The sequence below is a fragment of the Trifolium pratense genome, linkage group LG5 (assembly GCF_020283565.1).
Source record: "Trifolium pratense cultivar HEN17-A07 linkage group LG5, ARS_RC_1.1, whole genome shotgun sequence".
Taxonomy (NCBI): Eukaryota; Viridiplantae; Streptophyta; class Magnoliopsida; order Fabales; family Fabaceae; genus Trifolium; species Trifolium pratense.
In genome coordinates, this window is record NC_060063.1 from 38,690,805 (window position 1) to 38,744,333 (window position 53,529).

The 53,529-nt window shown below is 35.0% G+C and overlaps 5 protein-coding genes and 1 long non-coding RNA gene across 7 annotated transcripts; 4 read left to right on the forward strand and 2 right to left on the reverse strand.

Annotated features, from left to right (window-relative positions):
• Nucleotides 1–2,049: 2,049 nt before the first annotated feature.
• LOC123885766 lies at nucleotides 2,050–4,239 on the forward strand. Its single transcript, XR_006801242.1, has 2 exons — nucleotides 2,050–2,128; nucleotides 4,121–4,239. It is a non-coding gene; the product is annotated as an uncharacterized LOC123885766 (long non-coding RNA).
• Nucleotides 4,240–5,626: 1,387 nt separating this feature from the next.
• On the forward strand, nucleotides 5,627–7,319 carry LOC123885547. Its single transcript, XM_045934826.1, has 7 exons — nucleotides 5,627–5,765; nucleotides 5,879–6,046; nucleotides 6,139–6,249; nucleotides 6,340–6,421; nucleotides 6,508–6,603; nucleotides 6,712–6,848; nucleotides 7,246–7,319. Exons 2-6 carry the CDS (start codon nucleotides 5,991–5,993, stop codon nucleotides 6,829–6,831), a joined length of 465 nt encoding a protein of 154 aa, XP_045790782.1. The 5' UTR covers nucleotides 5,627–5,765; nucleotides 5,879–5,990; the 3' UTR covers nucleotides 6,832–6,848; nucleotides 7,246–7,319.
• A 5,153-nt stretch (nucleotides 7,320–12,472) lies between these two features.
• Nucleotides 12,473–15,012, reverse strand: LOC123886620. Its single transcript, XM_045935925.1, has 3 exons — nucleotides 14,717–15,012; nucleotides 13,102–14,174; nucleotides 12,473–12,927 (listed from the first exon to the last, which is right to left on the reverse strand). The coding sequence occupies exons 1-3, from the start codon at nucleotides 15,010–15,012 to the stop codon at nucleotides 12,473–12,475; spliced, it is 1,824 nt and encodes a 607-aa protein (XP_045791881.1).
• Nucleotides 15,013–18,162: 3,150 nt separating this feature from the next.
• On the forward strand, nucleotides 18,163–21,363 carry LOC123886622. Its single transcript, XM_045935926.1, has 3 exons — nucleotides 18,163–18,168; nucleotides 19,120–19,602; nucleotides 20,389–21,363. Exons 1-3 carry the CDS (start codon nucleotides 18,163–18,165, stop codon nucleotides 21,361–21,363), a joined length of 1,464 nt encoding a protein of 487 aa, XP_045791882.1.
• Nucleotides 21,364–33,925: 12,562 nt separating this feature from the next.
• LOC123884484 lies at nucleotides 33,926–41,229 on the forward strand. Its single transcript, XM_045933579.1, has 3 exons — nucleotides 33,926–34,258; nucleotides 39,789–39,913; nucleotides 40,629–41,229. The coding sequence occupies exons 1-3, from the start codon at nucleotides 33,976–33,978 to the stop codon at nucleotides 40,917–40,919; spliced, it is 699 nt and encodes a 232-aa protein (XP_045789535.1). The 5' UTR covers nucleotides 33,926–33,975; the 3' UTR covers nucleotides 40,920–41,229.
• Nucleotides 41,230–42,032: 803 nt separating this feature from the next.
• LOC123884483 (mitochondrial thiamine diphosphate carrier 2-like) lies at nucleotides 42,033–52,369 on the reverse strand. 2 transcript variants are annotated; one of them, XM_045933577.1, is made up of 9 exons: nucleotides 52,230–52,369; nucleotides 51,933–52,087; nucleotides 51,606–51,800; nucleotides 49,549–49,665; nucleotides 49,212–49,323; nucleotides 48,651–48,778; nucleotides 48,364–48,516; nucleotides 42,517–42,657; nucleotides 42,033–42,378 (listed from the first exon to the last, which is right to left on the reverse strand). In XM_045933577.1, the coding sequence occupies exons 3-9, from the start codon at nucleotides 51,735–51,737 to the stop codon at nucleotides 42,160–42,162; spliced, it is 1,002 nt and encodes a 333-aa protein (XP_045789533.1). In that variant the 5' UTR covers nucleotides 51,738–51,800; nucleotides 51,933–52,087; nucleotides 52,230–52,369; the 3' UTR covers nucleotides 42,033–42,159. The 2 variants fall into 2 exon arrangements, with proteins under 2 accessions (XP_045789533.1, XP_045789534.1); XM_045933578.1 differs by having other exon boundaries at nucleotides 51,933–52,058; nucleotides 52,230–52,340.
• Between the last annotated feature and the right edge of the window lie 1,160 nt (nucleotides 52,370–53,529).

Here is a 53,529-nt window from a genome sequence, read left to right on the forward strand (position 1 = left end):
GGTTCTTTGGTTTGAAATTTTCCTGAAACTTGGTTTGTAACTAGCTGGGAATCACTCATGGCTCTTAAGTCCTTTACCTCCATTTCTTTTGCCAATTTCATTCCAGCAATTAACGCCTCGTATTCAGCTTGGTTGTTGTTGGCTTTAAAGGCGAACCGTAACGATTGTTCGATCATTACGCCATCTGGACCCTCTAGTACTACACCAGCCCCACTGCCTCTTATATTTGAGGCTCCGTCCACCGATAAAGTCCATGGCGATGTTTTTTCCATCATTGGTGGTGTGGACATCTCTAAAACAAAATCAGCTAACATTTGTGATTTAATGGCTCCTCTTGGAGAAAAAGTGAGGTCAAATTCTGACAATTCTACGGACCATGCCACCATTCTATCAGCCAACTCTGGCTTTCTGAGGATGTTCTTTATAGGATAGTCCGTCCTAACTACGACCTTGTGACTTTGAAAATATTGCCTTAGTTTTCTGGCCGTAACTACTATTGCAAGGGATAATCTTTCTATCTTTGATACCTCGCTTCTGCACCTCTTAGGGTTCTACTAACAAAATAAATGGGCTTATTTTCGCCCTCTACTTCTTGAACTAAAACTGAGCTTAAGGCTCAATCATAAACTGCTAGATAAAGGTAAAGAGTATTCACTACTACAAAAAAGAGTTTTAATAGCGCCCATTTAATAGCGCTTATTGAAAAAACGCTATTAAAACATAAACCGGAGCTCTTATTATAGCGGTTTTAGAAAAAGCGCTGTTAAAGCCTTAAACCAAAGTACACTATAATAGCATTTTGTTAAAAACCGCTATTAAAGCCAAAAACGCGGAGCTTTTTAATAGCGCTTCTGAAAAAGTGCTATTAAAGTTTATACCCTATAATAGCGCATTTTATGTGACCGCTATAGTAGATAAAATTGATAAATAAAAAACTGTCATGGGTGGGTCTCGAACCCTTGACCCCTTGGTTGGTTAATCATATAATAAAAAAATATATATATTTGTAAAAAAAAAAAAAAAAAGAGAATGTCACAAAAAAAAAAGAGGAACCCACGATCCCACAAGGTATTCATTCCCAGCCATCTCCTTTCTTCCTTTCCAAAAAAAAAAAAACCCAGCAATCTCAAGATGTTTCCTTTCTATCAAATTTACGCGCTCACGATTTTGTTTTCCCGCACTAATTTCCCACTCTCCCAGCAATCTCAAACCCACGATCTTCAATCTCAAACATTGAAATCAAACCGTAAAAACAAAATCAATCTATTTCGACCTTCTTCAAACCATTCCCAAAAATTGAACTCAAACCCTAGAATCGAAATTGATCGTCTTCTAGCTTCAAACCCAAAGGAATCAAACTTAGATAGAAATCATTCCTTTGTAATCAAACTCAGAGCAATCAGAACTTCCCAAAGAAAATCGAAGTTAGAGCCATCATTATCCATTAATCGTTCCTCTTCTCACATCGTTCTCAAATCGAAGTTAGAGCCATCGTTCTCACATTGTCACTTCTGTTTCAGGTGCTCTTTTCTGCAACTTGATCTAAGATGTTGTTTTTGTTCTTTGATTTTGTTTTTCAATTTTCTTTCTTCCCTCATAATCTTGTGACCGTGTATTTTTTCAATATTTATAATTATAGTGTTCATATGTGTAATTACAGTGTTCTGCAACTTAGTAATTACAATCTTTTAACATATAAGCAGTCATATATCTGATTGGTTAATATTTATCTTTTCATACATTATTAAGTTCCTACAGTACTAAAAACTACTGATTGGAAATATACATTATTAGAAATATCAGTTTTTGAGCTCTTTGATATAAAGCACCCAATACCCTCTTGTATTTGCACTCCAATTGTAAAGTTCAACATAGAATAATGACCTTCATATTTTTAATTTTTAAGCTGGAAAAAGTCGTATTGGTGAGGTTGTTTATCTCTTGAAAGTGAAGTTTTATTAGTGATAATTAAAGTTAAAGAAAATTATATTAAGTAAGGGAGAATAAATTGCTTACATATACGAGTAGTATTTAGTAAAAAAAAATATACGAGTAGTATTTAGTGAAATTGTTTTGTAATAGAAATTCGATAATGTTTTATAGCACTGACCTTTGCTCTCCCCGAATGGTAGTGTAACGTCCCGGATTTTGATCCAAGACAATTACGCATAATTCTTTTTTTTTTTCTTTTCTTTTTGAAAACATTATTATTATATATTCTTATAAAAAAAACATCACCTAATAATGTGTAATTTACTTATGCATACTAACTAATTCCATTTATTTATCTATACTACTAAAAGATAATAAGATTGGTTTTCTTAGCAACTAAAATAAATAAATCAGATTCTTGATCTTTTATACCATCCGAAATAAAATGAAAATCTTAGTTAAAAATACTAGCAAATTAATATGTTGGAACATGAAATGATTTATTAAAGATAAAGAAAGAAAAACTTGTGGGAAAAGTTCTAGCGGAAACTCCGCATTTCCAAACATACTAGACAGTTCGAAAATAAAATACGATTATCAAATTATTTGTTTCGACATAATTTATTTATTAAAAACCCATAATTCTTTTCCCCCGTTCTCGCAAGCAAGCTTCAATCATCGTTAAGTCCACCTTCCTTGGTACCTAATATGTTAAGTGCAAGGGTCAATATTCCTAAACCACAAATACAATCATATAGAACATAAAAACATAAAATAAGAAAGATAGTCAAAGACTCACCACATAAAAGGTAAAAGCCAAATAGCACAAATAAGATAATAAAAACAACACTTGCAACTCACCAAAATAATGCTAATAAGATAAATAGAAATTAGACTAAATGATGCATGAAATGCAACTAGACCATGATCCGGATATCGCCCCATTTGGCACTTGGAATTTAACGCCCCAAGTAGCGTATTCGCCCTATTTGGCACATAACAAATCGCCCCATTTGGCACTTGGAATTTAACGCCCCAAGTAGCGTATTCGCCCCATTTGGCACATATTAACAAAATCGCCCCATTTGGCACTTGGAATTTAACGCCCCAAGTAGCGTATTCGCCCCATTTGGCACATAACAAATCGCCCCATTTGGCACCTATGACTCGACTATATGCCATGCTATGCTTTTTATCACTATTTTCTAATAATATCATGAACACAATTCCTATAAGTTATAGCAGGTACAACAGTAAATTTCGAAACAAATTCCCATTAAACCATCACCATAATTCATGAAATAAGTATGTCACAGCCTTCACTATATCAGCAACAAGTAAACAAGTAAATTAGATAACCAACTATCTTTCATAGATCATCACTTTCTCAAAAATAAATCATTGGAAATGCCACACAAAGTTTAAAACACATTAACGCCACAAACAAGGTGCTAACTGTATATTCTTATTATTTTATTTATGCACTATAGTTTTGTATCTCTTATTAGGTAAGGATTCTACCACTAACCTACCTTATGATCCTATGACCTACATGATTGTACCGGAATATAAGCCCTTACCTTTACGTGCTTTCCCTTCCGATGTTGACTTTAGAGATTTCCAAACCAACCACACAATCAGAGGTTTAGGACTCTTTTACGGTTAAGAGTTCTTGCCGTACTAAAAGAAAAGAGATGAAATTTTGAAGAGAAAGTGATGTGTTGAATGGTACTTGAGAGAATGATGAGTTGGGGTCTATTTATAGTGTTGATGGTTGAGAGAAAAGTTAATCATGGGATGGATTGAGGGAGTTGTATAGTTGACCGTTTTTGAAAAAGGAAGCGGAATGATCATTTTCTAGTAACTATAATCCCACTATTTGAGTGTATTTTTAATAGTTGTAGTGCCCCCTTATTAAGCTTATCTACACATTATTTGTTTTATCTCCCATATCCTAATTCCTCTCTACATATGTATATCTTCACGTACATATACCATTCCCCCCCTTTTTTTTATTTATTTTATTTTATTTTTAAAGAAGGTGTCACCATTAAATTAATATTGTATGATTTCCTATAAGTTAATTTTATTTTCTATTATTGGAGATCAACTAAAATAATCAATTTAAATATAAGTAATTAGAATAAATAACGTTATAGTTTCTAATTTAAAATTCAGGGTCTCACAGGTAGATTATTGTGACTTGTGAGAATGTAAATAAAATTGGAAGTAACATGATACTTATAAGATATTGTAACTAATAAACTCATTTAATCTGTAGAATGTAGATATATTTTTTGCTTCCTTTATGTTGGGCTAACCAATAAAACATAAGCACATGCTCATGATATACAACATGTTTTTTTAAAGTCCATTGAATTTGTTATTTACTTTTTCTGGTTTAGACAAACATCCTTCACTTGGAAAACCATGAACATGAAGACTAATACTCCATTTAATATGAAGCTTAATTTTTTGGTGATATTGAAAAATTATATAAAATGAAATAACGTTTTTATTTATTTGTTTATTTTGGTCAAGTAGTATAGCGGCTAAAAATTCCACCTCTCCCTAGTAAGAAATTTGCCCTTAATAAAAATGGGATTTGGATCCTCTCCAATTTTCCCTTATGTTTTATCTACTTTTTCTTAATTCAAATGTTGATTTTTTCTTCTTTGTAATTTACTAACACTTGGATTAAGAAAAATTGAGAAAGCATGAGTGAAAAATGGAGAGATCCAAATCCATGAAAATGTAAGAAAATCTTTGGACTAAGTAATGTAACTTACTCATAACTCAATTAAGCCACATTCTGGCTGAGGTACTTGAGTTTGCGTTGAATCCAAAGTTTTTAAGTTCAGTAGCTTACCAATGGATCTAGGAATAAGGATTAACTTTTGTATGACTCAGGTTCAAGTACCTTAAATGGAAAAGGTTCCCCAAATTATTAGGAACAAAATTCAACATAGATTTGTCAAAATCAAGTACTTTCAAAACCTTGAACTTGGCAAATGCTCTGCTAATGCAATGTTCATTTAGTTCAAAAACAAAAAGAGCGCGCAGTCTTGAGTTATTAGAGCGTTTTTCAACAATGCAATTTCCTAGTTATTCTAACTGTGACCTGTTCATCATCTTCACGTATTAAATGGAAAAAGTTTAAATTTTTCATTTTTCTAATGATCACTTCGCGCAATAAATCATGAACTTGACAAGTTTTCACTTTCCCATCAAAACCAACTTTGGAAACTTGAACCAAACTTCTATTTATCAACTGTGTCATCATGTGCTCTTCAGCCACTTCCCTCAACAGTCTTTTCTCCTCATTCTTAACAACCTAGCTAATAAGTAATAACTACTTAATTATTTACCTATAAAAGCTAGCTTAAGACTTAACTTGCAATATAACTACTTAAGTATCTATTGTGATTTCTCTACTGATATGGAGTTCAAGTTGTTATTAATCTAAATACATAGTCTTAAATTTCTATGTTGTGTGGTTTTTGTGGTTTATGATTTGTGTGATGTGATTATGATTGAGGACTACTAATTAGGACTCTACTAAATTTTAAGTTCTAAAAATGGTGGTTCAGCTGGTTTACAAAAAATAAAATTCAGCTGGTTTACCCTAAAAATGGTGGTTCAGCTGGTTTACAAAAATTAAAATTCCTTGATGATTATACGAAATATGCCTGGAAGTCGGAAACTGTGATGGAAATAAATACGGGCGATGATATATTCTCTGAGGGATTTTCTGAACATTTGCATTTAGAGCACATAAAAGAGGTTGTTGATCACGACTAGTTAAGTGCCTCTGCTGTCATCGTGTATGCTAGGTACCACTATTATCACCAATATTCTCTAATTTTGACCTACAAATTAATATTTATGTTATTATGTTTGGGAGGTAATATTATCAATATCTGAAATTGTTCTTTTTCATTTCAAGGTATCTCTATGACAAGCTTATTGGTCCTCGTGGATTAACATACAAGATATCATTTTTATCCCCACATGTATCATTTAATGATATTCAAGGAAAAGATATAACAAGAGTATTGATGAAAACTAAGGTGTTGAAGGATGAAAAGATAATTCTTGCACCTTATAATATTGGGTAAGATTTATATTTAAATTACATTTTTTAAGAGATGTGTGTGAATGCGTTAAAAGTAAATTATTTATTGCAATATTCAAATTTGGGTGCAGGATTCATTGGGTTTTGTTTGTCATCAATCCCGATGCTGAGGTTATATATTTTTTGGATCCGCTCGGTGGCGAACCTTCAGATCATGGAAGTATAAAAACAAAGTTTGAAAAGTGAGTATCATTTCTTTTAATTCAACAGTTATATCAATATGATTATTATTTGTAATAATTACTCATTTGAAGTTAATTTAATTTTGTTAGTGAAATTCAAATCTACCGTGCCTGGTGTGAAAATAAAATTTCCAAGTCAAAGAAAGATAAAATCAAATGGAATAAAATAAAGGTATTTTCTAATTATTGTTAATTGTAAATAATAGTTATGTAGTGTAAATTAAAATTGATCTTTGCAAATGTGTTTTTTTTTTCCAGTGTCCTCGTCAAAGAAACACTATTGACTGCGGATATTTTATCATGAGATTTATGAAAGAAGTTATCATGGAATATCCAAATAAGATTCCTGATAATGTACGTTATTTTAATTATTACTATTTCATATTTTTACATATAGCTAGGTATATGAAATGTAGTGTAATTCAATTCTGACTCAATTTTGTGTTACTTTTATATTTGAAGTATTTTTCTCGCCATAGACATTCTACATACTCTAAAGAGAAGCTAGATGAGGTGAAGGAGGAGTGGGCTACCCATATGGTTGAAGATGTTATCAATGATGCAAAGAGGCTGCAAAAATAATAGTTGATCATTAATTGGTAAGTTGTATCCTATAAATATTTAATTATCCAAATATATTCTGATATGACTGTTGTGCTTGGTAGAAAATATAGTTGGTATTCTTGAATTTACATATCCATTGTCAAATTTTAGAGTAATGGGGATAATTATAATGTCCCCAAGGTCATACTATTTCTCCTCTTAAAAGGATTATTTGTAAATGGGCTATTGAAACTAGGAAGAATTATGAGCATGCCTAAGCGCGTTAGTGACATGACGCGAGATCCTTAGTTGCAATACTTTAGCAATGTTTTGCTGCTACTTTGAGTTGTATGCTGAATTTGTGTGGTTTCTAAGAGAGAAAGACAATTTGTATGCTGTCAAATGATGTATTATCAAGCAAATGCCTAATTTCTTGTACATCTATATATACAGGTAGTTTGAGGGCTTCCTTTTTCGATGAAGTGGGCGGTTCTCATCAAGTGACAGGTTGCAGAAGAAAGTAGGGCTAGAGTTTGACTATCTTTTGTAGTGGTCTTTGTGTTTTGTACTAAAATTTGTCATTGATTTTCTCATTAGAAGCTATGGCCAAAGTTTGACAATATCTCTTTTGTAGTGGTCTTTGTGTTTGTACTATTCAATTCGGATTTGTCTTGTAGTCGGATTGGTTTTATTTATGAAATGAATGTATAAGAGTTTTTATTTTATTAGAGCTTGTGTGGTACAACACTATTTTTTAAAAAAAATTTGATAATATATGTTTTGAAAGTATATATATATATATATATATATATATATATATATATATATATATATATATATATATATTGGTACTATATATTTTAAAAGTTCAAGAGCAAGTTGCCAAACAAAAAAAAAATGCAATTTATTGTTTAAAAAAAAGGGTCAGGATTAGGTAAAAAAAAAATCAATACAGGACATACAATAGCATTTTTTACACGGGAGCTATTAAAAGTTAGTCCAGACAAGGAATTATAATAGCGTTTTTTAAATGCGGGCGCTATTATAGATTACATATAACATCGCTTTTACAAAAAAGAGCTATCGAAACCCGTGTCAAAAAGCGTCTTTGGTCCCGTGCAGGCAGATACAACAGCGCTTTTTAGAAAAACCGATATTACAAATACACATTTGATAGCGTTTTCAAACGCTATTATAGGCACCCAGACCTATAATAGCGGATACAGTGATAGCGTTTTTAAGCGATGTTAAAAGTTAAAAAAAAAATGCTATTAAACACCTATTTTTGTAGTAGTGATTGCTTGGTATTGGGCATGTCAGGATTGGAGGTGACGCCAAAAATTCCTTCAGCTGCTTGAATGCTTCTTCGCATTGAGGAGTCCATGAGAATCTCTCACTTTTCTTCAAAGATGTGAAGAAGTGAAAAGACTTCTCGCCTGCACACGACAAAAATCTGGATAAAGCTGTTCTTTCCTGTAAATTGTTGAACTTCCTTCACAGAGGAAGGGCTTGTCATATCAATTATAGCTTGACATTTCTTAAGATTCGCTTCTATCCCTCTGTTGGTAAGCATAAAACCTAAGAACTTTCCTACTTGTACACCAAAAGAGCATTTTGCAGGATTCAGCCTCATGTAGTATTTTCTAACTAAGTTCAAAATGTCAGCATCTTGGTCGTGCTCGCCCTCTTCCATTGTTTTCACCACCATGTCCTCAATGTAAACTTCTAGATTTTTTCCTATTTGCTCGGCAAAGACTCTATCCATCAACCGTTGGTCTGTCGCCCATGCATTTTTCAATCCAAACGGCATGACATTATAGTAATAATTGCAAGTATCGGACATGAAGGCTGTATGAGGGGCGTCCATGGGGTTCATTCTGATTTGATTGTAACCATAATAAGCATCCGTGAAACTTGGCATGTTGCACCCAGAAGCGCCATCTATTAGTCTGTCAATGTTAGGCAACGGGTATGGGTCTTTTGGACACGCCTTGTTCAAATCCGTGAAATCCACGCACATTCTCCACTTCCCGTTAACATTGGATACAGCATCCAGTGGGCCGGGCTTTGCATTTTCTTAATCTCAGGTGGAGTTCTATTTATGGAATCTCGCCTTTTTACTTTTGCACCAAGTAGCACGCCTTTCCTGATGTTCTAGAAGGCGGCCATGACCTAGTTTTATTCCTTAAGGTTGAAACATTTAAGGAAACATGATATTTAGTTCAAGAATATGGGTGTTGGATATTCCTTTGACCGGCTGTTTTATCTAAAGCCTGGATTGCTCAACAAGCCTATGCTGCAGATACTATATAAGGAAGACTCAAAGGCATGGCAATGAGGCGGGGTGGGGACAAGTTTTGCCCTCCCCAAACCCAAACCCATAAAGTTCGGGTTTCCCCAAACCCATCCCAAATTCGAGCGGGGATAAAAATGATAACCTCAAACCTATACCCAACGGGGATCGGGTATCCAGTGGCGGAGCTAGCCTAAAAAATGGGGGCGGGCCGCGATAAATATAAATCGAATATCCAAAAAAAAATTACTAAAAAAACAGTATATATATATGAAGGTGTGAAAACACAAGAAGGGGGGGGGTTGAATTGTGTTTTGGCCAAGTTAAGACTTTTTCAAGTTCTTAACTCAACTACGTAAGCAGCGGATAAATAACACAAACAAAAGCAAGATAGAGAGAGAGAGAGAGATCACACAAGCAATTTATACTGGTTCCTCTCACAAAACGAGAGTAGTCCAGTCCCCTTGCACTTCCAAGGGAGTTCACTATAATCACACAAGATTACACCTGCTCAAGCACACAAGCAAGAGACTTCTCAACAATGCTCAAGCACACAAGCAAGAGACTTCACACTTAAGCACACAAGCTTAAGTTTTCTCAAGTAATAGTAAAGTATATAAGAATATACAAGTGCTCTTAAATGAACCTAAAGAGAGCAAATACAAATAGTACAGAGTATTTGACTAAAGTGCAAAAACACTTGATGAAAGGTTCAGAGCTTGTATATCACAAAGTTCAGAGTTTGTTCAGCGCACGTTCAATCCTTGATAAAATGTATATATGTTGTAGCTGAATCTTCTAGTATATATAGTACCAGAAAAGAGTCGTTGCAAAAACAACCGTTGGAGTTGATAATCTTTTGTCTTCAAGCAATCTGTCTTGATGCAGTTTGGTTGTATCCAAAACTAAGAAAGAGTTTCAGGTACTTTGACTACAGCAGAGAAGACTTTCCTTATTCAGCTAACAAAACTGAAGACCCACGTTCTCAAGCAAGGACAGACAAACAGAGGGTAGCTGAACTGATCAGGCTTGAAGGGTCCTTTTCTTCATTGGTAGAAGAGTTGACTTGCAAAGGGAATCTTCACAGATATCAAAATGATCTTCAGAGGTTGATGACGCTTTTAGTCACTTAAGAAGTTCTGAAGACTTCATCCTCTGAAGGTTGTAACTTCTGAAGTCCAACATCTTCTGAGCGCTTGTGAACTTCTGAATTCACATCCTCTGAACTTCACTCAGAGCTTATAAGATGCTTATATCTGCGCACTTAAAATAAATTTTTAGTCCTTCCAATTGTTAATTAATACTTTGTTATCATCAAAACCTTTATAGATTTAGGGGCAAACATTTTTAAATCAATTTTGTTCCAACAATATATATATAAATAAAAGCATATCATATTTAAGGGTGTATCTAATTTGAATATCTAAAAATAGTCAAAAGATGAACCATTACAATTTTTAATAAATAAATTTTAAAAATATATTATGAAATATATTTTATGTCAATTCATGTGTAAAATTGATTCTTTTTAATTAATTCTTGTATTTATGTTTATAGTATTATATGAATCTCTTTAAAAACAAAGTTTAACAAAAGATTGATCAAACATGAATTTTTATACACTAAAACTCTATTTTAAATAAAAATTTAAGAACTTTATTACAAAATAAATTACAGATTTTTTAAAACATATATAAATTATCTAACAATTCCAAATATATGGGGTTTATAACCCCCGCAAATTGTTAAATAATTTTGGGTTGTCCAAAAATGGAGAGAGAAACCCCATCAAAACTGGAGGAAAACAAACTACACGTACTATCGCGGGGGTTTAAAACCCCTGCTAAATAGTATCAAAACCGCCGCTAGAACACATGTATATGAAAAAAAAAATTAAAAATGTTGGGGCGGGCCATGGCCCTGTCCAGCCCATGAGGGGCTCCGCCCCTGCGGGTATCCCCATTGGGTTTCGGGTATCCCCATTACGCCTCTTTCCACATGAATTTAGATTATATTTTAGTATTTTTTTTTTTATTAAAAAAAAGTTAAATGTCCAAAATTATTTTTTCTCAACAATATTTTTTTAAATAAAGAAAAAAAAATAGAGAAAATGGTTTGTTTAATACTCAAATTAAAATAAAAAATAAATATATGAACCTAATTTAAGAGATTGTTTAAGCGTTTCTAATTTAAAATAGGTGAAATCTAATTTTTAGTATAAGCGGGACGGGTTCGGGATGGGTATCAATGTACCCATTACCCGCCCCAAACCCATCTTTTGAAATCGGGGAAAACCCAAACCCGAACCCAAACCCAGTCAACTCGGGTATTCCCCGTCAAAGCGGTTATGGTTTGGGTGGGTACCCGCGGGTATGGGTTTTATTGCCATGCCGCGGGTATGGTTTGTGTTGGCCTCATTTTGCTAAAACAAATATTCAAGCTAGATGTTGGACTGAATGTTTCAACATCAGGTACAAGCAAGATGTTGGATAGAATGCTTCAACATTGGATACAACATCCAGTGGGTCGGGCTTTGCATTTTCTTAATCTCACGTGGAGTTCTAGTTATGGAATCTCGCCTTTTTACTTATGCACCAAGTAGCACGTCTTTCCTGATGTTCCAGAAGGTGGCCATGACCTAGTTTTATTCCTTAAGGTTGAAACATTTAAGGAAACAATCTATTTAAGGAAAGATGATATTTGGTTCAAGAATATGTGTGCTGGATATTCCTTTGACCAGTTGTTCTATCTGAAGTCTAGATTGCTTAACAAGCCTATGCTGCAGATACTATATAAGGAAGACTCAAGACCTAGTTTTTATCACTGAAACCGAAATCAATATTTTATAAAAGGAGTCTTTTAGGGTTTTAGTCTTTTGTTGTTCCTTGTTAATTGTATACCTCTCTAGTTGCTACTATTGATTACCAAAGCACAGAGGTGGTTTGTTTTTAGTCGAGTGAACCATTCCTAAGCTTTGAAGTACGGAATTGGTCTGTATTAGAAGTGTGTCTTCATTATAAATCTGTGACGTTTACGAAATCCTTGCTGGTTGTAAGGTTGAGAGGAGGTCAGGTGGGACCTCATATCTAGGACTAGGAGTTCCTAGGTAGAGTATAGCACGGGTAGTGATTAGGTGATAAGTCATAAACGGGGCGTTTATTGAGGGCTTTGAACTAATACTATCATAGTGGATTCACTCCTGGATTAGTATCCCCCAGAGTAGGTTGTTATGTTGAACTAGGTTAACAAATAACTGTGTTATTTAGTTTCTTGTTATTTACGTTTCCTCATTGTTCATCTAGTACTCTGTTGACCTAGTGTTGGATCATCGGATCAAACATCGCAATCTAATTATAGTGTTGGAGCATCGCGTTCAACATCGTTATACTAGTGTGCTAGAATTTCAGAAGTCATATGCCTTATTTTCAAGCTGGACTCGTAACATCGTTTGGCTAATAATTTATCGCCTCTAACAGTCGCCACTCCCCCATTATCCAAGGGATACTTTATTTCCAAATACAATGTTGACACGACGGCACCTAAAGCATTGAATACTGCCCTTCCAATAATGATGTTATAAGAGGTGAATGAGGTTTTGACTACTAAATAACGGACCTTGATAGTCTTGGCGTTATCCTTGTCTCCGAAAGTTGTGAGTAAGGAAGCATATCCCATCACATCCACTTGTTCCTCTGCTAATTGCATGGCCTTAAAGGCTTCCCAATACATGATGTCCTCAGAACTGCCAAAATCTATTAGGACCCTTTTCACATCACAATTTAGGATTTGAACTTGTATAACTAGAGGATCATCATCATGTGGCGCTATTCCTTGATTGTCCTCTGCCGTGAAAGAAAAATGAGGAATAGATGGGAAATGTGGGTGCCTTATAAGGTATGTTTCAGAGATGGCGCATCGAACATACCGCTTCCTAGCTGAATTTGATTCGCCTCCTCCTTAAAATCCTCTGGCAATAGTGTTGACGGAGAATCTCGCTTTGGGCGGTTCTTCTCTACCCTCTGATAAATCCCGCGGTTCTCGCCTAGGAACTTTTGGCACAAGGACTCGCCCTTGTGACGTATCCTCGATAAACTTTCTCAAGTGACCGCTTTTAATAAACTCCTCGATAAGATCTCTTTGTCGAAAATACTTCTCCGTCGAGTGCCCTCTACAACGATGATAGGCGCACCAAGCATCACCGTCAGGTCCCATAAAAGCACCTCTATCCCTATAGGGAGGAAGGTTAGCTAAACCGGTGGTGAGAATTTCCTTCGATACATGCACTTTGGCTTTGTTCAAAGACGTGTACTCCCTGAAGGCGGGATAGTCTTTGACTTCGCGCCTTGGTGGTTTGTAATAAGGGTTTCCCTGGCGTCTTTGCCATGACGCCTCTTGTTGGCCTCCATACCTTTGTCGCTGATGGTCGTTATGGTTGACGTATTCTTTTTCCTTGGCATCTCTCTGCCTCTTCTCTGCGTTACTTTCTTCTCCCTTGATATAACATTCTGCTCTCTTGTTTATTTCTTGCATTGAAGATGCAGGCTTTTGGGCTAAGGATTCATTGAAGTGTCCCACCCTTAGCCCGTTGTGAAAAGCCGCTACGAACATTTCTTGGTTACGATTCGAAACCTTTATGGTGGCTTCACTAAATCTAGCCAAGTAATCACGCAATGACTCTGCGTGGTTTTGGCAAATTGAAAAGAGGCTAGTTGATATGACTTTCACGTGTTTTGATCCAGCAAATTGATGAATGAATTTCTTGTGGAAGTCAGCATAACTTTCAATAGATTTTTTTGGAAGATTCATGTACCAGCGTAACGCTACGTCTTTGAATGTTCCAGACAGCAATTTGCACTTTAAATGCTCCGGGGCATTTATCATGGCAGTTTGCGTGCCTACCGCTATTAGGTGTTCTAATATATCTGTTTTTCCATCGAAGGAAGGAGGAAGGTGAGGGACCTTGATTCCTTCTAGGACTTGAGTGTCCCATAGGTGTTGCGCTAAAGGTCGAGAGTCAACAACACCTTCTCCTTCTTCCTCCTCCGAAGCTCTTTTTGCTCTCTCAAGCTCTTTTTGTTCGTCTTTTTGTCTAGATTGATGTGGTAGGCTGGGAAAAACGTTTTTACCTCAGCCCTACGGTGGGCGCCAAAATGTTCTGGTGAACACTCAAGGGGGTTATATTATTAATAATGTGATTATAGATTTACATCAATTGATTAATAATGGACTGTTAAAAAATGTGATCAATTTTACAATGAATATATGAAGCTATTTATAAGTTGCGAGTTCCTTTTTCTCCAAGTTTAGTCTCTTGATTCTTCGGCCACCACCGTCTTCTCCGGCGAGCCAGCGCAAGAATAGGGGTGGTTATTCTTTCCTTCGTCCCTAAGCTATGGAAGGTCATGTGGGTGATGATTTCTTCCACGTGAAGCTAAGCAGTTGATAGTTTGGGAGAAGAAGATATTTTGGGCGCGACACAGTGTTCAAAACCTGTTGGCGCCACGTCACTTCTTCTCGCGACGTCATTTTGCCTCGCCATCTCACCTACTGAGTCTTCATGGATCACTTTTGAATAGGCTTTGCGAATTTTGGATTTTTTGGGCTTAATTAAATTTCCTTCTAGTCCATTGCCCGATCCAAAAACTATCATGAATAAACAAAGGGACCTGATGCCAATAATTGAACACACTTAAAGATAAACCATGATTTGCAAGAGAATCAGCCACCTTGTTTCCTTCTCTAAAAATATGAGTGATTATGCCATTTATCTGTTTAAGTAACTCCATAGCATTCTGCCATCTATTTCTCAAGGACCAAGTTACATCCTTATTAGGATTAGAAACTGCCAAAACCACTGCTGCAGAATCTGTTTGAACTCTATATTGGGGGGACCAATTCATATCACAAATTTTCCAAATATCATCCATAGATGTAAATTGCAGAACTAAATTAATGCAGTTAGCAAACCAAGACCAAATTTTGACCGCAAAATCACATTCAAAAAAGAGATGAAAAGAGGATTCAACATTATTGTTGCAAAGATTGCACATTGAAGGAAGGGAGCATCATCTAAGCTTGAGATTTTCATCTGTGAGAACCTTTTAATGCATGAGCCTCCAAGCTAAAATAGACTTAGATGGTGGAATGTCAGGACTCCAAATGATTTTGGCCCAAAGCAGATCCTGGTATTGTTGATGTTTGAACTGATAAGCTTCCTTGAGTTGTAAGTCACCAGTGTCTAGTGCTTCCATATTAGCTTATCCTAAGTAGCTGAGATTGGAATTGGAATTTGTTGAACATGACAAATCAAATTGTTATAATTAAGCTGCATCCGAGGAGGAAAGTTCCAATGGCCATTAAAAATGTAGTCATTCATTGTGGAAGAGAGAAATCGTCTAGTGTTATCTGGGACATTACATAAATCAGCAAGGATGATTCCAAACACAATTGTCTTTCCAAAAGTAAATGTCCTCACCATTACCTAGAAGCCAAATGGTGTTTTCTTTGATATCTGTAAACTCTTCTTTGATGCTACTCCAAATCGAAGATGAAATATGGTGCTGAATTGTTTTACCATTCCAAAATCACTCTATCTTTCAACAAATTGGCCCAAGAATTCTGAGAATTGATAAGATTCCAGCAAAGCTTCAAGTTGGTAGCATTGTTTAAACTAGAAAGAGACCTTATATTCAAACCCCCTTGAGAAAAAGGCCAGCAGATCTTCTTCCATGAAACAGTAACCATCTTTCTTTTTTGAGAGTCTCCACTCCAAACAAAGTTTCTAACACTCCTTTCCACCTCTTTGATCAGAGTAACAGGCCAGGAATAAAGAGAAATGTTATACATCATCATACTTTGAATCACAGATCTAACCAATTGAACTCTTCCTGCCATAGAGAGCAAAGAAGCTTTCCATGCAGAAAGTTTCATTTTAATCTTATCACCAATTGGTTGAAGATGAATGACTTTAGGCTTACCTTTAAAAATTGGCATCCCTAGATAGTTGAAAGGAAGATATCCAAAAGTAGAAAATAAGTAGGGTCAAACGGGACTCAAAAAATGGTATAGTACATTTAAACCAAATTAATGTTCTTTGATGATAAAAATGTATCCCGTAGAAATAGAAAGTGAAGTATTAGATAATATTAAAGAAATATATATAATATAAACTTGAAATTGAAAACGATGAAAAAAGAAAAGTTGATAGAGAAAAGAAAGTAATAAAAAAATTGAAAAGTTAAAAAGAGATAAAGGGTGGAAAAATAAATAAGAATGAATGAAAAAGAAAAAGAGAAAAAATAAGTCAAAAGAGAGAAGAAATTAGAAAAATAATAAGAAAAATATGCATAATTAAGATTGGAAATAATGAAAAAAAGGAAAAAGAAGTCAAAAGAGAAAAAAAATAAAAAAAGTAAGAGAGAGATATATAATTAAGAATGAAAAATTAAAGTAAATTTATCAAAAAAATTAATGTAAAATATAAAATGGTTATTTTATCCTTAAGAAAAATTGATTTAAAGAAAAAAATATGAATATAATTACATAGGTAATTAATGTTCTTTGCGTCAAAAAAAGGTAATTAATGTTTTTTTTTTGTTGTTAAGTAGCCTAGTGGATAGAAATTCCACCATTAAAGTGATAAGTGGAGTGTCGGGGTTCGAACTCCGACCCTTGCATATATTATGCAATATCACAACCAACTGAGCTAAGCTCACGGAAACGGTAATTAACGTTCTTATATATATAGTAGATGTTGTTGGGAAAAACACACATAGAGAAGATAAAAGAAGCAATCACAACATAAGAATATACTGTTGAAACTCCAAAATTGGAGAAAAAATCACAGATATTGTCAAAACCGATAACCAAAGAATAAACACCATGTCAAAATTGTTACAACACCAACCAATTTTGGGGTTGGTCTAGTGGTGTTGGCTTGGGTCGTTGGAGTATGCTCTTTTCAATGTCTCAGGTTCGATTCCCTCTGATGCCAATTTCAGTGGGCTAAGTCCTTACAGAGCAAAAAAAACTCTGGCTTTAAATGGGGCCCCCGCAAGTGGGCGGTGGGATTGGTCTTATTGGATTAGTCGGTCTTAGAGCCGGATACAAAGTTTTCAAAAAAAAAATAAAAAATTGTTACAACACACATATATATATATATATACTTCACACTCAACCACCCCATGACCCTTAGTACATCCACACTCTCCAAAGTAAATATTTGAACTACATCTCACAATACTCTAAAACAAGAGCATAAGAGAAAAACAAGAAACATAAATATATACTTAACGTGTTTTCAGATGCTAGTGTTGTTTGATGTGTTGAAACAAGGAACTTGAGGTCTCTATATATAGAATTGAGCTCCCCCAACCTTTACTTCTCTAAACAATGTGAAATTTATCTGATATAATTTCCTTAACCCTTTTTTCTTCATTAATAATGTGAGACTTACATTACAATCACTTCAACAGATATTATTTGGAACTAAGTTAGACAACAATTTGTATGAATTTCATAAAAAAAAAAAAAACAATTTGTATGCCAATACATTTCAAATACTTCTTTAACTACGTACATTTAATAAGTAGTTAAAAAATATATTAAGATGTCGTAACTTATTAATTATTAAAGCCACTAAGTTTGGTCTAGTGGTGAGGGATTTGAGTATTATAAGCCACACTAAATATCCATATTAGTAAAATTATGCTTAATAATTATTGTGACGTCATTCATGCGGAGCAAATATAATTCGTAATCTTAAATCTAAAAACCCCTTTTCTAAATTTTTATTATATATATATCATAAACGTTGTCTGCCCATTACAATATCGATCCCTCCCTCGCCCCCGTCTCTCTCTCTCTCTCTCTCAGTCTCGTTTGCAGACGATTTGACCGATCCTACTCCTACCACGACATTTGCACATTACGCAGGTATCAATCTCTCCTTATTTGTACTTTGTGTATGTGTGTTCACTCATAGACTTTGTTTGTTTACATTTTTCATTTGTCTGTAATTCAAGCTAGCTTATTCATGCAGGTTTAAGGCTTTTTCATCTTCGTTTGCTGCTTCTACCATGAAGGTAACACTGTAGATCTCCTAGTTTTTTTTTCTTTTATGATTTTTCTCCTGCAGTTATTTAGCTTCACCATCGTGTTTTGATTGATGTTATACAATTTAGCGTAGTAGAGATATGTCATCAATTTTATAATATTTTTGACTGAATAATCAAAATCTGCATGGATCGCATTTGATTTTGTTTTATTTTTTTGCATTGGAAAATCTAGTGGGGCTATGTCGTTTTGATGTGTATTTTATTATTTTTCTTAAAAAATCAATATGGTTGTTACTCGATTTTAATTTTTGTTGTAAATTAATCTGAATTTGTTGGAAATTCATAGACTTTGGATCAAAGTTTGTGCTATTTCGTTTTCTATTTTACCTTTCTGCTACTCAAAGAAATGAATTTAATTTATTGGTTAGATTTGGGTTATGGTTTGGCTTTGGGTTAGAATTATCATGTTGTAACATTTTGCTTTATGTTCATATGAAATTTTTGTGAACCTTGTCGGTTTAATTATATTTTTTGGAGAAAATAATATGAAGATGATTATAATTATTTTAATTTTTGTTTTTTCAAAATTCTTTATTACTTCAATTTTATCTGTTTTTGCGTAATGACCAGTATTAGGAAATTAAAATACGATTATCTGTGTGTAAAATAGCATATCCTATATCCTTCTTGTAAGAAACTAATTGAGATAGAAATTCACAAACAACCGTTAGGTATATATTTTGAGTTACTTATACGTGCTTGCAAGTATCTTTTGAGTTGAGTTTTGAGATGAGATTACATTTTGAAAGGGTAACCTACACCTCATTTAGGAGTGTGACCTAAGTTGACTCATTTACTGTGTGAATCGATTAATGTTGGTATCAAGCAAATGCAATATTTTTCAATTGTGTATAGTCTAAAATACTTTTTTGTTTTATTTTATGTTTTCTTGAAATTTATTTAACTTTTCTTTTACAGAAAATCGCCAAAAAAATCAAAGGGAAAAGAAAGCAAAGGTACAAGAAATCAGCTGAAAAAAAGGGTCCTCGAACCGGTGAGGCATACCAAGCAGAAATTCCACCTTTAACATTGAATTATGATTGCAACTATTCTCTAGAGATTCCAAATGAAACTTTAGAGACAAATAACTTCTACAAATATTCAAATGATACTTGGAATAAAATTGAAGAAGCAAGTTTAATGCTTGGCTTGTATATTTTTGGAAAGAACTTTGCTCAAGTGAAAAGATTTATTGGTAGCAAAACCATAGGTGATATCCAAACTTTCTACTATACAAAATTCTACAAGTCTGAGGATCACAAAAGGTGGAAAGTCTATAGGAAAGCAAGAGAGGAGAAATATGTTTATAGGCAAACACTTTTTACAACACCAACACATCAATACCTTTTATCTCGTTTACTCAACAAGGATTATGCGGAATGCTGCGAAAAATTACTCCAGGTATTTACTTAATTAAATTTTTTTGAACAAGCCAATTTACTTAATTAAATTAGTTCTAAGTTCAAGTTATTTCATCTAGGGATTTGATATGTAAATGGGGATTCCCGTAAGAATTGTCCCATTTGGGGGATGATGGGGAATTTTTCCCCGTGGGAATGGGAATGGAGGAGAAAGTCTCCCCGAGAGAGATTTGGAGATGGGGATGGAAATTTATCCCCTGTTGGATCTGCAGGGATGTGGATAGGGGAAGAATACTCACTGAAATGGGAAATGGGGATAGGAATGGAAAACATTTTAGATAGTGAAAAAGTGAGTGATAAATTACTCCCCACTCAATTTCCGCTCTGTTGACATCCTTTCATCATTTCATGCATCATAAACAATACAAACACATTACTCGTAAATCATTTCTACCCTCTCCCATGGTACAATGGGGAAACGGATTTCATGTTGTTACAACATGACACTATAACAAGTAAGGGACCGTCTGATCACAATCATGTGGCTGATATCATTTTCGGTAATTCTATAAATGAATTATTCTGATCGGTCCGATATGATAATCAATGGCTGAGATGCAAAACAGTGTAAAACTGTGTGGTTTCCTACAGCAGGAAATCCAGATCCGTGCAATGGTATCGCATGCAGTGGTCAATCTAATTAAAACTTTTAATGTTCACCATTTTATCTAAAAAAAAACTTATAGCTACACCATTATACATCTTCAAATGTTTTTGGATTATGCACCATTATTTAAATTTAATTTAATTTCATTGAAATTTGTAGGATTTCAAGAATTTTCAGGAAAACAAATGGTCTCTAGAAGATTATGTTATTGCTTTGAAGGATTTGGTTGGACTTGAAGCTCTTGTCAATGTAGTTGGAATTGGAAAAGAAGATGATCTTTCAAATCTTACTGCAAATTCTATGAAAGATCTCCTTGCTAAAGTTGTTACACATCCTGAACTAATAAAAGATCTTGCTTCTCAAAATGGTTCAAATGAATCAAATTATGTTGGCGCCATGTACTTGGATAAGGGGAGCACTACGGTGAATGATTTTGCTGAGATCAAATTTGATGACCATGAGAATCAATTTAGTGATCGACATGTAGAAACTTTGAGAAAGAGTAGAAGACTCCCAAAACCATCAACGAAAGCATTAGAAGCTGTTGTTGATAAGTACAAAGAGAAGACAAGTTGCAAAGGGAGACGAGATGTAGAAACTTTGAAGAAGAGTAGAAGACCTGAAAAACCATCAATGAAAGCATTAGAAGCTGCTGTTGATAAGTACAAAGAGGAGACAAGTTGCAAGAGCAGGCGAGGTGTAGAAACTCTGAGGAAGAGTAGAAGATCCCCAAAACCATCAACAAAAGCACTAGAGGCTCTTGTTGATAAGTACGAAAAGGAGAAAAGTTGCAAGAGGAGGCAAGATGTAGAAACTTTGAGGAAGAGCAGACGATCCCGAAAACCATCGATGAAAGCACTAGAAGCTGTTGTTGATAAGTATGAAGAGGAGGCAAGTTGCAAGAGGAGGCGAGATGCAGAAACTTTGAGGAAGAGTAGTAAACCCTCAAAACCATCAATGAAAGCACTAGAAGCTGCTGTTGATAAGTACGAAGAGGTGACAAGTTGCAAAAAGAGGAGAGATGCAGAAACTTTGAGGAAGAGTAGAAGACCACCAAAACCATCGACGAAAGCACTAGAAGCTGTTGTTGATAAGTATGAAGAGGAGACAAGTTGCAAGAGGAGGCGAGTGTAAGGTTTACAATGCATAATGAATATGGCAAACTGATAAAAGTCATTGTTGTAGTTTTATTTCCTTTATCATCATCATCATCATCAGTATTAGAACTGTCATTGAGGATCATATATTTATCACATTGTTAAGTTTATTTTTGAATAACTATATCTATCTTTAAATGAATTATTTTTTGTAGGCTAAACATTATATTTTTTTTAAGCAAGCAAACTTAGTACATTTCATTTATAATAAAAGTTTCAATACAAGGTGGACAATAATCAAAGATTTGGGGACTAACATTAAAACGAGTTGCCTGCGCAAGATCATGAGCTACTCGATTGGCTTGTCTTATTTCTAGACTTCTTATTTATAGCTTGTACCACTTGGAGGCAATCAGTTTCAATTTGAACATTTGACATATTAGCATTTTGTAATCATTGAAGTGCTTCAAGAACACCTAGTGCTTCCGCGCCTCTGCTATCTCCGATTTTCCATCAAGTCTTCTTGTGTATGGACGCACAAATTTCCCTTGACCATCACGCACACATGTCCCTATACAATATATGTTCAGCTCCGTATAGCATGCTGTATCTATATTGCATTTTAGTGCTCCCACCGGAGGTTTGGTCCAAGTATGCCTCGTTGTGACTGCATTACTACTGCTATTGTTTGTCTTTAGCTGTTGCGCCAATTCCCAATCATAAATTGTGTCTTTTGTTCTTCTAATTACCGAAACATTATAATTTTATAAATAGTTTATTTGGGAAAAAAATAAGCTCAAAATTTCATATTTAGGTCCAGATTTTTATTACTTTTATCTTAAAGTTTTGTTGTTTTATAATATTCATATTTTCATGTTAAAGAAATCTAATTTTATATAAAAGAACTTTTCATAATGTTCAAAACATGCCAACAAAAAATTATTCCAAAATTTAAAAGTTTAGGGATAATTAGAAGAAAAAAAGGATTAGTTTTTGGGAAATAAAGAGGGCGAAAGCCAAAAGAAACAACTATAAAGCAACAATACGAGGATGTAACATCCCAACTGAATCAGAAAAAAGTAAAGAATTTATATGAACTGGAGGTTGCTCGTAAACAATTAATTAAGAGCCATGACTGCAACCCAACGCTGGTAACTCATCAGCACAAGCGTTGGCTTTACGATACGTATGACAAACCTTAACCTCCCAGTCCAATTTTAATAATTGGCGGATTCTTTTGAACCAAACGGATCCCTGCTACCCCAACCTCATTATTACTGCATAAATTCCTCACCACCACCATAGAATCAACATGCGTCTCTACCTTGCTAAAACCGTACCTCCGAGCCAACTTCAAACTCTCCAAAAGACCCCATAACTCTGCAACATATGCACTACAGTTACCCAAAAAGCTAGAAAAACCACATAACCACTCCCCTGCATCTTTTCTAATCAAATGCCACATTGACACGCCCCATCCGAGTTAATTTTAACCCAACCCGACAAAGGTGCATTCCAACCAACCATGATTTGTTGTTTAGCATGGACAACTTCATGATTGGCAGCCCTCACTGCCTTGTACAACATGGCAAAATTTGCAATATGTCGCCATGGATGTTGAGGTCTCTCAAAACCAACACAACGCTCTTCCTTATTGCTCCACATCCAAAGAGAGTGACAAGCAGTAGAGCACAGCTCTGGCCACTTCCCAACCCCGCGGTTGCACTTTCCAAAAAATTCAAATTAAGATGCAGCCAACTGTCAAAATTAACAGTAAAAAATTGCACTCTAATATCCTCTTCAACCACCCGAACCTATACCATCATAGCCATAGAACAACCCCACAACACATGCAAGGTAGTTTCAGGAGTGTCGCCGCAATGATGACAATTTGCATTACCAAAATGCATTTTATGTTTCCTATAATTTGTTAACAGTCTGTTGTGTTTAACTATCCACATAAAATGTCGAATTTTCTCCGGAACCTCCAAAGACCAAATTCTCTCCCAACCCTCATCCACAACCAAACTGTCAAAATCACATAGAAGCTTAGAAGTAGCTGACACTGTATAAGTACCATAATATATAACAAGCTATTAGGAATAACAACATCTAACTCTGCAATTATCAAACCAGGTTCCAGCCAACTATTATTCCATGTGTGAATACTATTGCCATGTCCCACCGACCAAAATTCAAAATTCTTCAACAGTGGCCAAAGCTTAACCGATTTTTTTTCCATAAACTAAGAATCATCAACCTTTACTACAACACTGTCTAAACTAGAATTATTAGGCTTATATTTACCTAGCAAAATATCGCACCACAAGGCTTCTTTACCACACATGAGCTTCCAACCAATTTTCATGAGGCAAGCTTGATTCATTTCATCAAGTCTTCTAATACCAAGCCCTCCAACCTTCTTCGGACGAGCCACAACCTCCCGGTTGATAAGACGAATTTTCGAAATTTTCTTTTTTTGATCTTCATCACCCCAAATAAAAGCAGGTTGTAACTTTTGAATCTCATGCAAACACGCTTTCGGCATCATAGTGGTCATCATTGGATAAATAGGTTGTAACTTTTGAATCTCATGCAAACATTTAGACCTCGGTCAGTTTTGTGCCATGCTCAAGGTTGCACCATTTATAGATGATAGACTCACAAGTGCACGGTTTTATCGTCATAATATAAAAAAGTATTGATCCACAAATTCTATTGAAGAAATAAGACAAAGGTGTCTACTATGTGTACAGGTTTAGTTAAAGATTACAGAATATAAATTGGTCGATTTGGTTTGTTTCTGCCGTGACTTTCATCAAAACACACTACGCCTATTCCAAAGGGATATGCACTCACATAACAGCCATGTATGCAGGCCACACCACACCATCACAATCCACACAGTAAAAAGTCTCAGCTGTACAATAAAAGATTATAGCCATTCCCATTGACTAATATACAGTTCGCTTCTAAATCATATGTTGAGCTCTTCCACCTTTTAGTGGCTCAAGAGACAAAACAACAACAATGTTCAATCTCATTGTATATATCAGTAACAGAAACAACACAGAATCTTTAGAAGAATACCAGTTCCCTTAAAACAACGTGTAGAGAACCAAAGGAAAGTACTCGGAAGAATTACTTACCAACCTAAAGCAGAACTCTTTGACAGGATAGCGTATGAAGCTTATATACATTTATGTGCTTATTTGGTATCATGGTATTTAGTAAGATCATAGTGAGTCGCCGTGATTTTGCAAAAGTGCTTCAACAAAATCACAGTGCCACCATGATTTTTGTCCAATCCACCGTGATATCAAACATGCCCTATACTAATAGTTGGAATAGCAAAATAAAACACACACAGAAAAAGATAAGTTCAACAAATCAAATAACTAAGCAGAGAAAATTTAAATAATTTAAATCTTATTTGCCATACATCAAATAAAACATAAATTATTATTCTCCCATATCCTTTTCAATTTAAAGCACTTCTCAAAATCTTATCTGCATAATTAGAAGTGAGTTTATTTCATCCCAAAGTCTAATATAAATCAACGCAGCAGTCCATATTTTCTTCATCGAACAAGGCGAAAGGTAAAACTGAATCAGGAAGTAAAGCTATTGATCCCTGATGATTATTTTCTTAGATGCACTTATCTGAACACAAAAATTACAACAAGAAATGGTTCCATAGAAAGCAGCTGAATCAGTCACTCAATACATTTCCCAGCTGAACATCTACGAAATCAAATTCCTCAAAAGTAGGCATGGCAACAGAACCCACCCCAAGTTTATGCCCCCGTTAGGGATCGGGGTGGGTATGGAGATACCGGAAGCCCATCGGGTTCTGACATGGGGAAGGCAAAACCCCGTCCCTACTCCGTTGCCATGCCTACTCAAAGGTCAAACGAGCTTTGATATCTTCGCCAATTCTTTTTTATATATAAGCACAATACTCAAAACACCTTGAAAATATTGCAAGTCACAAGTCAAATAATTTTAAATCCCTTGAAAATATACCTAATAACTAAAGATCCACCCTAGTGCATACTCAAAATACAAGGATGAAGAATGGTAATTAGCATTTCTAGCATAGGAAGCAACAACAACATGAACATTCAACTCGGTTACAAATAAGGATGTTGAATTACACGAAATTTGGGCTTACAATTTCGGCATTCAATGGCTTTCAGATGCTACACCATCCTCCCTGATTTATCAAACATTCATTTTTTCCTGGTATAGCTTTAACAAATTCTGTCTTTCCTCCTTAAAACAGTGCAGATACTTTTCAAGAAATACCTTTTTGTTAACACCAAATGGGGTAGACAGTTCAACATTCTTTTCTATCAAACCTTTAGAGAACAAATACGAGACAACACTAGCCCTTGGAATGATCCTATTCTCCAAACTATACAAAAAGACCTCCGGCCTTTTCACAAGTGCCGAAGAGTTCCAATCCAACTCATTCACCCAAAATCTCATCACCTTATCAATTTTCTCCACAGATGATAGCATACACAAGGCCTGCTTCCTAAACGCTTCAAGAACCATTTCTTCCGACCAACCCCATCTCTTAAAAACAACAACTTTCGCATCCCACCGAGATTTCGACATGGCCCCTTTGGCCAAGGTTTTAAATTGCGGTTGCGGTCGTGGATGCGGTTGCGGTTGCAGGTATTGCGATTGCGGCTAATGCGGACACTGCGATGCAATTGCGGCCGTTGCGACGTGAAATAATTTTTTATCCGCACAAACACAGAAAAAATATTATAATTATTGTAATTCCTTATATATCTTTTACTTATAATTCTATATAAATTTTAATTCATTTTTAAGTCATCGAGACATAAGAAGACAGAAACTCTAAAATGAAAGGACATAAAGGAAAAAATAAAGGTGAGATTCTCTGAATTTTTACGAAAAGGAATATTGGATTGAACCGTTGCGGCCGTTGCAGTCAAAACTCCGTTGTGTTGCGGTGAAATGCTGTTGCGTTGCGGTTGCGTTGCGGCATCACGTGTGATTTGAGTTCACACCGCAATTGCGGTCCGATGCGGTTGCAGTGCCTACCGCATCCGCAATATTGCGGCCGCATCAGGTGATGCGGTCCGCAATTTAAAACCTTGCCTTTGGCTACCAATGCCATAACAAAATTTACATTAGAAGGATCATTAAATCCCATTTCCTTAACCACATTCAAAGCATCCCTCATATAATTATACAATAACATAGACGGTCTTTTAAGCAACAAATATCTAATATTCGAATCAGTGACCCCTTCATCAAGCAACAAATTAACATTCTTAATATAGAATAATGACCAAAGAAAAATTTACATAGAAGTATACGTTCAATAACTTTCTCATTAGAAGGAAGGAACCTTCTTACCAATTCAAATGTGGGAATTATATTGTTCTCAAGACTTGAATAAAGAATTCTAGGGCTTCTACAAACAATCTCCACAATCTCTGAATTTGAAGCACCTTTTGAGATTAAAAATTCAAACTTTCGCAAAATCCTTTTGTTGGTGACGCAGTACGGAAGCGCTAGGTTAGCAAAACGCTAAACCTAATGGATAAAGACAAGCCGCAAACACAAACTTGTCAAAATAGGGTTTCGGAGTCCACCGAAAGAGTAATTTGGAATCCACCAAATTTGAGAAAAATCTCTGAATTTTATTAAATCAAAAGGTTGCCTTCAAGGCTACAATAATTTAGTTTAAATAGGAGTGAAAAATAAAATTAACAAATCTCCTAAAAGATTGTAAAAATAAAAACAACAAACCTAGCTAAATAAAAATTACAAATCTACCTAAAATATAAAAAAATAACTAACCTAGGTGAAATATAAAAATAAGAAATCAACCTAAAATATAATAAAACTAAATCTAACTAAAATAATAATATACACAAGAAATCCTCCTACATCAGTCTCCTCTACCTCAAAAGAACTCGTCCCCGAGTTCTCGTCTTGATAAAGAGCTTCCTTTGCAGGTTGACTCCTCCAATGAACAAGAGACCACCCTCCTGGATCCCATTGAATGAAGTGAGAGGACCTGTCTCGTGTCAACACATCCAAACGAGGTATTAGAATATCTGGGGTGCAATTCTCAGTGAAGTTTAGCACTGCAGAAGCAGCATGAGCCTGTACTCGAGCATTTTCAAAATCATCCATGGCACCAGCTAATGCCGAAAGCACTAAGTGGTGATATTTAACTTGCAAGTCTGGCCCTAAATCTGTGGACAACTGCCCAATTGCGTTTATAGCCGTCCATCGCACCCTAGGGTGTGGGTGAGAAAATGAATTCAAAACCATTGACAATACATGCTCCAGATTCTTTGTCATCACTTTTGAACAACCCTCTGCAATTTGTGCGATGGCAACGAGCGCAGCATTGTGCTTTTGCCATTCAGGGGAAACCAAGTAAGTCGGTAACAAATCAGACGCAACTAGCACAATCGTGTTCCCACCCAAAGAAATTGAAAGTCTGTCCAAACATTCCTGTCCAAATCCATAGTTAGTAGTCTCACCAGCATCCTCATCCTCGGTCAGTGCAGCATGCCAAGCAGGATCATCTTCAATATCCAGCAAGGAATCAGGGTAAGTTTGTTTGCATAAATTGAAGAGATTTTCGGCTTGGGAACGGTGGTCGTTGGAAGTTGACATGAGATTTGTAATTAGGGATTCGAAGTGAGTGGAATCTTGGCCGAGAATTAACGCCATCTGAGTTTGGTTGTTTGGATCGTTGGCGGCGGCCATGGTGAGAGAGGCGGTGGCGGAGGAATTGAATTGAGTTTTTTGAGTGGTGGTGTTGTTGGATAACTTTGTCACCTGTGTTGTCAGAGCTGTGATGGCCGCGGTTAAAGCCGTCATGGCACCGTAAAACTCTGCTTTCGTCACCGGTTGATCTCCCATCTGATCACGTTAGAAAAGAACAGGAGAAACCTGCTCTGATACCAACTGACGCAGTACGGAAGCGCTAGGTTAGCAAAACGCTAAACCTAATGGATAAAGACAAGCCGCAAACACAAACTTGTCAAAATAGGGTTTCGGAGTCCACCGAAAGAGTAATTTGGAATCCACCAAATTTGAGAAAAATCTCTGAATTTTATTAAATCAAAAGGTTGCCTTCAAGGCTACAATAATTTAGTTTAAATAGGAGTGAAAAATAAAATTAACAAATCTCCTAAAAGATTGTAAAAATAAAAACAACAAACCTAGCTAAATAAAAATTACAAATCTACCTAAAATATAAAAAAATAACTAACCTAGGTGAAATATAAAAATAAGAAATCAACCTAAAATATAATAAAACTAAATCTAACTAAAATAATAATATACACAAGAAATCCTCCTACATCAGTTGGGATCACAATTAACAACATCGGGTGCTTGTCTAATGAGTTTGTTTATCTGGGTATCAGAAAAACCGTAGTTTTTGAAGATATCGATTACTGAATTGGGCTTTTGGGAAGTGTCGATTTGAACGAGTTTTGAAGCTTTGAATTGGGTTTTTTGTGAATTGATTGAGGAATTGTGGTTCAAAGAGAGGATTGATAGAGAAGAATTGAATTGGGTTTTGAATTGATGGAGGGTTTATAGTTGATTTTTGGAATTTTGGCCGATTTTAGGTTTTTATTTTTTGGGTTTTCGCCCGATTTTAGGATTTATAGTCGATTTTTGGGCTTTTGGCCGATTTTAGGTATTTTTTGCCGATTTTTTGGATTTTCGGCCAATTTAGCGTTTAGCGTCAATTTTAGGTTTTTTGGTTAATTTTAGGTTTTACGATCAATTAGTAATTTTTAGGCAAAATTACAATACAGGTCCTTTATCTTATTTTTTTGTAACACTTTGATCCTTTATCTTTTTTTGTAACACTTTGGTCCTTTATCTTTTATTTGTAACATTTTAGTCCTTTATTTTTTTTATTTGTAATATTTTAGTCCTTTTTTTTGTAACAGTTTGGTACTTTATCTTGTTTTATTTGTAACACTTTGGTCCTTTATTTTTTATAAATAAATAAGATACGGATCAAAGTGTTACGAAAAAAAAGATAAAGGACCAAATTGTTACAAAAAAAGATAAAGGACCAAAGTGTTACAAAAAAATAAGATAAAGGACTTGTAGTGTAATTTTGCCTATTTTTTAAAAGTTTATAAAGAAGAAAAAATTTCAAATTCTTTGATTTTAGATGTCAAACACACTCTTAGGGTTTTGAAGGGTATTGTTGTGATTTGATTTAGGTTGAAAAAGAGGGGTTTGGAGGGTACGGTTTTCAGCATTGGAGAATTCCATGAATTGTTGTGTGTTAGAAACATATCAGAAGAAGAGGAGGATGAGTGTAAGTGAAACATCTTCAAAGAAGAGGAATAGTGCAAGTGAACATATTCAAAAATAAATCTTAAATGCATTTCTTTTTTTCTTTTTGTTTGACTAAGCATTTCATTTTTTGTTTTTTACTAGTTTGTGATTTTTTATCTCGATATTCAAAATTTACATCTTTCGAAAACTTAACTCAATTGATAAACACATCACATTATATATAATGACCGTAGTTTGAATCTCAATTACAACTCATGATATCCTTCTTAACAATTTCATAAACAACTTTTTTAGTTGAGATATGATTTATTTATGTTCATAAGATTTTCTCCTTCAAAATTATATATAATAAATTTGATTAGAAATTCAAAATACAATGAAAAATTCGAAGGTTTTTAGAAAGTGAAAAAATGGAAGTCTAGATTTTCATATATTCAATCCCAAAATTGAGTCCTAAATCTCATTTGTGGTGTGTTTGATGAATGTTTTTGCATTTTGAGAAATTTGATTTAGGACATTTTGCGTTTCATAAAGCTTGTGTTTGGTGGTCATGTTTGTCTTCATCAACTATGTTTGTGTTCTATGTTGAGGCTTTGGCTAACATGGAAGACTTCATCAAGTCTTCTATGGTGCACAAGTTGCCCATATTATTATAACGAATACGAATTTTACAAAATCGACCGTTGGATTGAAAGTTTATATCGTATAGATCATCCATAATTTTTTTAAAAAAAATCGAAAATCGTTTGATATGTTATTGAGACCAATCAAGATTAACGGTATACAATAAAAACTCATAAATCGTTAATTTTGATGGGTCTCAATAACATATCAAACGATTTTCGATTTTTTTAAAATAAATTATAGATGATCTATACAATATAAATTTTCAATCCAACGGTCGATTTTGTAAAATTCGTATTCGTTATAATAATATGAGCAACTTGTGCACTATGGAAGACTTGATAAAGTCTTCCATGTTAGAATTGGCCCTATGTTGATAGTTGTTGCGGAAAAATATGTGTAAGTATACACGGTCTAAGCTTATAGGAAGTGATAAATAAGATATGTATACCCATGAGAATCGTTTAAGGGAACTATTTCATTCAATACATAAAATAACTTTTCAGTATACGAGCAAAAAGATAACTAAAAAAACATTTTAGTGCTTCAAAAGTTAAAATAAAATTAATTGAAAAGGTTGGATCAAAGTTGGAAGCGTGTAGAAATAGTGATTCATTAAACTACAATATAAGGTCTATGATCGACGTGTGGTTTTCTGCCATCTATGAGCTAAGAGTATCTTTAATTGGAGTAATTAAAGTCGGTAAATTAAGTTACTTTTTGTCGGGTTAAATTGTGGTAGGATTTATGTGAAGAAGATTTCTTTCTTGAACTTGGCTGGGTTTTGATGATAACAAACTCACATCATAAAAGAAAAAAGCTTATGGAGGCTCAACATGAAGACCAAGTATTAGACTTAGTATTTAAGTTATTTGTAAGTATGGTTCTTATCTTTGATTTATTACTTTTAATAAATATATAACTTAGAATGCTCAGAAATTATTTTAAAATTAATTACGCATAAATTTTTAAGTTAAATATAAAAGTCCATATGAAGCAAGCTTTTAAAATTATAAAAAAGCTGATTTTGAAAAATAGGTGTCAGGACCTTTTAAATCTGTCCGGTAGTTAACCGATTTAAAAAGATCTGTTGCTTTTGTAATCCCAAACTGTGCAACGATTGAATTTTGAAAACAGAACTTTTTAAATCGCCTGTCCTTAACAACCGATTTAATATATCCTGGACAGAATACAGCTTTTGTGAACCATTGTGATTTTTAAACATAACTTTTTATTATAACATATTTTTGAAGAGTTGTCTTGCTTCATGGACATTTTCTAAAGCCTTTATAAATATATTTGTGATCATTACAATTATGGATAACAACTTTCACATTCACAATATTTCTAAGTTATTAATATCACTTTTTCTCATAAACCTTCAAACATATATCTTGTGAAACTTTGCCTATATTTTCATATCCATAAAAGTTTATGAGCACTAAGATATATACATTATTAAAGTGATATTGATTTGATAACAGCCATACATAGTTTTCTTCATTGTAACTTTGTATTGTTTCTTGTTTTCCAAGTTTGTGGAAACAAGTGTGTTTGAGAGAAAGTGGGGTGCTTTCTCCTTGTGTTGTATGAGAATTTCACCATAGGGTTTGGTGAAGATTCTTGTGGTTAAAGATAGTGGGGTGCTATCTTGTGTATGTTAGAAAGATTGTTAGGGGGTCTTGGGGTAAGATTGCTTGTAACAAAGATTCTAACATAGTGAATTCCTTCGCGGGGTGTGAAGGGAGTGGACGTACCAATAGGGGAACCACTATAATTCTCTTTGTGTCGATTTTCTCTTTCCCTTCTCTCTTTTATTTTTCAGCATATTGTTATTACCTTCATAACTTTCAAGAAAAATAAAAGGAATCCAAAACATCTCTAAAATAACCAAAAAGTCTTAAAACCTAATTCACCCACCCTATTAGGTTGCACTCTTAAATTTACAATTTAAACAATTTATAGCTAATTTGAGTAGTTTTAAATTTAAGGGTAGGTGTTTATAAAGAACTCAAATTTGACCCACATGTTTAAAATAATAATTTTTTGGCTTAATTAGTCTTTTGGTCCTTTAAAGATATTTTAGATTTCACAATAGTCCCTTAAAGAAAAAAAATGTCAGGATTGGTCCCTTAAAGACACATTCGTTTCTCAATTGGTCTTTTCCGTCAATTTTTTACAAAAAACGTTAGTTTTAGTAGACTGAATTGTGGATTTCATTAAGCGTAAGTGGTCCACCAAAAACCTTATTAATTTTTAAAATTTTAACCATTGGAATTTTTTATTATATTTGGAGTTAAAATTTAACGAAAAGGACCAATATGGCAAAAATATACGTCTTTAAGGGACCAATCCGTGCCTTTTTTTCTTTAAGGGACCAATCCAAAACTTTTTTCTTTAAGGGACCATTGTAAAACCTAAAATGTCTTTAAGGGACCAATAGATTAATTAAGCCTAATTTTTTAGCCTTGGAAATTTGTAGTTGCGATTCCTTATGAAGTTGCCGTGAACTAGTTTTAATTCACCCACTTGTCAAGTCATATATATACTAAACGCAGGTTCTCTATAGTTTACACATCAAAATAGAGTTGAGAAATGTAAACGGTAAACCTAATGAACACAACAAGTAAAGGCTAATCTTTCAATAGCCACTAATCAACCGAGTTGTGCCACCGATAGCCAGAATCGCAAGTAGGAAATGGATTTTGTGATGAGGATATGGTAATAGAGGCACAACCAACTTCAATCAATGCAAGGTTCGAGAATGAATGCTAAACTAGGATTCGATGACTCCATAAATAGGCAGCTTCTTTGATCTTAAGCCATCTTAAGCCAATCCTAATTGGACAATGATAGTCAAATAAAATAAGACATATTCCTTTTGATTTGTACTAGGACAATCCACTATAAGTACGGGGCGTCGCCGACTGTCACGTCCATGACAGAAATCATTTGTTCTTATTAGGATGGCAGAAAAACTCAAACTCGAGAAACCCACCCGAACCCACACCAAAGTCAACGGGCAAAATCCGAGTTGACTGGGTTTGGGTTCGGGTGACACCCGATAATATGGGTGTGGGTTTGGTATCAGTCAAACCCACACCTGAAACCCATACACCCATCAGAAATATTTTATAATCACCTAATTACCCTCATACTCTCCCTCAATTTTCTTGGAAGACCTTAATTTTAGTTGTACATTAATTTCTTGAAAGTCTATGTTGTAATTTCTTGAAAGTCTATGTTTGAATTTCCTTGGAAGACCTTAATTTTAGTTGTAATTTAATTCAAGTCTACGTTGAAATTTAATTTCTTAAATTTGTAAATTATTTTCAAATGTGCTGCGGGTTTGTGTGGAAAAAACCCGAACCCAATGGGTGTGGGCGTGAGTGTTGTTTTGCTACCCGAACAACCTTTGGATTTAGGTTTGAGTGATGATTTCGAGTGTGAATTTGGTAAGTGTCAAACTCGCACCGATGGACGCTCGTTGCCATCCCTAGTTCTTATTCTCCTGCCGGTTTAAAACTATTTATAAATCTATCAGAGTTATCCACCTCATCTATATTTTATAAAAAAAAAAAAAAAAAAAAAAAACTCATTTGTGAACCGAAAGAATTAAATAAAAAATAAAATAAAAAACTCAAAATTGTGTTTTGAAACTTGGGTTCTTGCGTGACCACGTCAGTCTCGGTGGATGCTTCTCTTCTCTACTACAAACTTTCTTTCATCCTTTTCAAAATGGTGTTTCAATGAATTAATCAATCAAACTTCGCGGCAAACAAGATTAATAACAACAACAACAACAATGGGTCAGGCATTTCGTCGAGCATCTGGAAGAATACGAGCCGCATCTGAAACTGACACGTCATCATTCTCCAAACCCAAGATCGCCGTCGACCACCGACCTCCGTCCAAGGTTGCCACCGATAAGCCGGTTGAGACCTCAAAAGCCGCCAAACTAGAATCATTCAACGACGGTTAGTTAACCTCTCTTTCTTTCAGTTTTTTGTTAATTCCTTAGGTTATGCCATTTTTTTAAAAAAAAAGTTTAATTTTGTTGTTACAAATTCGAAAATGTTAGTGGGTACCTCAGAGATTAAGGTAGCTAATTAGGGTTATTTTGAGATGGTGTTGTTCTTTGTTGAGGAATTTGTAAATTAAGGCCCCGAACAATGTGGTAGTTTTTGTGAATATCTATATTTAGTTGAAAGTTTTGATTTTGGAATTTACTATTTTGCATAAACAAATTAATTAATGAGCCCCCCCTGGGATGAATGGTTCGGATTCGATTCATGGTGGGAACAATTTTTGGCCACACTTTACTTAACTCGCGGCCGAGCTCTGGATTACTAGGTCCCCTTACCCTGGGAACCAGTTAGTACCAACAAAAAAAATTGTTTATAAGCAAAATATAATGGAGAGTATAAATGATACTCCAACTCATAATAATATACAACAATATCAAATTAACCGCTTTCCACATGCTAAAGGGTGACGACACCAAATGGGAAAAACCAACATAATTTCTACAAACTTTGCCAATGAACCAAGTCCAACAAATGGTTTTAATGGAGTTCTAAACCATACCAAGATCACAAATTTCACCTCTGAATAATACATTATCTCGCATCAACCATAAGAATTTTAGCAAAGCCGAATCAGATTTTTAGCCTTTTTAGCCGACCTCCCTTTCACTAAAGCTGGATGATCAGCTACGCCCGTCCAACTCCAACCAAATAACTTATGCCAAATAGACTTGGCAGAAGGACATGCAAAAAAATGTGAATAAGTTTCAACTTCTTATGAACAAAACACACACACGATAAATTGAAGTTACTGTCTATAACTCCTCTTGCGTGTGGTGCATCCCAAGTTGGTAAGTGCGACAGATAAAGCCTTCTTAATAAACGGATCATTTTAAATATGGGCAGATTCCTAATAAAATACTACCTTATAGCATGATTTGACACTGAAACCATTGACACTATCATGAACCCACTTCCAAGAATCCAACATATTAGCATCAGGCTGAAAACCCATAAGCATTCCTCTTAATTCACCCGCTTGCAATCTAGTATCAGCATTCACAAGACCATCCAACCCAAAATTCCAATGCCACATACCATGGCGCCACATACCATGGCACCACAACCCCATTCAGCAACTGAACCTTCTTAAGCACTAGACGCATCAAACAGCAGTGGAAACATATTTATAGGGATGATCCCAAACCACCTATCTCCAAAAATCAACATATTTCTCATTACCAAATTTAGTGTAAATATTTTTAGGAAACCTAACTGATACATCATATTTATTTCCTATACACAATAATCCCCACCATCATTATGAAACCTTCGTGAAAGAACCAATAACATCTTGGTATAAAATTTTAGAAGGTAGATAACCATACTTGTGGGTCAAGAGGTCATACCAAATCAGTTTGTATCTATTAGAAATCACCACTTCCGCTTGCTTAAAAGAGCTATGTTAAAAATCTCCAAATTCTTTTCACAACCAACCTACCATCCTCCTTTGATTTGCAAACATTGTCCTAATTAACCCTCCAAATTTTCTTTCTGAATAATAATCAAAAGTATGCAAAGTTCTGTTTGGAACTTTAAAGAAAGACAAGAAAAACAAGGGGATACTATTCAATGCTGAATTTATCAAAATCACCCGACCACCAATTGATAAATTGCGACTTTCTAACCTGACAACCTTTTTCGCATATTCTCAAGTCTCAACAATAGGCAACCAAGTGGCATATCTCCTCAGATTGGATCGAGCCGGGAGACCTAAAAACTTAAAAGGAATGGAATGAACAACACAATACAAGAATGTAGAACCTATAAACTTATCCTCTGTTTATGTATATGTTATTTCTATAACAAAGAATAAAATAAAGTCAAACTATTTTCATATAAGCTATGCTGTTTTCATAATATCTTGGAGAGCTTATGGACATGTCATGAGTTGTTTCTATAAGCTCTTGCAAATCCAAACAGTTTCACAAGTGCTTATACCAGTACATAAGCTCAAATAAGTCAATCCAAAAATGCTCTATATCTTTTCACCAGCTTAAAGGGAAAGAGAAGGGATTTAATCCTTGCCCTAGGACATGGGGAAGTGAAAATTTTGGTCAAACTATAATTTACACTGTTTCAAATTTCAATCAAACTGTGGAATAGTTATAACTTATAACTGAAGCACCGAGCATTTTGAGCCAGTTTGAATTAACTTTCCATCAAGCACTTATGGTCTTCGCAACAGCCAATGAACATCAAAATCTTCCACCCTATTGCATTTTCATTCCTATTTCCACATTGCCTGCGGAACATATCATACCACTACTGTCACAGGAAATTAAGTATATGATATTATTATTTATTTTAAATAATAGTTTATTTTATGTCATTTTACTATTTTAGCCCTGAGGGTTGTATTTAAAGGCATGGTGCCTCATTTTGACAATCAATCAATATTCAACAAATTATCTTCTCTAAAAAACTCTCTCATTCAATATTATGCTTTGCATAATCTCTCTTTGGTACCGGATTCTATTCTAGATCATTGGAATCCCTACTTTGAGAACTTGATTCTACCGGTTTGTCCCTAGAATCTATTTTATCGGTTACAATTGGTATCACGAGCCTTCGATTCGGCGCATAAGATGGGTTCAAAACATAATTTGGTGAAAATTTTGAGTGCTCTCGATGTGGAAGAGAAGATGGAATTGGGTTTATGTTTTGTATGTGATGAGCCTTTTACTGTTGATCATGCATTGAAGCATAAAAGCATCCGATTCAAAGTGATAGAGATGGACGAGGAAGTTGATACAAAATTTTCTCAGAAACAATCAATCCCAAATAGCAATATGCTGTCTACCCCTATGTGTGTACCTAGACAGGGTTGTTCATCAATGAACAGCATCGAAGCACCACAACCTTCGAAACTTGAAGAAGTTAAAGGGATTGATGAAGATTTCCAGCAATCTTCCAGTGTTAAGTTGCAAACCCCAATCTTAATATCCACATTCATGAACCAGGAGATTGCCACTGATTCAAATCCTTCTATCTTCGATCCATCATTCTCCGGTGATGACGCCACATATAAGGCACCGGTTGAAGACAGAGTCGCCACAAATCCAGACTCATCTTTCTTAACCGACCTTAGCATTGTTCCATCGCCGTCACTCTCTCTGTCGGTTACTACAAAGGAAGATTTCACAGTAACTCAATATCCAACTATTGCTTCTTGTAGGTTACTACAACATACCCTCCAAGTGTTTGATCAAATGCCCACAAAGCATTTGAAACCCACATCGTTGAACCAACAAGCAAATATGAAAGCATATGTTCTAGTTATGGTACTGCAACTAAAAGTTCCTCTAAGCTCTCACAATCTCCAATGTTTCGATCCCGGTGGGTTGTTGTCGCTCTCGTTTCTGTCGAGGTGTTTCCTTTCGTTTCTGTTTCTAATGAGAACGTCACCGTCAAGTGCTTGTCTGTTCTCTTGAATTCCGTCACAAACATCTCCGACGATAACCCAGTTGCAAACGATGCTATCGTCGCTGGGACAAGCTTCAGGCAGGCCATTGGTACCAAAGATCATCATAATCCAAAACAAATGTAGGATTTTCGGTGAAAGGTATAAAAACACAGTGCAAAAGTTTTCTGTTGAGAGGAAGGGTTTATCGGATACAATTTTCCTTTCATTTTTTGTGGATTGGAGAAAGAACAAATCAGTTGGAAAGGCTTGCTCACACCATGCTGAGGAAGGTGTCTCGACCTTGAGTATCCCACTTGTAAAGAATGGCAACATCATACACATTCACTCGGGTATGTTTTATTTGATGGAAGGCATTTATGCAAATACACTTTTCACTATGTTTACTGAAAAAGAACGGATAGTTTTTGCCAAATCGTTTATCCTTGCGTTAAAGCTATGGAGTTCACTGTCCGTGTTCAGAATATATACATATGAAGAGGATATTTTTATTACTCAAATATATAGAATAATTAAGGAAGTTGCTATCACATTTGATGATTGGTCAAAAGTCTTTGAAGATATCACTTTATCATACCTTTTTATGATGAATTATCACTATAAGTTCTACAAATTGAATGGTACTGTACTTCGAAATATGTTGGGAGATTCTTGGTTAAAAGCACTCGGACAATATCAAGAATTTTGTTATGAAAAGGGCAAACTAGTTTTTGATCATACTTTTACTATGAGAGAAACAATGGTGGTATCTTCTATTGGGATTAATTATGCCACAATCTTTGAAGTCTTAGGAACACATGGAAATGGAAATTGTGTGGCACTAGTATTATATGAGGCCTTGTTGCATAAAAAAATTGAGTTCTCTACTAATATTGCACAAAAACTAGTGCTACTGTTGTCTGCACCTATGAAACAAGTTGTTGGAGCAATATTTGTTTTATTAATGCATAATAAGTGTTATTCCATGCGGAGGCAGGAGCTGAATTTAAAAAGTGTTCTAATGTGGACAATGTTTTGAAGAACCTTGGTACACTAGTTATGAGTGCTGCTGCTATTGTTTATGAACAAGAAGCCAATCATTACCATCCTTGGTTTTTATGGAAGATGGATAAGTTTATTCACTATGTCAACTGTGATGTATGTGTAAAGGCAACTCTTTCTACTGATAAACCACTTCGTGATATTGAAACTGTCTATTTCACATCTGCCACTACCCAAAGATTTTTGCTAGCCCATCAAAGAAGAAAATATGTACTTGTTTTACACAGGAAGATGGTCTACAAGGGTATTTTTCATGCTCCTAAAGTTTTAACCAAGTTGAAGAATTGGCTTCCAAAGTATATGTGTAGATTTCGAAAGTTGGCTGATAATGTTGATCTTATTGTGGCTATTCTACATAGGAAAATGATCGAAAGGGGAAGTGTTCATGTTCCTTTAGTTGTGCTCAAATGGAAGACTTTACCTCCTAAGTAAGCATGGTACTTAAAATTTTTCATCCTTGAGGACAAGGATGTTTGAAGGGGAGGGTATTGTCACAGGAAATTAAGTATATGATATTATTATTTATTTTAAATAATAGTTTATTTTATGTCATTTTACTATTTTAGCCCTGAGGGCTGTATTTAAAGGCATGGTGCCTCATTTTGACAATCAATCAATATTCAACAAATTATCTTCTCTAAAAAACTCTCATTCAATATTATGCTTTGCATAATCTCTCTTTGGTACCGGATTCTATTCTAGATCATTGGAATCCCTAGTTTGAGAACTTGATTCTACCGGTTTGTCCCTAGAATCTATTTTATCGGTTACAACTACATGTTGGGGTCTTGCCCTCTTACTAGCTGTAGCTTATTTTTGACTGTAAAGGCTTTCCTTCATCATAATTTGTGTGTTTGCAATATGCCTGCATAGGTATACTGTTTATTTATTTGAGGTTTTGTAATACTACTTTCATATTTCATGGTTGTTGATAGTGTTTTCATCTGTTGGCTTAAGATGATCGTCCTAAAGCTAATTTGGACAACATCCTGGAAGAAAGAGATCCCAAATTTGATGCTATGCTTGGTCAAATGCTTGGTAGGATTACATCAAAGCCTGGGGGAAAACTTGAAATGGGGGAGGTGAGTTTGTGCAAGTTACATTTACTCCTGTTGTGTAGTTGAAGTTGATGCAGAAAGTATTTGATGTTGCATGTAATGTAGGCTTGCTAATTTTGATATTTACACCATTGAACTATACCATTTTATAATTTTTTATAGATACATTTTATAGTTTTCTTATTCACCCTTTTATGATGGAATAGTATTAAATCTTGATCTCTGTATGCTGGCTTAGAAGGTGGTATTATTGGCATTTAAGACTGTTAGATGAAAGGAACAAAAACAATAAACTACCAAACCTTGGTGGGGTTGGTTACATAGTTTGGAGTCCAATGCCGTAATTCTCTATATTGTATTAAGTTCAAAGGTAATTCTGATGAAAATAAATCTGCCAAAGTAATCCTACATCTGATTGTATGTTATGAATTAATGTTTGCTTAAAATACTTTATTGTTGTATGCTTTATGTTTATAATATATTAATATTCCAATACATGTAGACACTGTTTATCATAGTAAATGTTGAGTTTATGTTTTCTGTCATTGTTTATTTGTGGTACTAGGACAAATACTATAGTACATAACAAATTTGTCAAACCTTTGCAGCACAGTTGTTCTTTGTTTGGTTCATGCTTATTTTACTGAGAAATAAACCTTTTTGAAAGTTTCTTCCAAACTTTCTTTAGTGCATAGTTTACTGAGACGCATTTTACGATTTGATAATATTATTATTACAGGCATCTCTGGTTGAGAAGTATAATAGGCCCATGCCAAAGTTGCGAAATACAAAACCAAATTCTGCTCAATATGAGGAAAGGCCAGTTGCAGCAGGCACTTTGAATGTAGCTCAGGTGCGCCATATCATCCTCTTGCATGAAGGCAAGGCTGATGATCACAATGGCCCTATGGATGTACACCAGATTGCAGAAAAATTCCGGGTTGATGTTGGTCAGATTCAGAAAATCTTGCAATTCCTGTCTCATCCTCCAGAAGGAAGAAGTGAAGATAAGAACAAAACGCCGAGATAAACAGATTTACCAGCATTGCTAATTGCTTCCTATCTGACTAAAGGATGTTCTAAATAGATTTAAAGTGTGCACTAAGTTTTGCCCATTGAAAAGTATACTTAGATATCTTCAACAGAAAAGTGAATGCCAAATACTAGCCTCAGGTCTTTATTGAGCTGTAATCACTGTATTAAGTGCTAGTGAGGCCAAGAACTTGGTTTTTTCAAGACTTTTGTAATATCAAAAATTAAATTTGTCTTATGATGGAAATTAACTTGAGAAGGAGTTGTAATAATAAGGGTTTGTAACCCAACGGTCGAGATTGTGTTCATTTTTCTGTGTTTCACATTATTAGAATTTGTAAGGCCTATACTCAACCACAAAAGCTAGCTTGAGAGTTGAGGTTTGCACTACATTTATAAAGGCTATCTTTGCCATATCTCTAGCCAATGTGGGACTTCTAACACACCCCCTCACGTCCAGGAACGTGGGATCAACAACAACGGGTGGCCCAAATATGGGAGGTCTCCACAACAAACAACAAATGGATCTAGGATAGGCTCTGATACCATATTAGAATTTGTAAGGCCTATACTCAACCACAAAAGCTAGCTTGAGAGTTGAGGTTTGCACTACATTTATAAAGGCTATCTTTGCCATATCTCTAGCCAATGTGGGACTTCTAACACACATCAATCTGCTTTATTCAAGTATCTTATCTCTAATAAAACAGGAGCATATGGAGATTTTGGTTTGCAACATATAGTATAGGTTTATGTTCTTTCCTTGTGTGATTATATCCCTGATGTATTGAGCTTGAATTTTATCCGGAAAAGCGACGATATCAAATACAAAATCCATTTGGTGGATTCCAAAAGAGGAATATTAACCATGTTTGATTAATCCATTGTCTCCTAAATCTTTGAACCCTGATTTCGTCCCAGAGAAAGTTGAAAGGGAATGCTGTGGAAATTTAGGATACATTTGAAATTTAAAATCACATTAAACAAGACTAATAACCATCGATCAATAGCTGAAGTACACCATTTAGAAAATGGAAAAAAGGTGTCGCTATAAATATCTTGGCTTTTATTTTAAACTGTTTTCCATATTAAAAAAATAAATTCAATCCTATCAGATAATGCTGTATATTTGAATTAAATCATTGTGTACCTCATAATTCGAGGTAATTAAATGTGAAAGCACGAGGAGAAAAAAAAATCATTAAAACCTCTCCCTTTTCTTGGAGTATAAAAGAAAATCAAGTCAAAATAGACTCCAGCCAATCTGATGTCAATTCATATGCAACAAAAGTTACAGCACCAGCTGGTGCAGCTTTAACAGTAGATGGAACTATCCCCTTATACAGACCAGCCCAACCCTCCTTCTGTAATATTCGTCTCAAGGCGTCAAACATATTACTATACGCACGATGTTCAACCCGAGCTCCATATCTTGGATGCCTTTGCAAACCTTCAATCTGCAGCAAACAAATAATGAAGATCCATATGTATATCCACATGAAGACATGATAAAAACTTCGACAACATTTAACCAGCATGAGGACAACACAAGTTTACTTAGTTTTATGATTTTGTATTCCACATTCTAAATCTACCTGAAATCTTTTCTTGACTACATCAAGTGGATGACAGACGAGTTTGGCGCATGTTCCTGCTGCTAGCCCACATAAGAAAAGCTGAAAGCTAGAGAGGCTCTCTTCTGCAACTGTGTTTGAATATTGAACATGGTTCCACGCCTATATACAATATTAAAGAACAGGTATGAGATAATTCATAGCTAGAAAGTAAAATTAAAGCATTCATCAACCCTGTGATGGAATGCAACTCTATCTATATGGATGTTGCAATTTATGAATGAACCAAATTTGTATTAAGTTATTAACAGTTCCATGTGTTTTAATCACGCAGAAATGCAGACCTAGAAGTCTGAATCTAGGTGTGAGGCGTGAACACGAATAATGGCTTAGCTTAGAGTTTCAGACACAGATTTAATAAGAATAAAAAATGCTGTATAGGTTTGCTAATGCAAAATAAATAGCTAGTGCAAGGGATCAGATTCCTCTAAAATTAAATGAGCTATATGTAGATATCATACAAGAAATGAAACAATATTATGCCATCCTTTGATCCATGTGATCGATCCCATGTAGTATGAAAAGACCTTGGTTGCGGTAAGATTCAACCATGCGACCATAATATGAGAAACATAAAGCAACCCTTGTAAACAAACAATAACTTATCATTGCAAAAAAGGATTGCATATAACTAACTGGTGCATCTTGTGACATTATAGTTCTACTAGAATCATTTACATCAATAAACATTGTACTATTAATATGATGGTACAAGACATGGAAAAGTAGGCTAGAATGTTGAGCACTACACAATATAAGAAGAACTTATAGTTGTTTTGAAACAGCCACAAATGACATCTGATAGTTATGACAGATTTATAAAAGGAAACGTGGGCAAAAGGATACAGCTAATCATTCCCTTATAGGATTGTTTCCTTATTCAGCGAGGGAAGAGAAAGTAGATCAGGATCTGATTGATTAAATAGCAGAATGTTCCATGCCATTGTTTTTTATGCATGATTTGAGTGGTGAATTTTACCCTAGGAGAGCTAAGGCCTCTCGAAGTGCCTCCTTTATCATTTACAGCTTATTTCCTTTCATTTTAGTCTTCTGTTTGTATTGTGAGCTAGATCCCACATGAACTCTAGCTATTTCCAGCAATAAGATTTCTATTCACTACTATATTCTACTATTTTATTGATCAATGTTTAGTCGTAATCGAGATCGAGTCCTATCAATTGGTATCCAGAGCCTTGGTTACAATCCAAAATCCAACCATCAAATAGAGAAACGTGTTGATGCATTAGAACAGAGGATGAGCAAAGCTGAAGTTGCAGCTGAGCAGCTTCGTCAGTTGGTTCTAGAGCAACAAGCACGGCCTCAGGTCACGTTGGAGCAGATTAGACAGTTGGTTCAGGAGGAATTTCCTCGTCATAACCGTCCTCGGGGTCGCCCACGGAGAAGAGTACACCACTACAGCGAAGAGGACGATTGGAGCGATAATAGCACGTGGTCGTGCAACTCACGATCTCAACCAAAACAAACTGATGATGGTAACAATCAAAGTTTCTACGGTGTCAAAGAACGAACTCACCTGAACAAATCTGAGTTTCAGCCTGAAACAGTAGTGATGAAGGTGTCTGAAACTACAGTTAAGGTTGAGACTGAGAAGATGAGGGTCCTAAGTACGATGGTGGAGAACAATTGTGTACCTAGACCAGCTTTGCAGCCTCCAGCACCATCGCAGAACGCCGCTCGATCTACGGCGACGCTAGTACGGCGAGATTCGCCGGCCAAACCGCCGAACTCTGATTTGCATGAACGAATCTCTGCAAACACCGATATTCAAGGAAGAAAAGAGCAAGCGATTGTTGTCAAACCACCACCGGAACCGCCAGACTTGGATCAACTGAGGTCAGTTCCACCACGGCGAGAACCACCGGAAATGGGAGTAGAGATTTCGTTAATGGAGAACGTGGAAGGTTTTCTCTTGTTGAAGAAAGAGAAAAGGGTAGTTTTGATATCTTACATGGTGGGTCTAGCTTTTAACTCGGATGATTTGACTTGGATTAGAAAAGAAGTTCAAAGGGCAAATGGGTTAATTGGCAAGGTTGGTATCTCTTTTAACATAATGGGTCAGACCCAAATTAAATTTTGTTTGATTTTGAAGGAATTAGCAATGTGGGTGGGAATAGAGTTATTGAGCTTAGTTCAATTTAATGATAACAATTGGATTATGAAAAAGGAGGAGGTGGGTACGGTTGATTATATGAATCTGAAGGTGATGGAAACAGGTCAGTGCTTCGTTTTAGGTGAGTTGGGTCAAACTCTTGATCTCATGGACCTAGTCCAATGTTATCATATAATTAGTGTTCAGGAGAAAAGGTTTTGTGATGGTATGACTTTGTGTTGGACAATTTTGACTCATCTTTTATCACCAAATGATGATTATTTGGTGCTGCAAGGTGGGGGAAAATTACATGGGAATGCTCACTATGCTGAGAGAATGTATGAATACATGGTTATGCTAACTATCCAAGTAGACGATGATCTGGTAAGAGGGTACACAAAGTAGGTTGAAATTATGCTCCATGAACAATTTCTCTTTGATAACCTGCTTGAATTCATTCGAAGTCTTAAAGAATTTGTGGATCCTAGGAATACTACCAAATTTTTGAAGTTCATCATTCTCGTTTTGAATGGAAGGAATATGAAAGAAGAAACAATAAATGTACACTTATTCATTCATACAATGAATTGTTACATGGAAGATATAGAAAGTGGTTTTCTTATGTTGTTGGAAAAGCCTATAGCATATGCCCTTGATCCTTTACATACTTCAATGGAGGTTTTTATTTTCTTAGCTGGACCTATGATTGATTATGTCCGAGCTTCAGTGATTTTGAAAGAGAGCAACTGCAGGTCACCTAGAGACAGAGTGAGTGAAGTTGTCCTACAGATTTGATTGTTTGAGGCTGACTCGACAAGTTTTCAACAGTGGGACCCTGGGAAGGAACCAATTTTGGGAAGTGAATATGGAATAGATCAGTGGCCTTTCTGCATTGCATATGCACTTGTTCTTTGTTATATTTTAAGGCTCTCAAAGCATGAAAACTATAAGTTCTCAAAGATAATTGGAGGGTTAGGGGACATGTTGATCACTACCTTTGAATTCCAAGAAGGGGTCAACTTTTGCAATCAGAGTTGTCTCCAGAAATTTCTGGAAATAATAATATTCAGTTCAATATTGAAATTTTCAAAGAACACTACCCAAGTCATGGTTTCAAAGGAGGTACCAAGGTCACTAGCTTCAATCATAATTTGGAAGGATAAGTTTGTGCTTAAATTCCTTGATTTCTTGCAAGCTGTTCATGCCATGTTCATGAAATCCACTACAAGTGACAAATTTCTGACAACATTCTTAATGTTTACTTGGAATCTCAGTGTTTGCTACCTAGAGGGGTTGTTTCATTTAGCAATTGTGAAAATGGTGGTATTAAATTCATCAGTGAGGATAATACCATGGGATCCAGGAAAATTCAATGTTTTTATGGCTAAAGTTGCTTGTGAATGCTATTGGAGAAATTCTCTTTCAATCTATTGTTTGCTTAATTGGGTCTATGAAAGAAGGAATCATTTCCATCCTTTACCAACTGGTTTGAATGAAGAGTCGCATCTGGAACCAGAACCTGAAGAAGCATTAGATACTCGAAGGAATGACCAAGGAGAAGTGGAAGTTTTGGTCAAATGGGAAGGATTGCCTGAATTTGAAAACTCTTGGGAGATAGCTGACAAGATGAGAAGAGTTTCCCAGATTCCTCCTTGAGGTCAAGGAGAATTATGAAGGGGGAGGTATTGATAGTTATGACAAATTTATAAAAGGAAACAATCCTATAAGGGAATGATTAGCTGTATCCTTTTGCCCACGTTTCCTTTTATAAATTTGTCATAACTATGGTATGACTTTGTGTTGGACAATTTTGACTCATCTTTTATCACCAAATGATGATTATTTAGTGCTGCAAGGTGGGGGGAAATTACATGGGAATGCTCACTATGCTGAGAGAATGTATGAATACATGGTTATGCTAACTATCCAAGTAGACGATGATCTGGTAAGAGGGTACACAAAGGAGGTTGAAATTATGCTCCATGAACAATTTATCTTTGATAACTTGCTTGAATTCATTCGAAGTCTTAAAGAATTTGTGGATCCTAGGAATACTACCAAATTTTTGAAGTTCATCATTCTTGTTTTGAATGGAAGGAATATGAAAGAAGAAACAGTATCAGTACACTTATTCATTCATACAATGAACTGTTACATGGAAGATATAGAAAGTGGTTTTCTTATGTTGCTGGAAAAGCCTATAGCATATGCCCTTGATTCTTTAGATACTTCAATGGAGGTTTTTATTTTCTTAGCTGGATCTATGATTGATTATGTCCGAGCTTCAGTGATTTTGAAAGAGAGCAACTGCAGGTTGTCACCTAGAGACAGAGTGAGTGAAGTTGTCCTACAGATTCGATTGTTTGAAGCTGACTCGACAAGTTTTCAACAGTGGGACCCTGGGAAGGAACCAATTTTGGGAAGTGAATATGGAATAGATCAGTGGCCTTTCTGCATTGCATATGCACTTGTTCTTTGTTATATTTTAAGGCTCTCAAAGCATGAAAACTATAAGTTCTCAAAGATAATTGGAGGGTTAGGGGACATGTTGATCACTACCTTTGAATTCCAAGTAGGGGTCAACTTTTGCAATCAGAGTTGTCTCCAGAAAATTCTGGAAATAATAATATCCAGTTCAATATTTAAATCTTCAAAGAACACTACCCAAGTCACGGTTTCAAAGGAGGTACGAAGGTCACTAGCTTCAATTATAATTTGGAAGGATAAGTTTGTGCTTAAATTCCTTGATTTCTTTCAAGTTGTTGATGCCATGTTCATGAAATCCACTACAAGTGACAAATTTCTGACAACATTCTTAATGTTTACTTGGAATCTCAGTGTTTGCTACCTAGAGGGGTTGTTTCATTTAGCCATTGTGAAAATGGTGGTATTAAATTCATCAGTGAGGATAATACCATGGGACCTAGGAAAATTCAATGTTTTTATGGCTAAAGTTGCTTGTGAATGCTATTGGAGAAATTATCTTTCAATATATTGTTTGCTTGATTGGGTCTACGGAAGAAGGAATCATTTCCAACCTTTACCAACTGGTTTGAATGAAGAGTCGCAACTGGAACCAGAACCTGAAGAAGCGTTAGATACTCGAAGGAACAACCAAGGAGAAGTGAAAGTTTCAGTCAAATGGGAAGGATTGTCTGAATTTGAAAACTCTTGGGAGATAGCCGACAAGATGAGAAAATAGTTTCCCAGATTCCTCCTTGAGGTCAAGGAGAATTTTGAAGGGGGAGGTATTGATAGTTATGACAGATTTATAAAAGGAAACGTGGGCAAAAGGATACAGCTAATCATTCCCTTATAGGATTGTTTCCTTATTCAGCGAGGGAAGAGAAAGTAGATCAGGATCTGATTGATTAAATAGCAGAATGTTCCATGCCATTGTTTTTTATGCATGATTTGAGTGGTGAATTTTACCCTAGGAGAGCTAAGGCCTCTCGAAGTGCCTCCTTTATCATTTACAACTTATTTCCTTTCATTTTAGTCTTCTGTTTGTATTGTGAGCTAGATCCCACATGAACTCTAGCTATTTCCAGCAATAAGATTTCTATTCACTACTATATTCTACTATTTTATTTTATTTTATTGATCAATGTTTAGTCGTAATCGAGATCGAGTCCTATCAACATCCAATACATGCAAAGTATATTATGTCAACTAAAATTTAAGGACTGAAATTTTACCATGGCCCATCGTTTGAATGTATCATAAGTGCCAAATTGTAGGCCTGCATAAGGTATAATCTCAACTAGTGTTGGTGACAATCCCGAATACAAGCCTCGAAACCCACGGGTCCGGAGAATATCAATGGCTGCTGACCTCATGTTTTGATAAACCTATGCTAGGGAAATATTAGCATAACATAAATACAAAAAAAAAAAAATATCCACAACGACCATAACGGCCTCAGACTATGCACTCAAAGCTATATTGTCCAGGGCTAGGAGATGATATTTTTTAGTTCTCGTACCTTTGGTTCACCCTGAGAAGCTAATATAGTTCGAAGAAGATCAAATGGATATGACCCTACAGTAGCTGCACACCCAGCTAATGCTCCACTTACATAGGATAGATAAGGGCTCAGATTAATGTGATTCTCTACAGCAACAGGAAGTAAAACAATGAACAACATAATCTAGAACAGAAAACACAGTAGTAATTAATTAATCACTAATATCTCAAAATAAATAAATTATTAAGCTGTACCAAAATAAATAAATTATTGAAATAAATTTTACCTTTCATCCATGTGTATCTTGGAGATATATATATATATATATATATATATATATATATATATATATATATATATATATATATATATATATATAATAGTACCATTTTCATTTAGTATTATACCGTAAAGAACATGAAGAACTTATGGACCTAAATATTTAAAGTAATAGCATTTCAACAAATCCAACCAAATTCGCAAACTTAAAACTTAGTAGACAGACATCTAGTGTTTACATTGCTCATCAAGCTAATATGTTACACTACAGAACGACAATTGAAATGCAAAATAGGATACCTGTCTTGGATGAACCAGAGGCAAAAGTCTTGAATTTGTGTAAAACAGTAAACTGTATAGCCGTATATGGCATGACCATGAGCAAAGCTGGCACATTACCCCGCCAAAAACCCTATAATATGTCAGATAAAAAGGGTAAATACACATTTTTCCACAGAAAAAAGTCGACATAAATCTTCCACAACATATTTTTCACAATTCAAGCATTGTTACATATGCTAATGTTGCCATCAGCCAAAATCTTTTCAATGGATATGAGAACATAGACAGGTTATTTAAGGAGAAAGTAGAGTATCGGGGAAATTAAACAAAAATTATAGAAGCCGAATTATTCTACCCGTAAGCCTTCTTCTCTAAAAATATCTTTAGTTGCTTGAAACATGCCAGTATATTTTGAGGGTGTAGACAAATCCCTGCGCAGTGACGGCCATGAGGAAGTGGGCTCTAGTTGAACCTGTCAATCATGCGAACAACAATTTATAACATAATACTGCTCACATTGATATTAGAGCAAGCAACAACAAAAAGTTATGAACCAAAGATCCTAAAATCTCATGCAAAACTTCAAGACATTAACATGCATCATGCAGCCCCATGTCAATGCAATCCTTGAGAAATATTTGATATGTAAAGCAAATTGAAAATCTTTTGATCACCGACGAACGAATATCAACTTTTTAATAGTCAATAGACACTCTTTAATCTAATAAAGGATACATGGAAATGAAAGAAGAAAAAAACGACATTAGCCCTATTCCCAATCAAACATGTACGAAAAAACGTAGCTTGAAAGTCAGATTCCCTTGTCTAGACTCCAGGCAGAGAAAGTACATCATTTACTCCCTCCATCCCATAATATTTGTCACATTTGTAAGAAAAATTTGTCCCAAAATAATTTTCATTTTCACTTTTCAATGTCACTAATTACTTTTTTCCAACTATACCCTCCAATTAATACCATGTGCATCACTGCCAGGTTATTCTTTTCAACTTTGCATTTATGATAACCAATAGTTGATGAGGTTAATTTGGTAAAATAGTTATTCTCTTTTCTTCATTTACAACTTCTTCTTAATATGTGTGAAATCACCAACTACGACAATTTTTGTGGGACGGAGAGAATATTTCAAAACAGATTGTGTAAATTGTGAGATCCAAGATTGCATCCGAGCTAGTGCTGGATAGTCACACTCCTTCAATATACCAATACACGTTAAACTGTAAGCAAAGCCCGGCATGTCAGGTAATACTGGCTCTTCTAACCATAAAAATATCAGTTTTCATAGACAGACACATTGCTGCACCAGAGATGTCGTTGATTCCAGTATATGTTATCCATTAAGTAAACATTGAAAGTTATTTTCATGTAAAAGTTACAGTCAATGGCTACAATACTTTCCAAAGTAAGATTTGCCTCTCAAAAATACTGGGATGGTAGAAAATACATGATACCATATTTTGAACCTGCCTGCCTTTGCTTATTTTCTTTTCATCTCCTTAAATTCAATACAACCCCATTTTCCCCCTAAAACAAACAACAGCCCCAGAGTAAATGGTGAAGTGCACATCTGAATTTGTGGTGAGTTTGAAGAAATTTCGGTAGTACCGTGATTTTCTTGAAGTTGTGCAGTTTTTACTAAAATCACAGTGGCGCATGATTCTTCCAAACTCTCCGTCAATCCAAATTTGCTCAAAGTTGGCTTATTTAGATTTTAGATAGGCTTATTTCAACTTGTTAGATTGTTTTGGGAGAGTTTATGAAAAACAACTAAGCACTTATTTGGATTGACTTATTTGAGCTTATCTAGTGACATAAATATTGTGAGACTGTTTTGGCAGTACCTGTAAAAACATCTTCAGACATTTTTCATATGCTTATTTCAGCTTTATATGTGTGAAATCACCAACTACGACAATTTTTGGATTGAGTATAAGCGCTTATCATGATGCTATAAAAATAGCTTATGTAATCTTATACATAAGCGCTTATCATGATATGCACTCGTGCTATAAGCTGCAAATAAGTTGTTTATCCAAACACTCAGGGCCTTAGTGTATGTATGTATGTATGTATTCTAGATATCTAGTTTCAGCTTATTTCTATATCTTAGAAGTCAGAGTTCAGTCTAACCCAACCCTGCAAAACCGACTTGTAAGGTGAGGATTGCCCTCACTTATAAACATATATTCAGACCATCTCCCAACCAGTATGAGACTCTTAACACTATAAATTCACCCAGATAGCTTACGAAAACAACTTATAACTTATGTGAAAACATTTTATCTTTTGTTATAGAAATAACTTATCATCCGCGCTTCTTAATTAAGTTGTTTATCCAAACAAAGACTTAACAAGAAATATAAAATTGTGATGAGTAGAAAGTAGAAACATACTTGGAATCTAATCTTAATAACATCAAGAGGTGATGTGACTGTCCTTGATATACCACCAGAAATAGCTCCAGCTGTGGAATTAATCATGGCTTGTTTCCACTGGCTTGTCTCCTCCTCCTCCTCCTCCTCCATTGCCACTAACTAACACCTCCTTCCCTTCCTTATCCTTTCCTTATCCTTTCCAACTACAACTTGCTACATAAAAACCAAAAAATGAATAGTTAACCAATAATGGTTAAGAGAAATTAGGGTTTTAGTTGAAATTGGAAGAAATAGTAATGGAGAAAGTGGATGAATTGGAAGAGGAAAATGGTTAAGGGAACGTACCAGAAATTGAGGATAGAGAAAGCAGCAATGGAGAAGAGTGAAGACATTAAAGAGAGAGCGGACGTTGAAATGGCTGCTGACTTGCCGCCTTATTTGATGGTGCCGAGGTGGCTGCTCCTCCTCCGACTGAGGATTTACAGGAATTTAGCAGAAGTCTGATAAAGACGACAATTAATTACGTTTATGTATAATAAATAAATTAATACTATAGTATATAGTGTATATATATATATATATATATATATATATATATAAAATAAAATTAAAAACATGTATATACGAGTTTGGGCGTCTCACAAGTTGTTAGCAATTGGTCGGAGTGATCCAAAGGGTAGAAGAAAGTGAGGTGATGCTTTTGCTCTGTTTCGTTCATGACCTTTCGAATGATGTTGGGGATTTTATTTTATTAATTTTTTGCTAATAATGTAGCCTATTTTATGATTTGGATAAAGTTTATCTATAGTATTTTAATATAAAAAATTATGTACGCAATAGTACTTAAATGAGATGGTACGGATCTCTTCTAGCTTAATAAAGGTTATGTGTTCGATCCCTGACTTAGGCGCAGCAGTGTTAAAACTTTTAGGGAAAGAAACTTTTAGCTTTTAGGAAGAGTTTGTCATCCATTTGGATCTACAAAGCTCGAGGGATTAGTCTCTGCAATTGCACGCATACGATACCCATTTACATAAAAAATGTAAAATATTATGTGCACTCACCAACAATAAATTTGTATAAATGACAAAGGTGTTTGATAAGTAAGTGGTCACATATTCAAATTTTCAATTACTCCCTCCGTTCCAAATTATAATGAAAAAAAAATCGCACTTATTATGAAAAAGTAAAACATGATATTTTGAAATATGTTTTGTGGGTTTTCCTTCGAATAAATTGCATGAGAATATGTAAAAACAATCCTTATTGGTTGTTGTTTATTGAAAAAAGAGGAGAGAAAAAAATTAAATGCAATTTGCATTAAATTTTATGAGATTAAGGGGAAAAAAATCTTGAAAATGATTTTTCCCAAATAATTTGGGTCGAATGGAGTATTTAGTTAAAAGAGAAGAACATATTTCCATAACTTACCCAACTAAACTGAACGACAACTTTTATACTCTACACAATTTATTTAAAAAATCAAAAATAACTCTTTGTCCACCAAATATCACACAAACAAAATTTGTTCAAAACAAAAAATTTTAATCCTCGCTATTATGTGTTGGAGAATTTTCAAAATATACTTGAAAGGATGCAATGATCAGTTCAAAATAAAGTGTCTTTTAGTTTAATCTTGGAACCTTTAAAGAACAAGAGTAAATCATAGCATTGTTTCATATTAACATTACATGATATCTTTCAAGGATTGCTTCCCATCATCAAAATATATAAATCTCTCTATAAATAGAGATACTCGTGAGGCAGAAAAAATATACAAGAATCATGTACACATGAGTCTAAATTTTGCCATAAATATTTTGTGCAAACCGATGCGAGAAGCGGAGGTAAACCTGACATCCCGAGACCTGCTGATCTCAACAGACCTGGAACATCAGAGAAATAAAGAGCACAGGAGCACCAACACAACCCAAGCCAAGAA

What these genes read in the sequence shown, in the direction of transcription:
- LOC123885547 (XM_045934826.1), top strand. Translation starts at nt 5,991, where the DNA reads ATGAAAACTAAGGTGTTGAAGGATGAAAAGATAATTCTTGCACCTTAT. An exon ending in TCAAATGGAATAAAATAAAG is followed by an intron (nt 6,422 to 6,507) that starts GTATTTTCTAAT and finishes TTTTTTTTCCAG; the next exon opens with TGTCCTCGTCAAAGAAACAC. An exon ending in CAAATAAGATTCCTGATAAT is followed by an intron (nt 6,604 to 6,711) that starts GTACGTTATTTT and finishes TTATATTTGAAG; the next exon opens with TATTTTTCTCGCCATAGACA.
- LOC123886620 (XM_045935925.1), bottom strand. Translation starts at nt 15,012, where the DNA reads ATGGATGATATTTGGAAAATTTGTGATATGAATTGGTCCCCCCAATAT. An exon ending in CATGATAGTTTTTGGATCGG is followed by an intron (nt 14,175 to 14,716) that starts GCAATGGACTAG and finishes ACATCAATCTAG; the next exon opens with ACAAAAAGACGAACAAAAAG. An exon ending in ACCGCGGGATTTATCAGAGG is followed by an intron (nt 12,928 to 13,101) that starts GTAGAGAAGAAC and finishes CTTTCACGGCAG; the next exon opens with AGGACAATCAAGGAATAGCG.
- LOC123886622 (XM_045935926.1), top strand. An exon ending in GCTGCGAAAAATTACTCCAG is followed by an intron (nt 19,603 to 20,388) that starts GTATTTACTTAA and finishes TGAAATTTGTAG; the next exon opens with GATTTCAAGAATTTTCAGGA.
- LOC123884484 (XM_045933579.1), top strand. Translation starts at nt 33,976, where the DNA reads ATGCTTCTCTTCTCTACTACAAACTTTCTTTCATCCTTTTCAAAATGG. An exon ending in ACTAGAATCATTCAACGACG is followed by an intron (nt 34,259 to 39,788) that starts GTTAGTTAACCT and finishes TGTTGGCTTAAG; the next exon opens with ATGATCGTCCTAAAGCTAAT. An exon ending in GAAAACTTGAAATGGGGGAG is followed by an intron (nt 39,914 to 40,628) that starts GTGAGTTTGTGC and finishes TTATTATTACAG; the next exon opens with GCATCTCTGGTTGAGAAGTA.
- LOC123884483 (XM_045933577.1), bottom strand. Translation starts at nt 51,737, where the DNA reads ATGGAGGAGGAGGAGGAGGAGGAGACAAGCCAGTGGAAACAAGCCATG. An exon ending in CTCTGGTTCATCCAAGACAG is followed by an intron (nt 48,779 to 49,211) that starts GTATCCTATTTT and finishes CTGTTGCTGTAG; the next exon opens with AGAATCACATTAATCTGAGC. An exon ending in CTTCTCAGGGTGAACCAAAG is followed by an intron (nt 48,517 to 48,650) that starts GTACGAGAACTA and finishes TCCCTAGCATAG; the next exon opens with GTTTATCAAAACATGAGGTC.